General features: G+C 36.0%; 8 protein-coding genes across 19 annotated transcripts in view; 4 read left to right on the top strand and 4 right to left on the bottom strand.

The window, feature by feature from the left end:
- Nucleotides 1–7,992: 7,992 nt before the first annotated feature.
- Nucleotides 7,993–12,113, top strand: LOC121794768 (pyruvate dehydrogenase E1 component subunit alpha, mitochondrial-like). Its single transcript, XM_042193104.1, has 8 exons — nucleotides 7,993–8,774; nucleotides 9,339–9,418; nucleotides 10,090–10,167; nucleotides 10,569–10,664; nucleotides 10,745–10,816; nucleotides 11,021–11,074; nucleotides 11,162–11,227; nucleotides 11,772–12,113. The coding sequence occupies exons 1-8, from the start codon at nucleotides 8,093–8,095 to the stop codon at nucleotides 11,814–11,816; spliced, it is 1,173 nt and encodes a 390-aa protein (XP_042049038.1). The 5' UTR covers nucleotides 7,993–8,092; the 3' UTR covers nucleotides 11,817–12,113.
- An 11,923-nt stretch (nucleotides 12,114–24,036) lies between these two features.
- LOC121797428 (probable galacturonosyltransferase-like 10) lies at nucleotides 24,037–25,594 on the top strand. The gene has a single exon (XM_042196184.1). The coding sequence runs from the start codon at nucleotides 24,239–24,241 to the stop codon at nucleotides 25,355–25,357; it is 1,119 nt and encodes a 372-aa protein (XP_042052118.1). The 5' UTR covers nucleotides 24,037–24,238; the 3' UTR covers nucleotides 25,358–25,594.
- A 1,527-nt stretch (nucleotides 25,595–27,121) lies between these two features.
- Nucleotides 27,122–28,054, bottom strand: LOC121794074 (germin-like protein subfamily 1 member 1). The gene has a single exon (XM_042192075.1). The coding sequence runs from the start codon at nucleotides 28,023–28,025 to the stop codon at nucleotides 27,363–27,365; it is 663 nt and encodes a 220-aa protein (XP_042048009.1). The 5' UTR covers nucleotides 28,026–28,054; the 3' UTR covers nucleotides 27,122–27,362.
- Nucleotides 28,055–29,172: 1,118 nt separating this feature from the next.
- LOC121794767 (protein WVD2-like 7) lies at nucleotides 29,173–32,988 on the top strand. 4 transcript variants are annotated; one of them, XM_042193101.1, is made up of 9 exons: nucleotides 29,211–29,304; nucleotides 29,397–29,453; nucleotides 29,745–30,612; nucleotides 30,699–31,091; nucleotides 31,160–31,224; nucleotides 31,372–31,446; nucleotides 32,173–32,269; nucleotides 32,345–32,416; nucleotides 32,514–32,988. In XM_042193101.1, exons 3-9 carry the CDS (start codon nucleotides 29,875–29,877, stop codon nucleotides 32,559–32,561), a joined length of 1,488 nt encoding a protein of 495 aa, XP_042049035.1. In that variant the 5' UTR covers nucleotides 29,211–29,304; nucleotides 29,397–29,453; nucleotides 29,745–29,874; the 3' UTR covers nucleotides 32,562–32,988. The 4 variants fall into 4 exon arrangements, with proteins under 4 accessions (XP_042049034.1, XP_042049037.1, XP_042049035.1 ...); XM_042193102.1 differs by having other exon boundaries at nucleotides 29,222–29,304; nucleotides 29,875–30,612; XM_042193100.1 differs by lacking the exon at nucleotides 29,397–29,453 and having other exon boundaries at nucleotides 29,173–29,304.
- Nucleotides 32,989–34,970: 1,982 nt separating this feature from the next.
- Nucleotides 34,971–37,742, bottom strand: LOC121797299 (formin-like protein 4). The gene is made up of 2 exons (XM_042196053.1): nucleotides 36,479–37,742; nucleotides 34,971–36,385 (listed from the first exon to the last, which is right to left on the bottom strand). The coding sequence occupies exons 1-2, from the start codon at nucleotides 37,525–37,527 to the stop codon at nucleotides 35,077–35,079; spliced, it is 2,358 nt and encodes a 785-aa protein (XP_042051987.1). The 5' UTR covers nucleotides 37,528–37,742; the 3' UTR covers nucleotides 34,971–35,076.
- Nucleotides 37,743–46,891: 9,149 nt separating this feature from the next.
- LOC121797155 (two-component response regulator ARR6-like) lies at nucleotides 46,892–50,974 on the bottom strand. Its single transcript, XM_042195890.1, has 5 exons — nucleotides 50,622–50,974; nucleotides 50,453–50,532; nucleotides 50,284–50,361; nucleotides 50,112–50,182; nucleotides 46,892–47,522 (listed from the first exon to the last, which is right to left on the bottom strand). The coding sequence occupies exons 1-5, from the start codon at nucleotides 50,884–50,886 to the stop codon at nucleotides 47,222–47,224; spliced, it is 795 nt and encodes a 264-aa protein (XP_042051824.1). The 5' UTR covers nucleotides 50,887–50,974; the 3' UTR covers nucleotides 46,892–47,221.
- An 8,240-nt stretch (nucleotides 50,975–59,214) lies between these two features.
- LOC121793527 (zinc finger MYND domain-containing protein 15) lies at nucleotides 59,215–62,124 on the top strand. 2 transcript variants are annotated; one of them, XM_042191550.1, is made up of 11 exons: nucleotides 59,215–59,375; nucleotides 59,468–59,572; nucleotides 59,648–59,754; nucleotides 59,845–59,891; nucleotides 59,968–60,068; nucleotides 60,271–60,358; nucleotides 60,766–60,874; nucleotides 61,401–61,572; nucleotides 61,658–61,729; nucleotides 61,792–61,905; nucleotides 61,985–62,124. In XM_042191550.1, the coding sequence occupies exons 1-11, from the start codon at nucleotides 59,274–59,276 to the stop codon at nucleotides 62,075–62,077; spliced, it is 1,110 nt and encodes a 369-aa protein (XP_042047484.1). In that variant the 5' UTR covers nucleotides 59,215–59,273; the 3' UTR covers nucleotides 62,078–62,124. The 2 variants fall into 2 exon arrangements, with proteins under 2 accessions (XP_042047484.1, XP_042047485.1); XM_042191551.1 differs by having other exon boundaries at nucleotides 59,234–59,375; nucleotides 59,674–59,754.
- Nucleotides 62,125–66,452: 4,328 nt separating this feature from the next.
- The window catches only part of LOC121794766 (non-functional NADPH-dependent codeinone reductase 2-like), a 3,369-nt gene continuing 1,655 nt past the window's right edge, over nucleotides 66,453–68,166 (bottom strand). For 2 of the 8 annotated variants that reach the window (XM_042193096.1, XM_042193099.1), the window contains one exon: nucleotides 66,453–68,145. In XM_042193096.1, the coding sequence (XP_042049030.1) occupies nucleotide 68,145 (1 nt within the window). In that variant the 3' untranslated portion in view covers nucleotides 66,453–68,144. The other 6 variants (XR_006049352.1, XR_006049351.1, XR_006049354.1 and 3 more) reach the window with 6 other exon arrangements.

The following is a 68,166-nucleotide window of genomic DNA, read 5'->3' as shown; positions in this document are numbered from 1 at the left end:
ATCATTTGACCTGGCACGGGTTTTAAGAAATGTACTCCCTCCGTCCCAAGATACGCGACACACATTTCTTTTTGGGACGTCCCAAGAAAAGTGAGCCATTTCCTTTTTTGGTATTCTCTCTCTTACTTTTTCTCTCTGCTTTATTAACTCTCTTACTTTATTCACTTTCCACTTTACTAACAAAACCTCATTTCCTTAAATCACGTGCCGAAAAGTTTGTGCTAACTTATCTTGGGACGGAGGGAGTAATAGAAAGTGAGTTGAAAAAGTTAGTGGCATGTGGGTCCTACTTTTATATATTAGTTTTAAAATAAAATGTGAGTGGAATGAGTTAGTGGAATGTGGGGTCCACTACCAAAAATAGTAAAAGTGAAAGGTGATAAATTTTTAGGGACGGACGAAAAAAGAAATAGGTGACAAATTTTCGGGGACGGAGAGAGTACAATTCATTCCAGTGGGTTTATTACTTCATTAAAAAACGTTACTACATCATTAGACAAAGTTTTTACTTCATTCCAGTAGAACTTCAAATGCTTTTACGCGTACTTCATTCAAATAGTTTATTACATCATTTCATGTGCTTATTACACCATTCAATTAGGCTATCATTCAATTTTGTTGTCAGTGTCGTGGCGGCAGTGATAGACACTACAGAGAGAAATAATGTTGCACGACGGCGAAACTGATTGTACGTACTGGAATGAAGTAATATATAGTATTATGTAATGAAATTATATAAAAACCCTATTAATAATCTAAATTACTTCAAAATTGTTTTTTTTTTTAATTTTAAAAATTTAGCCATACTGATGTTATTTTATGCGTCCACCTCTAATGACGCCTCTCCCAGCGACCCACTGCCATGGACCCGGACATGAATTTTTCATGGTCGCCCAATCTTTTAGTTTCCGACATCGCCCCTCCCCCTCCGTTAGCTTCGGATAAATTTTATTTCTTCCCTCTGAATTAGGATTTTGGATCCTCCACTGAGTCCACAACAAAAAGAAGGTAAAAATGAAATGAAACAATTAATATAAGAGTGAATCAAATTATAAAACTAAGACACATAATAAAGAATGGGAGAGCAATATTTACGGATCTACGAAATGAAGTCTCAATATACCATAAATAATGTGTGAATTAATATGTATTTCACGTTTTCTATTTTTCTCGTGATAGGTGGATTTCACGTACCACTAAATTAACCTGCTTTAATCTATCCAACCCAAATATCCCATTAGGTTTTTATCCGAGCTTTGACCAAGGAGCATTTGGTGGACCTTATTCGAGTTGCAGCTATTCAAATTATTCATTTTGTGATCTCGTCCTCTCTCTATTCTTCTGATAAGGCTCATTTTATGCATCGGTTTATTGCGCAAAACAAGTGTTAAATGTGCAGGAATGCCGCTTGACCAAGGCAACAAGGCCAAACTGATCAAGTGAGTACAAAAGGCGAAAAAGGCTGGATATCGGAGGAGTTGATCAAAGGGGGAGATCAAGCAGTTAGGAGGGGACCGCTGGCTTCTAGAAGAAGAACACGTGAGGAAATGAGCTGGGTGTGGCGCACCGTTCTGTTATCAAGGACGACGTTCTAGAAGGGAACACGTGCCTACATATGAGACGCAAGGACGAGCTGAGTCATAAATCTGTTACAGAAAAAGCGTCGTCATTCTAGAAGGAAAGCAGGTAGTAATCAATGAGTCGCTCACACTCAGCGTGGGCTAATATTCCCTGCCAAGATCATTATCCAGCTGGAGGTCGTGCTGCGCCTATAAATGGAGGATGTGCCACCACAAGGGGGGGATCCTTTACTTTCCGTCTTAGTTTAGCTTAGTTTAGTTCTCTAGCTTAGTCCAGTTTTCTAGATAGCTTAGCTGCTTAGATAAAGTGTTGCTTAGTTAGAGAGGGCGATTGAAGAAGCACTGCAGAATACTTATTATCTGTCAGCGTATTCTTAAGTTTCCCGCCGAGGATCTTCTCGGTTTATTTGCTTTCTTATTTTCCGAAGTGCTAGCTTAGTTTAAATTTCACGTTGTACTGTTCTAGTTTAATCAAAGTTGTTTTTGTTTTCATCCTCGCATTTACTGCTTTAGTTTCAGTTTCGTTACGATGCACTTGACCCAGTAGTTAAAGTTACCTTTATCAAGTTAGCAAGTTTAATTCTGCCTAGAGTAAAATCAGTAGTTAAAAACTCCCAAGTTAAAGCGTGACAGCAGTCAAACCCTGTTCACTATTCACACACTTGATACACCAACTTCTCTGTGGGATCGACCCCGAACTTGCCGCTTTACTGTTAAAGTAGTGCAAAATTGGGAGTTTACAAATTACGTTGGTAGGAAACGAGTGAGAGCGAGTTTGCATCGATCAAGTGGCAACGACATTTGCTAACTGATCCAATCGGTTCGGTTATCTTCAATATAACTTGGTCCGAATTCGCGCCCCTCTCGAGGCCTTCCATCTTCTCCCCATTTATTCTTTCTGCATGAGTCAACCTTCTTATGAAATTTGATTCCTTTGTCTTCCTCACTTCGATCGTATGTGTGGTGAGCGAAGTTATGATGATAATCATCTTTTGGTTATGAAAATCGTCTATTAATATGGACTTGATTTGTGGCTCTCGTTGTTTAGGGTTCAAAGAAACCGAGCTATGAGTACATGATAAGTTCAATATTTCATATCTCTTTCATATCTTGCATTATTATTTAGTTGCATTATTTAATTAGATAATTTAGGGATTGCATATCTTTTCCATATCTTTTGTCTTACTCATTAAGTTAGTATTAGTATTATAAATAGGGTTATTGTTATTTTCTTCAATCAATCAATGAAATCATAATTATTGTCTTTTATCTTTATTTAGTTTTTCGTTAGAATTTTTATTGTCGACAGAGCACGGTTTCTCTGCGACTTTCTTTATCTTTTTCACTTGATAAGGGTTTTTCTCATTATCAACTGGTGCTTTCATCCTCGAACTCATGGCAGAAATCAATCTTCATTCATGGCCTGAGATATCGCAAGTAGCCGACGGCTTGCAATTGAACCCAAAAGCCGTGGAGTACATTCTTGCTAAGTTCGCTCAATTTGAGACCCGATTGGAGGGGCTTAAGCTCAGCGCAGCAACCATGCACCCTCCGCTCCCGCCTGAACCTGATCCACCCGACACGGCCATGTTGTACACCGTCGCATAACTGCCCTACCAGTCACCATGGTCGTCGGTTCGTACCAACCGGAGACCACGTTTCAGCATCCGCATGCTGCACAACTGCCCCAACAATATCTGCAGCCGCAACAACCATACTAACCGCCAGCTCCTCCACCAGATGTTTTGCAATGGCAGCAACCGCAACAACCGGAGATGCAGGATTTGCGGTGGCAACAGCATCAGCCCCACACACAACCGGTCCAGACGCGACGTCCAACGAGCCGGGACCCTCTCGGCTACCGCCAACAATCTGGGTTCATGCCCTATGACCAATATCCGTTGCCATACCACCACCGGGAGAAAAATCAGCCGCTGTCGAGCCCGCCTTGCTGTTGGGATCCACCTGCGCAACGAGCCCTTCACGGCTTCCCGTCCCACAATCAATCCTACCACGCTCCGCAGCCGCAGCTGGACCCAACCCTAGCCTACGGGGCGCCGAGTTACGAACTCCCTACTTGGGACTATCGCGTGCAGCAAGAATACCAAGGATGTGATCAGCAACACTATAAATAGTGGCTTGATTATTACAATCAAACTCAAACGGAGATACCTGCAGCTTATACCCCTTCATGGAGACCAGAATCTACTTCATTCGATGTAGCTCCTATGCAGTCCGTGGCAGCTACTAAATTTGAAAGCAAAGAAGGGATTTATAGTTATGTGTATGGAAGTAAGCATCGAATGAGGGAGCAAGAAGGTGCAATGTCAGATTCTTTGATTTTAGATGCCCAGGTTGAATATTCATGTGATGATCCCAAAGATTTCGACTGCGTTTCTAATCGTGGTATGGTGGAAGGGGAACATTGTGATATTTCAGAGAGGGGGTGTCCACGGACTCTATATTAGCAACGAAAATGACTAAAATCATAGATCGTGAGGCTGCTTATTCTCATACAGGAAGCGTATCGAACCAAGCTATTGTCGTGACTAGCAATATCAGTGGGGAGGAGGGGAAATTGTTCGACGACGAACCGCCCCAACCGTCCCCAATTTTGCAGTTGTACATCCTCGATGTTAGTGAGGAAGAAGAGGCGTTGTTCGAAGATAAAGTGGAAGAGGATTTTATTGGTGAAGTGAAGGAAATCATCGCGTCAATTCATGTTGCTCGTGTGTCATCTCAAGATGTTGAGAATTGTTGGAACAATAGAGGAGGTGCTTATACCGGTTTGAAGATAATTATCTATGGGGATTTGTTTGTTTGTGATGTTAAGGGTACTGTTCGTCGTTCGACATCACTAGACACCGATGCCCGATTGGTCCCTCTGCGCCACTACACGCCATTCCCCTGGTTCCCTGCATCGTCTTCTTGGTTTCAAGTTTCTAGAGTAGTATGGGATTTTTTGATGACCAAATGTATGGAGCTCAGTCATTTGAAACATAAGTGCGGTCTGTTTTCTTCTAAGAAGAGCAGTGGGAGTTACATGTCTTACCCCAATGTTGATTTCTTTCTAAAGGTTTTTGATTCAGGAGGAGATAACTCAAAGCTTCTGTTATCATTGACTCTCTTGATTCCTTCGTGGATCCCACCTTAAGGACAAGGTGGCTTTCAACCGTGGGGGAGTTGATACGTTCAATATTTCATATCTCTTTCATATCTTGAATTATTATTTAGTTGCATTATTTAGTTAGATAATTTAGGGATTGCATATCTTTTCCATATATTTTGTGTTACTCATTAAGTTAGTATTAGTATTATAAATAGGTTTATTGTTATTTTCTTCGATCAATCAATGAAATCATAATTATTGTCTTTTATCTTTATTTAGTTTTTCGTTAGAATTTCCGATTATCGACAAAGCACAGTTTCTCTGCTACTTTCTTTATCGTTTTTTCACTTGATAAGGGTTTTTCCCCTTATCAGTTCATTGATGTATATTTTTGTGTCCGTTGATCGGAGCTTATGTGTGACGATTACTCGGTGGCCAGGTGATTGGATTAGAGGTTGTGGTGGTTTTGTGAAACACTTTTGTCTTGTCACGCTCTATTATATGAGATATTCGATAAATGACTAGTAGTTATATGTGTCTAAACTTTAATTTGTTAATTTTCTTTTCTATTTTGTAAATATTAAAGATGTAGTTATAGACTGTATAGATCTTGGAGTACTATATAAAAAGAGAAAAGATAAGTGTCCATAAATGGTACGAGTACATAATATATTTTAAATTTAATTGAATTTAATTAAAAATTAATTTTGTTATTTATTGTACAATAAAAAGAAGTGATATAGAAAATTTATGTCAAATCCTAACATGATTTCGAGCTTGATTCGAATTAATTGTACAATATTTAGTAAAAAAATAATTTTTTTCTTAAATTTACAAATATTTAAGTTACAATTTAAATTTTTTTCAAAGTGCTGCAAAATGATTAATATGAAACTTATTCTAAATCAATTACAGTAATATTTATAAATCAATTTTCAATATAAAATGTTAAAAAAAAGTTCGATTATATATGTATAATTATGTACGATATTATCACTGCCAAATAAAAATAGATTATCTTCACGTAGACATGTTATTTATTATGGCGAGAATCACTTCACACCATCGACTTTCCAAAACATTCGGCGTTAATGATGCGGTGATTAATTGTTTCTCCATGTATATCTAGTTTATTCTAGGCGAACATTAATTTCTTTAAATTCATAATAGGAGTAGTATTTAAAGACATAACTTTATCAGTACTAGTTTCAAATTGGGCTTATTATAGTACGTCAAGCGCTTATTTTATAGTACTACTACTAGTAGTTTTGACCATGTACATTTTATTCTTGCCAATATTGGGTGGTTAAGGATCCTTATAATCTTATATAGCCAATTATTTGCCTAGCACTAACAAAGTGGGTTAAAGATACTACTACGACTCATTGACAAAAAGCGGTTGATCTGCTCACCTTAATAATCCATACAAATGACATGTCATCGAGTTAAATTTCTTGTCATATGGTGTAATTTGCATTTTGATTGTCCCAATAACAATTATTGAGTTATTATAATGAACAATAATATTAATTTGTTTTAAATACATATATAAACTAACCCGTCGTTTGTATAAAGTGTGAACTACACAAATGATCCCTAAACTAGGTGTTGTGCACGCAAACGATCCCTAAACTTTAAGAATATCACGAGTAGTTTCTGAACCAAGGTGTAATCATATTTATGGTACTTTTTCACTATTCATAATAATTTTGCACAAAAAATGTCCCAAGGTCACATCTAGGTACTGGAAATTATATTTTCTTTATCTCTCTCTTGAGCATTGAATATGATATTTTCTTATAGTTTGAGTACCTAAAATGATATTTTTCACTTTACTTTTTCATTCACTTTATGTTAGATCATCTTTCTCTCTTTCTTTAAAACTTTTTTTAAAAAAGTACTAGAAAATTCTTAAATATATTAATTATATAAAATAAAATTATAAATTTAATTATTGAGATAATTAGTAGCTAAGTTTAATTTTGATTGTGATTCGATTATTTTCTAATATTAAAAATTAAAAAAATTGGATTAATTAATCATTAAAATTTTTAGATTAATAAAAAAATTAGGGCTAGTTTAAAAAATTTAATTTTAAATAGTAAAAAATTAATCAAATCACAATCAAATTAATTTAGCAATAAATTATTTTGATAATGAAATTTATAGTTTTAATTATTATAATTAGTATATTTAAAAATTTCATACTCCATTCGTTCCATGTTAATAGAGTCATTTTTCTATTTTAGAAAGTTACAAGTTAATTGAGTCATTTCTATTTTTGGCAAAAAGTAATTTTCCCTTTACTTTATTTTATCTTCATCCCTCTTACTTTTTTCGTCATTCATTTAACACATTATTCTTAAACTCCGTGCCGAAAAGAAATGTCTCTATTAATAAGGAACAGAGGGAGTAGTATTTTTAATTTTAATTTTTTACTTTATAAGTTTAAGAGAAAGAGAGAAAAAGAGGATTTGACATAAAATGATTGAAAAAGTGAAGTGAAAAACATCATTTTATGTATTCAAACTAAAATAAAATATCATATCCAATACTAAATAGATATAGAGAAATTAACATATTCAGTATCTACATATGAAAGTCCTAAAATGTTCTTCATGCATTGAGGGTTATTTTTGGTACAAAATTATGATAAATAGTGAAAAAGTATTATGAATGCGTAGTTCATGTACTACTCATGATATTTTTAAAATTCAGGGACCGTTTTAATGCGCAACACAAAGTTCAAGGACAATTTGCTTAAGTTACTCTTATATAAAGAGTCTATTTTTTAAGTTAAAGGAATAATTTTATTGTTGATTAATAGCAAAACTAAACACGATATTCCTTTCATTAGGTGACAATTGACATGGCTATACTATACGAGTGGATAAAGATCTAATACTAATAGGAGTACTATTTACCGAGAACAATTTTTATTTTGAAAGCTAAATTGGTTTTAAAATGGGTAAATAAAATTCTCCCATAGCAAAATTATTAATATTTCAAATTCCAAAACCGTACCACAAGAACTAATTTTTTTTGTTTTAATTATAACCCGAAATCACTCAACTGCCTTTGTAACGAATAATAGGCAATAAAATCATTTCATTTATTACCATCATAAACTGCCAATAGCATGATTAGAATTTTGAAGTGTGTGTAAATTGACTTTAAATTCATTATTGTTATAGGAATACTAATTTAGTAAAGGTAAAATGATTAATAAGCACCCAATCTCTGACTTTTTAATATTCCAAAGATACCCCTACGCATATCCTCCCCAATATTTACAAGTATACTGACTCCTTTTGCCGCTGCTACCAACCAAAACCACCCCTTCTATCTCCCAACAGCCACCGCTTCGCTTTACCAAATCCGCGCCGTTCAATCGACGGTTGATATGGCTCAGCTGATTCGCCGCGCCGCCGCTCTCAACAAATCCCTCCCCGCCGCCTCCTTCGCGGCTCGGGGCCTCGCCACCGCCTCCACATCCCCAATCACGGTGGAGACCTCCCTCCCCTTCACCGGCCACAACATCGATCCGCCCTCCCGCTCCGTCGAGACCTCCCCGCAGGAGCTCCTCACCTTCTTCCGCGACATGGCGCTCATGCGCCGAATGGAAATCGCCGCCGATTCGCTCTACAAGGCCAAGCTGATTCGCGGATTCTGCCACCTGTACGACGGCCAGGAGGCCGTCTGCGTCGGGATGGAGGCCGCTATTAATCGGAAGGATTGCATAATCACCGCCTACCGCGACCACTGCATCTTCCTAGGGCGCGGGGGAACGCTGCTCGAAGCGTTCGCGGAGCTGATGGGGAGGAAGGACGGCTGCTCCAAGGGGAAGGGAGGATCGATGCATTTCTACAAAAAGGAAGGGGGTTTTTACGGCGGACATGGAATCGTTGGGGCGCAGGTTCCGTTGGGATGTGGATTGGCCTTCGCTCAGAAGTACAGCAAGGATGAGAGTGTGACGTTCGCGATGTACGGAGACGGTGCTGCCAACCAGGGGCAGTTGTTTGAGGCGTTGAACATGGCCGCACTGTGGGATCTGCCTGCTATTTTGGTCTGCGAGAATAATCACTGTAAGATGCTTCTTCAACTTTCTGTGATTTGAGACGGTGACATAGTAAAAAGGTGCTTGGTTTATTGAACTTAATTAGAAATGATTGAATTTCATCGGTTCCAATTTATGGCCATCTGCAAGGAAATGTGTGACAGTTGTGGTATTGATTATGATAGGAGAAGGATTGTTATAATATGCTTTAGAAATATCATCTCTCACTTTTGCTCTGTGAGTATGATGCGGACTTTGGAGTTATGATCATTTACTGAAGGAATGCACGTAAAACTCGTCTAATTGGCAGCTTCCTGACTTGCATGGATGTAGTGTAAAAACAGACAACTGGAAGAGCTCCGCGTATAATTTTCTTTCAGTTTCCTTTAAATATAAAGGAGAATTAAGGACTATCTACTTGATGCTTGATAAATTTTCAATTTCACAAAGCCAAACATGAGCAGTTATTGTAGTATGTGCGTGCTGTCATGTATGTATGTTTGTTTGGACTTGCAGTATATATCTTCTCATGTTCATGTTTATGTTTAGTTGACTATTGATTATTAATTTGTTAAATTGAATTGTCGTATAGATGGAATGGGCACAGCAGAATGGAGGGCAGCAAAGAGTCCTGCTTATTACAAGAGAGGAGATTATGTTCCAGGTTTGAAGGTAAGATGGGCTTCTAGTTTCATCACTTGTGCACTTTTGCAATATATTTTTAGCTGCACATTTTAACATGCTATATGTAACAATTCGTATTGGGATGTTTAGTAGCCAAATTGTGTGTAGTGCCGTGTGCTAGTGCAGGCCAAGTATGAATGTAATTACTTACAAGTTTTGGTTGAGTTTACAACAAGTATTATGTTGTGATTTTTTAAACGTCATGTCTCATAAATGTATGCTTCATCACTTCAGAGCTCAAAAGGAATGATTCTGTGAAAATTGTCTTCATATATGATAAAATACATTTAATGTTAAGGCAGTTAATTGTATATCACACAATGAATATGGATTTTCCAGTCAGAAACTTTGGGCCGGTGGAATTTTAAATTTTCAACAATGTCTTGTTTATGGTTACCTATGTTTTGAATCAGACTCATGTGTAGGATTAGGATACATTGATTGGTGTTGAGTCTGTTGAGTGCTGACAGAAAGAGTTTAGGTCCTTAACTATATTTTCATTGTTATGGACTCTGGGAGAACAAGGGCGCTGCCAGTTTAAGCGGAATGATACTGGGAAAATTGATTAAAAGTGAATCTGCTAAGTTTATTTTGTGGGATTGGTTTAATTACTTAATTTGCTACTTATATGGCATCTAATTTATATTTGCATTTTGAAGGTGGATGGTATGGATGCCCTTGCTGTGAAACAAGCATGCAAGTTTGCAAAGGAGCATGCCCTCAAGAATGGACCAATTGTGAGTGCACTTTATTTCCTTCCTATTCTTCACCTTAATTCCCTTCTTCTGTTGTCCTCATGCTGCTGTTAGCTTTCTATCTTATTTCATGTGCATACAAGAGTGTTCATTTCAGTCTTTTCTTGCCAATAAACAAGTGATGCCAGATGTTTGCCCAATTTATTATAGAAAGCCAAAGACACATTGTGGAGGAATATATATCCTCTTAATAGCTCGATTTTGTTTTTATTTAATTTGGACATCCATTATTCTGGGCCTTCTTGCTAGAAGTTCCTGTATACATTATGTTCGATGTTGATCGCTCAAGGGTGGATATTTTCTTGATATCAAGACAAGAACTCTATTTCAGTTCTCAACTGTTGCAATGTGATAACACTCATTCATCTGCTTAATATGTTCAGATTCTTGAAATGGACACCTACAGATACCATGGACATTCCATGTCTGATCCTGGAAGCACATATCGTACACGTGATGAAATTTCTGGTGTTAGACAGGTAAATTTCAATATTTGTCATGATCCTTCATCCTTGAACCTCATGCTAGTCCTGTGCTCGATTAATTCTCCTTTCTGCAGGAGCGTGATCCAATTGAAAGAATCAGAAAGCTTGTCCTGGCTCATGATCTTGCCACTGAGAAGGAACTAAAGGTAAAAACAGTTCTACTCATCTTCTTATGTAGTAATACATCTCGTTTTACACAATCCTGGAGGATTTGATTATCCTGGAATCAGGTCCTTCTCTAGATCCTCCTAGTCTAGATTTTTGTGGGATGATTTCCGTGCACAATCTTCCAATTCTGGAATGAAAATGTGATGAGGTGTTATATATTGTTTCTTTTCTATGATCAACAGGATACTGAGAAAGAAGTAAGAAAAGAGGTGGATGAAGCCATTGCACAAGCTAAGGTTTGAAGTCCCATACTTTCCATAGCATTACAGGAATACTTCATGAACTTATGTTTGTATCCAACTGATCCCTATCTGGTTTTGCAGGAGAGTCCCATGCCTGACCCTTCAGAGCTGTTCAGCAATGTATATGCCAAAGGCCTTGGAACTGAGGTAAAATATTTCATTACCCCCATTTAATTTTGAAGAGAATCTAACAACTATAGAACTCAAGGTTCTCTTAACACACATGTTAAGTTCTTACAATCATACCTACGTTGTCAACTGTTCAATTGGGCATCTTGGTATCGATTTTAAGCACAAGACAGGTAACCTGGAAAAGATCTGGTATATGTTTTCTTACTTGACCTGTTTTGTATTGGACTATTGTACACAAAACTAGCTTATCAAACTACTCAAATCGTGCGTGGGTTGAGAAATTGTTTTGTGCCATTTTATCATTTTCTTTTGTCTAAGTATGCAACTTAGCCTGTGATTCAGTATAACTAGGTACCCTTCAAATCACCTACAACTATCTCCTGCTTGCACTGAAGGATTTGGTTGCTTTCTTTCTCGTTGTCTGTTGATTTACTTACCTATTATCGACTTATTAGAAATTACAGTATTCTTAGATGGACCATTTGTTACCAGGTGTAAGAAAAAACATTATGCTAATTACTGTAAGATGTTATCTGACTGGAGTTTGTGTTGACTGCAGTCATTCGGAGCAGACAGAAAAGAAGTGAGAACTGTACTTCCATGAGTGAGAACATCAATAATGATTCAACATGCCAAGACCCATTCGTGGACTAACTGGCAATAAAGCAATTATAGCCCAGACAAAATAAGAGTTGCTGTTGGAGAATCTCGATATCCTGATGAAAGTGTCACTCATTTTTTTGTTTTCCTTCTTCGCCCTTTCCCAATGTGTGGATATTACAGAAGTTGATTGTGTTTGGTTTCTACTCTTATTGATTACATTTTTTGCAGCAGAACTCAAATGCGAAAACTGAAATTCAAAGAGAATTACTCTCCTTAGTTATATTTTTGGAGAGCGTTACATTGGAGTATCGTTCAAAATATTTTATTTTTCATGGGTTGGTTCAAAATTTAATTTTCTTAAAAGTGAAATCTTTTATACTCTAAAGTAATAATAGATACCGATATGTCATGTACTACAAAACAATACCCGATTTTCTTATTTTAAATTTAATTTTTAATAATTAAAATTATGATTACTTATTCTTAGGTCTACTTTTATATCAACATTACCCAACTGCTGTTTTTAACTTTCTGCACTCGATTTGATAAATTAGAAATTGCCTTCTTTTTTTTTAGGAAAAGTGCTACAAATGTGCACCACGTATGATTTAGACGTGAACACATGCCAATTACAAATATGAATTATAAAGTCATTACAAGTAAATTAAAAACACGAGGCTATGTTGAGTAGTGTATGTCGTAGTTAAATGGAGAAAAAATTCCATAGACGGGGTATACAAAAGTGTCAATCTTACTTGGTATGTCCTATTAATTATTTTTTACATGTGGAATTGTATAAAAATCACCTTCCAACTAGATGGCCACACAAAATATGGTAAATGCAATAATATCACGAGTTATTTGGAAATAATCTCATACTTCTAGGTAATTATAATAATTATGAGAAACAAATTTGGGCATTATATACACTAGTACATAGTACTCCCTCCGTTCTATATTAATAGAGTCATTTTTTCGGGAAATTCCAAGTTAAGTGAGTCATTTCTATTTTTGGCAAAAAATAATTCTCCTTTTACTTTATTCTCTTTTCATCTCTCTTACTTTTTCACCATCCATTTAACATATTATTCTTAAACTCCGTGCCGAAAAGAAATGTCTCTATTAACAAGGAACGGGTGAAGTATTACCTAAATATATGAGATTTTCAAGTTGATACTAAATTAAATTACTATCATATTACATTTTCAATTCATATGATAGAGACTGATTTCCCTTTGTATTGATAGCTATATTTCACATAAATAAATAATTACTACGTATATAATATAATTCTTGTTTTATTTTACTATACACATTAATTATATTATAATTATTAATTATGTTAAAATACAAAGGTACTAGTTAATACTAACAAGGTGATTTGAAAATTAGAAAATGACAATTAAAGTTAATAAAAAATAAAACTAATAGAAATGGAAATTATTTGAAATAAAAATAAAACTACTAAAAATGGAAATTATTTGAAACCAAAAAATAGTAAATGATAAAAAAAAATATAAAAACTACTACTAAAATTCTCTTGAAACAAAATACGGTAGATAAAATTGGAAAATGATAATTAAATTAAAAAACATAAAACTACTATGATTATAATCAAAGAGATCACCAATCAAAAAGTTTAATCCTATAAAAAAAAGTACTCAGTGAATTTTACATAATAGATGGAGCTTCTCATTGCAAATATATACATGTATTGTGTATATATGGTCGAAAATTATTATAAATAGGATGCAAGAAAATTTCCATAAATATCACATTGTGTATGTCCATCTAGGTGGAAAGGAATTTTTCATATAATTCCACACGTCAAAAAAATGAATGAAAGGTCATAGCAAGTAAGATTGACACTTGGTATACCTAGTCGTCCATGGAATTTTTTTCAGTTAAATATAATGACCCATTCCTACCTATCTTCTTTGCAAAATTTTGGGATAACAACGCAGTTTCTTACACATTTCTCGGTCAGCATAAATGGTTGTTGCTAATTAGTAATGCTTTTGTATTAAATGTTATTTTCCTTGTGTAGAGAGCAGAGCGATGGAAATTGGAAGCAAATCTGAATCAAAGCTTTCACATTTTTACGGTTGCCCATTTCTTTGCTTTTCAGTTTTCAGACTGTTAATGGCTTATTTATGGCTGTAGTTTTCTCTAGCGCATGTCACTTTGATTGGTCATAATTCATTACTCTGTATTTTTATAAAATATTACTATCGTTTTATTGTAGTCTTATTGAAAAACATTTATTTTTGTAGTAATCAATTTTAAAGACATTAACTTCTTGAAACACATTATAAGTAACTTTCATTGATAAGAATAATTATTTTATTCATATGAAGAATTATATTTTTTTTTCATAATAACAGTGACTTCAATAGTTCAATGCAACAGTTTTCAATTATAAAACAATTACTTTCAATTAAATACTTCTGAATAAAAAATATTACTTTATAATATATTTTGATCTTCCCAAATTCTAAACATCTCTGTACTTACAAGGAATATTCTCATGCATATCTCATAACCATAAACCTACTAAAAAAACAGGCATTAATATATTAAATCGAAATGTTTGATAAAATAGATCCATCATTTGGCGATATAGTAAATTAAATCCGTCCACATAATATAAACGTCGCTGAAAAATGAGAGAGGATATTAAAAATGTCTGTGTTTATTAACTGCGTATATACGGAGTACTATTTTAATTTTTACGTGCTTTAACATTCATTTTGTTGAGATTAGGTTAGAAACGTGATTCTATTTCACAGACACGAACGAAACAATCGTCTAAAACATTGTTAATGTATAAATATCAAGAAAATATATAAATATAAAGAAAATTAGGTTGAAAACGTTGGAATATGAATCTAATTTTATACTCCACCCGTTCATTTTAAGTGATACACAGTGCATTTTCCTTTTTTTGGGATGTTCTATACTTAAATAACATATTTTTTTAAATAGTAATCTCACTCTTACTCTTAATTTATCTTTCTTCACTTAATTTATAAAATAAAATTATACTATAAAATTTCATGCCGAAAAAATAAATGTTCCACTTAAGATGTAACGGAAGGAGTATTATTAGTTTTATACTTCATCCATTGTACAAGAATATGCACCCTCTATTTTTTTGTCCGTCTCATAAAAATATGCCCTATCTAAATTTGAAAATTCTTTTCTTTATATTGAGGTGAGACCTATTCAGTATTCTCCACTAATAATACTTTAATTATTTTTATTTCTATTTCTCTCTTACTTTATCAATTGCGCATTAAAACATGTATCTAACCAAAAGTGCATATTCTTGTGGGACAAATAAAGTAATAAAATATGAGCGGAATGAGTTAGTCAAATATAGACTTACTTACTATTTATAATAAAAATAAATCATGACACTTAATGAAAAACAAATAAAAATGAAAAAAGTAAATAATTAATGAGAAACTGACGAGTAGAACAGTATTAAAATGTGATGCAGAAATTTAAATAAGTACTTCTTTTGTTCCAACTAAGTTAAGTCGTACTCCCTCCATCCGCGAATAGAAATCATGTTTTTTCATTTTAGTCCGTCTGTGATTAGGAGTTCCAGTTTATTTATGGAGTACAATAAATGGTAACAGAACTCACATTCCACTCACATTTCATTTAAAATTAAATACAAGTGAGACCCATATACCATTAATTTATTTACATCAACTTTTCTTAACATTTCTTAAAACCTGTGGCAGAAAGAAAATGAGACTCCTATTCGCAGACGGATGGTATATTCCTTTTTGGATTTCCCAATTAAGTTGAATCATTTTATTTTTTGACAAAAAACAAAACACCCAATCACTCTCACTTCACATATTTTACTTTCTCTTTATCTTTTCTACTTTATTCTTTTCTCCTATTTTTCAACATAAATTTTTAATATCCGTGCCCAAAAATGTGGATTCAACTTAGTAGGACTGAGAAATTACTACTATTCCCTCCGTCCCAACTAAGATGACACACTTTTCTTTTTAATTTATTCCAACTAAAATAACATATTTTTATTTTTTTATAACTTTCTCTTTCCAATTAATACACCTAATTTTTTTTCTTTCAATTAAATATTTAACTTTTTTTCTATCTCCAATAAATACTTACTTCCAGTATTTATTTATTTATTTATTTATTTATTTGTAGTTAATCACATCAGCAACAATTCCTCTGAAATTATACTAGTATCCATTAAAAATACGTATGATGACCTAAGAGCATCCACAACCGTGCTCTTGCCAGCGGCGCGGTTGTGGGCCCGGACAGTACTATTCATGCCTGCTCTCTGGCAAGAGCACAACACCCACAACTGTGCTCTTCTGCAAGGACGAGCACAATTAATATAAAATTCAATTAAACAATAACATTTCCATAATATTAAAATCCATTTAAAAACCATAATAAATATTACAAATTACAAATAAAATTAAAAAAATACATAATTGAAATCCTAAAAATTAAAAATTACATAATTAAACTCCTTAAAATTAAAAATTACATAATTAAAATCCTAAAAATTAAAAATTACATAATTAAACTCCTAATAAGACTACGCATCCGGCGGGATCAACCACAATTGTTTTTGGAGACCTTTTATCATGGTCTCTTGTGTTTCAAGTTGCGTGGGGGTCATAGATGACCTATCGGCCATATTGAGTTGGCTTAAGAGCATCCACAGCGAGTTGTTCGGGGGTGGAGGTGGCACATAGGGAGCGGGAGCGGCTTCGGGAGTGGCTTCGGGAGTCGAGCCGCGACGACGGTTGGCCGCCGCCTTCTTCCTTCCTTGGGGGCGGCGTTGGGAACCGCTCGGTCCGGAGTCGGGGCTACCCAAGTTAGCTCCGGCGAGTTGGCTAGCCACTTCTTCCGAGCCGGAGTCGGATAGGGCTACCGACCTTGATCGTTTGGAGGAGCCGCTAGAGGAGGATGTTATGCCTCCCTTATACTTCGGGTGCGTCCGCGTCTCCTGCCAAACGTTAAGATATTTGAACGACTTACCGTTCATGGATTGGTAGGTGCTCAGCGCGGCGGTGATGATGTCGACCTCGCTTCGGCCGCTCCCGGCATTCCAGGACTCCTAGATGAAATAGCCGTTGAACTTGCCAATTTCTTCGTTGGCTCGACAGATGCAGTTGCGCACCATACTCTCGTTGCGCTCGATCGTTCCGGGCGGCCGGTTTGCATTGTACCGGCTAGAGACGCGCCACCAAAAGTGATCGCCGGATTGGTTCGTTCCAACCACCGCATCTTCGGAGATTCCCAAGTACGCCTTGAACAATCTTTCCATCTCCGCCGGTGAGTACGGTGTGCGGACACCGGCGCGAGATGGAGGAATCGACATTTGGGAAGGGGCGCGATGCCTAGGCTCCGGTGTCCACCCGTAGCGCCCTTCGGAGGCACCTTGGTCGTCGATTGGGTATGGACGGTAGCCACCCGGAACGGCCAAATCTTGGGTTTGAAGAGGGGCCGAATATTCCGTTTCCGGACTAGGAAACGGTTGTGAACCGAACCATTCGGGGTTCCAACCGTGGGAGCCCGAAGGGTTATCGTCTTGGCCGGACATAGTGATGTTGTAGGGTATGAGAGAATGAAGATGAAAATGGATATGAGAGAATGAAGATGAGAATGGATATTGGAAAATGATGATGAGAGTTGTGTAGTTTGATGTGAATTTTTGGGGTGAAATTGAGGGTATTTATAGATGAAAGTGTGTATTTTTGGGGTAAAAAAATGAAAAAAAAATTTTAAAAAGGTGTAAAAAAGGGTTATAAACGGATATATTTTTTTGGGGAAGTGAATTTTTTTTTTAATTTTTATCGGTTTTTTTAATAAAAAACGATTTTTTTTTAAAAAAATATAAAAATGTTTAAATGCAACGGTCGAGCCGTTGACGAATGGGAGCGCGCCACGTGTTCTTCCGCTGGCACGGACGTGCTCGATACATCGAGCAGCGCCGTACCAGCGGCGCGAGCGCAGCGGCGGCGGATGGCGTCCGTGCCAGCGGCGCGGACGGCAGTGGCGACGGACGCCACCGCTGCGCATGCTCTAATATTTGAAGAGATGGAGGGTGTTGGAAGAAAAGGGAGCACGCGGTGTTTCAAGTGTGCCAGACTGATGGCAGTCGTCACATCATATCAATTATCATTCTTGTGCTTCCCAGCTGCCTTTTCTTTTCTGCTGCCATTCTTCTTTTCTTAGAGCATCCACAACCGTGCTCTTACCAGCGGCACGGTTGTGGGCCCGGGCGGTACTATTCATGCCTGCTCTCTGGCAAGAGCACAACACCCACAACTGTGCTCTTCCGCAAGGACGAGCACAATTAATATAAAATTCAATTACACAAAAACATTTTCATAATACTAAAATTCATTAAAAAAACCACAATAAAAATAACAAATTACAAATAAAATAAAAAGACATAATTAAAATCCTAAAAATTAAAAATTACATAATTAAAATACTAAAAATTAAAAATTACATAATTAAACTCCTAAAAATTAAAAATTACATAATTATTGGCTAATATAACCCGAGGAAGACTACGCATCCGGCGGCACCAACCCCAATTGTTTTTGGAGACCCAATATCATGGACTCGTGCGTTTGAAGTTGCGTGGGGGTCATAGTTGACCTATCGGCCATATTGAGTTGGGCCAAAAGGGCCCACAACGAGTTGTTCGGGGGTGGAGGTGGAACATAGGGTGCGGGTTCGGGAGCAGGGGCAGATGGAGTCGCGGCGCGACGTCGTTCGGCCGCCGCCTTCTTCCTACCTTGCGGTCGGCGTCGGGAACCGCTTGGTTGGGCATCGGGGCTACCCAAGTTAGCTTCGGCGAGTTGGCTAGCCACTTCTTCGCCGGCGTCGGATAGGGATGCCGACCGTGAGCGTTTGGAGGAGCCGCTAGAGGAGGATGTTATGCCTCCCTTATACTTCGGGTGCGTCCGCGTCTCCTGCCAAACGTTAAGATATTTGAACGACTTACCGTTCATGGATTGGTAGGTGCTCAGCGAGGCGGTGATGATGTCGACCTCGCTTCGGCCGCTCCCGGCATTCCGGGACTCCTGGATGAAATAGCCGTTGAACTTGCCAATTTCTTCGTTGGCTCGGCCGATGCAGTTGCGCACCATACTCTCGTTGCGCTCGATCGTTCCCGGCGGCCGGTGTGCATTGTACCGGCTAGAGACGCGCCACCAAAAGTGATCGCCGGATTGGTTCGTTCCAACCACCGCATCTTCGGAGATTTCCAAGTACGCCTTGAACAATCTTTCCATCTCCGCCGGTGAGTACGGTGTGCGGACACCGGCGCGAGATGGAGGATTCGGCATTTGGGAAGGGGCGCGAGGCCTAGGCTCCGGTGTCCACCCGTAGCGCCCATCGGAGGCACCTTGATCGTCGATTGGGTATGGCCGGTAGCCACTCGGAACGCCCGAATCTTGGGTGAGAGGAGGGGCCGAATATTCCGTTTCCGGACTATGAAACGGTTGCGAACCGAACCATTCGGGGTTCCAACCGTGAGAGCCGCTTGGGTTGTCGTCGTTACCGGACATAGTGGTGTTGTAGGGTGTGAGAGGAAGATGAAAATGGATACGAGAGATTGATGATGAGAATTGTGTAGTGAAAGTGTGAATTTTTTGGAGTGAAATTGGGGGTATTTATAGATGAAAGTGTGTATTTTTTGGGTAAAAAAAATAAAAAAAAATTAAAAAGTGGGGAAAAACGGTTATAAACGGATATAATTTTTTGGGGAAGTGAAATTTTTTTTTTTATTTTTTATCGATTTTTTTAATAAAAATCCGATTTTTTTAAAAAATAAAATAAAAAAATGTTTGAAACCAACGGCTATGCCGTTGGCGAATCAGAGACCGCCACGTGTGCGTCCGCTGGCACGGACGTGCTCGATACATCGAGCAGCGCCGTGCCAGCGGCGCGGTTGCAGCGGTGGCGGTCCTTCGCCTTGCCGCTGGCACGGACGGCGGTGGCGCCAACCGCCACCGCTGCGGATGCTCTTACTTCCTTCTAATCAATTTATCCCCAAAAATCCAAAATTAATTCAAACTTCCTCCTTTATCAACTTAGTTGAACTGGCGTATTTTTTTCAACACATAAATTTAAGAAATTAATATCTAATAATAATTAAAAAAATATATGAATAATAGAGAATAAATTGTTTGAAAAAGGAAATACCCCTTACACTTTAACTATCTTAGGCAATTTTTAAAAAATACTACTCCCTCTTTCTCTGTTCCATCATAGTTGAGTCATTTTTCTATTTCGGGAAATTCCCTCGTAGTTGAGTCATTTTCATATATAGTAGTAACTTTTTTCTCTTTTTTCTTATTTTATTTTCTCTACTTTATTCACTTTTTACTTTATTCTCTCTACCTTTTTTCTCTTTCTTACTTTTTTATCTATTTATTTATAACACACACAACATTCATTTCTTAAACTCCATGCTGAAAAATTTCACCTCAACTATGAGGGAACATAGAGAGTACTAGTACTACAAAATTACCTTAGATAAGAGAGAGTATCTTCCGTCTCTAATTTTCTAGCATTCACATCCCGAGCCGAGTATGTGAGGTTCGTTGCATCCAAATGATTTTGATAATTCTATGTTGAAAGTTTTCTAATGAGGACTACAAAGTTCATGAGATTACTAATAACTTCGGAAGAACAGTTCAAGTACTCCATTCGTTCCTTATTAATAGAAACATTTCTTTTCGCCATGAAGTTTAAGAATAATGTGTTAAATAGATGATGAATAAAGTAAGAGAGAATAAAGTAAGAGAGATGAAGAGATAATAAAGTAAAAGAGAGACTGAGAGAATTACTTTTTTGCTAAAAATAGAAATGACTCATTTATCTTGAAACTTCCCAAAATAGAAAAATGACTCTATTAACATGAAACAAAGAGAGTATATAATTTATTTATTAATTATTATTGATAATATATTTAAAAAATTGTAATGAAATTTTAATTTTGAAAAATTTTCTCTCTACATTTCCATGATAAACAAATATCCATTTTATGAATAACAAGATAAAAATCTTTTTATGACTATACATGACTCAATACTAAAATAGTCGTGTAGTACAAAAGAAATATGAATCATACTCCGTACTTAAATACTACCTACTCCCTCCATCCTCGAATAGAAGTCTTGTTTTTCCATTTTAGACCGTACTTAAATATATTTTTCTTAATCTTTTTTAAAACTCGTGCCGACAAGAAATGGGACTTCCAATGACAGATTGAGGGAGTACCACGCATCGAGGATAAGTAAAACAAAATGGTTTGACATTAGTTTTGTTATAAATTTCAAATTATACTCCGTTATTTATTACTAATAATTATCATTATTCGGTACCAACGAATTAAAGTGTGTTAGCCTGTTAGGTGAGATGTATTCAAATCTATTCAGTTACAACTTTTTACTGCTACTAGAATTAGATCCAAAGGTGTGTTATGCTGTGGACCATTTGACATAAAACGCCTCTTTAAAGATTCATAGAGAAGGTTATTTGCCCAAATGCGTTGATGTGGGTAACAAATTAAACTATTTTTCCAATATCCCATTCAAAACGCCTCATACTATTAATGAAGTACGAATAATATTGAGGGTTGAGAGGATAGTCATTTCAATTTTGATGTAAAATGTTTTGGCTCCGATTATGTTGAATATTATATTGAGAGGAGTCAATTATGTTTTGTTTCAGAAAGAAAAGAGTAACTTGTTCAAAATTATGTTGACACACACACTATATATATATTAGTAACAAACAATATAAATGCGAATAGGTATGAAAGTTGGATACATTGCATTTGTGAACAAATCATTCAAGGCACGACACAAACACTAGACAACAAAATTTGGCGACCCCAGCCTTGTTAACGAAGCAAATAATATTCTAGTCCAAAAGTGCAACAAAGATAAACAAATAATTTTCTCATAAATTTTTTACATTTTCAACTAAAACGTGTGAAACTATTTACATGAACCGGAATTTACCAACTACTGAAATAAGTAGTAGTAGTAGTATTATATTTTCTTTTACCTCAAATTCAACTTTTTTATTGATATGATTATACCCCACAAATTAACAACCTCCATTTACTGCCATATTCCACTATTAACGAATAAGACATAAAACAGACATTCGCCAACACAGCATGCACCTTTAATGTGTGCTTTTAACCATCACTTATTATACATAAATTAGGGGGAAAAAAATCAAATTGCTTAAAGAGAAATGCGAATCACTATACTAAAATATAGACATAAATGTCGTGGGATCCTTTTCTTGCATAGTTAGTTTTTAGTCAAATAACCCCAAAGAATCTATTTACATTAGAAACCCCTGCCCACCCAAATAATTTATTTATTTTATTTTTCATTAAAACAATTACACCATCTTTCACTGTATAAGTATTCGGTCGCATTCTCTTGGAAACCGTATTACACAAATGAATAGGAGTATATTCAAAGATGTCTTAATACATCAGAGCATTAACACTACAATTATTAAAATAAATAATCATTTCAATAGCATTATAAGATTAAATTTTGGTTATAAATCATTAAATGTCCGCGATACAATTAAATTTTGGTTATAAATCATTAAATGTCCGCGGTGTTGTATCATGTGCAGTTTATATACATGGACAAACTTTTCAATCAGTATAACGTTTTTTAAAAGAGTGAACTACGTAAATGCTACCTTATCTTTCATTTTCGCACATAAATGGTACCTATTTTTATTTTATAGTATCATTTTTGGTACCCCATGACAAAAATAACCCTAGGTACCAAACATGTGATTTTTTTGTTACGAAGGATATTTTTATAAATTTCAATTAAATAGAACCAAATATGTGATTTTTTTTCTTCCTTTCTTATTTCTTTTTTTCCTCTTTAGTTTATTCTTCTTTCTTTTTCCTTCATTTTCTTCTTTCTTTTTAGTATTTTATCTTCCATTCTTCTTTCTTTTTTCTCCTTAGTTTATGTTTCCTCTTTTTTATTTTCTCTTCTTTTTCTTCTTCCTTTTTAGTGTTTCATACATACATCTAATTGCATTCATAATATAAATCAATAACAAAACACTTAATTAAATTAATTATTTAAAGTAATTAAATCAATTGAATATTTTTAATTAAATTATTTATACTCATTTTAGAATTCATAATATAAATCAATAACAAAACACCTAATTAAAATAATTATTTAAAGTAATTAAATCAATTCAATATTTTTAATTAAATTATTTATACTCATTTTAGAGTTGAAACACCTAACTAAATATATTCAACTCTTTATATTTATGAATACAATTCGCAATTTTAAATTTTGATTGGACTATATTGATTAGTTATTAATTTAATATAAAATAATAATTATTATTTATTAATTACTACTAGTTTTTACTCATATAACAATAATATTGTTATAATAATTAAATATAAATATAACTATAATTATGATTAAGTATATTTAAATGATATTAAAAATTAAATTAATTATTAATTTATAACATCAAAATAATAATATTAATATTGATTAATAATAATAGTATAAAAGAGTGAGGAGAATGAGAGAAGATATCATAATATCACTTTTGGTACTAGTTTTGTTAATGCCCAAAATGTCCCTTATGACATAAATGGAAAATGAATTTGTTTAGAGGGTATTTTAGGATAAAAATTGCATCAAGTACAAAAAAATGTGATTTATAGGTACCAAAAATGATATAAATTAAAGATCAGGTACCATTTATGTAGTTTATGTAGCTTAAGTACCATTTATCTATTTATGTAGTTTATGCACTTCGGTGGCGTTCGGTTGCCATGACTAATATCATGAGACTATCCATCTAGGATTAAATTGTGAGATTATTTTAATTGGAGGGGGAGGCTATGACTAATTATCATGAGACTATCCATCTAGGATTAAGTTGAATGGTTCAATCTTATGAAACAAACATGATATATATTTAATCATGAGATTTAATCTTGTTAAACGAACACCCATTCATGTACCATTTATTGCAAGAGTGAAAGATTATGTACCATTAATTCACTCTTTTTAAAATTGACAATTATTTAGTGATTGTTTTAACTGTTAATCATTAATGAGCAGTAAAAGACGCATACAACCTGTATGTATATATACATATATATGAATGTCAAGATTTAAGAGTTATTGAGACTATTCCCTTCTCTCTGCATCTCTCCAGAAATGCATAGCTGCTGGTAGAAATAGAATAGTACAACATTCCAATTTCTTTTTCTCCATCAATCACCATCCATTTTCAAGAAAAATGAAGTGAAGGAGGAAAAGGCCCATTTCTCCATTTCTCCCCACCGCTTTTTTTCCCCTCCAAGAAATGGGTATTTCAAGAATTTCGTCAGAACTAATCGCCGCCATCGGATTCATCATCCTCCTCATCCACACGTGTCTCGCAATCCGATCCTTCCCCAACAGCGTGGGCTTCGCCGAGGCGCCGGACTACACCAACGGCGTGGAATGCCGGCCGCATTCCGGCGGGGAGAGAGCAGTCTGCGACTCCTCGGTGGTCCACGTGGCGATGACGCTCGACTCCGAGTACCTCCGCGGCTCTGTCGCGGCGGTGCACTCCGTCCTCCGCCACGCCTCCTGCCCGGAGGAGATCTTCTTCCACTTCATCGCCACCGAGTCCGACCCGGGCGCCCTGACCCGGACCGTCAGGTCCGTTTTCCCCTCCCTCAGCTTCAAGCTCTACATTTTCAGCCAAGAAACGGTCACGGGTCTCATATCCTCCTCGATCCGACCCGCTTTGGAGAACCCGCTCAACTACGCTCGGAACTATCTGGGCGATATGATCGACCTGTGCGTGAAACGGGTGGTGTATCTGGATTCGGATCTTGTGCTAGTCGACGACGTAGCCAAGCTCTGGGAAATCAACATAACCGGGTCGAGAGTAATCGGGGCCCCGGAATACTGCCACGCGAACTTCACCAAGTACTTCACCGAGAGTTTCTGGTCCGACCCGGTTCTGAGCCGGGTATTCGGTTCAAAAAGGCCGTGTTATTTTAACACCGGGGTTATGGTGATGGATTTGGAGAAATGGAGGGAGGGGCAATTCCGGAAGAAAATCGAGAATTGGATGGAATTGCAGAGAAAGAACCGGATATACGAGCTGGGGTCGTTGCCTCCGTTTTTACTAGTGTTTGGTGGGAACGTGGAGCCCATCGATCACAGGTGGAACCAGCACGGATTGGGAGGTGACAACGTGGCGGGATCGTGTAGGGCGCTGCACCCTGGTCCAGTGAGCCTGCTGCACTGGAGCGGAAAGGGGAAGCCGTGGGTCCGGCTTGATGAGAGGAAGCCCTGTCCATTGGATTATCTGTGGCAGCCCTACGATTTGTACAATGGGAGAGGGAAGGTACAATATCTGCAGCACCCGGAACTACACTTGGGCCTCACTACCAATTTCTATGGATCATATTCTACCTATTTCTTTTGATACAAAAATTATTGTTCATTCTTTTTGTACAGAAAAGATCATAGGTTCATAATTCTTTTCTACATAAAAAATATTGTTGTCACAAAACGAAAATTGATTGGACCCAGTTTTGGAATTTTACCATTTCTTATTGTACTTATTTATTAGCTAATTAATAATACAGTAACATTGTTTCTAATGGGTTAGTACTTACTTTGAGAAGTGCCCAACTTTTATAATAAAAAAATGTTACTACTATTAAGCATTTCATGATTGAATTTGAATGATAGTGTGGTTGAGAATGATTTAAAGCTAAGATAATAGATAGAGCCAATTAAAAAGGAACCTTTTGGGGTTACGTGTTTGCCTAATTTCAATTGCAGCATATATACATAGTATTACTATTATCCGATACACGGAAATTTCTTGAAATATATTTGCTGGCCACGTTTGAAAGAAAAAGAAAAGCCAATATGATTATATTATTGGAAGGATATTCCAAGTGGATATATTATTCAAGTCGCTATACCTGTTGTAATCAGCAGCTGGCTTACCCTCTGTCGTGGGAATCATATATAGTGATAGTGTATTATTCAATTGTCCCACTATTATTTAATTAAATTAGACTTGTTGTATGTATGTACTAGTACAATTATAAAATCGTGTTACAACTCAAATCGAAACCACTAGAACGAACTTAATTAGATGATGATTCTTATATGTCAATCATGAGAGAATGGAATATAAAGATAATTGATAAATTTGAAAAATAAGAGGATATATGACTAGTAACAAATAAATGCAAATATTAGAACAAATTATCTTTAAATATACATTTAAGAAACAAAATTGTACGAGAAATTGTTTTAAAAATATTTGAATCCAATTATGCCATTTTTTGGACAAAGGAAAACCGTCGCATGCCGCAACCTGATCTGTAGCTTTATTCAATTGTGCAAGTTGTGAAACAATTCATCGAGAGAATTGATTCTTTGCTTTCTTCTCTCTACTGTTTGAACTCCTTTTATCAAGCGTTTAATCACATGGCTTGACTAATAAATTGAAGCTTAAAAGTAAGCAAATAGAATAAGTAATATCCTATATAGTACTCATTCGATAAAAGTAAGATGATAAATGCAGTTGTTAGTATGGGGAATCATGAAATCTTGGAGTGTTGGATTAGTCAAGGTTGAGGGTGGGGGTTAAGCAACGCATGAAGTTATGTTGAAGAAAAGGAAATAGTGAAATAGCACTACCAATACCATACATATATATCATACGGAAAATCAAAGCGTTAGCTTATCAGATCGGCTTATTTATATTTGAGCATTTATAGTTTGGTTGATATATGTATCGAAATCATTAAATATTTAGGCATCATACTTCTTGTTGGAGGGGGAGGGGGGTCTACTTTGAACTTTGAAGCATTGAAAACAAATAGGTTTTAGATATACAAATCACTCGATCGACATGGATTAATCAATAGCTAGTCTTGAATTATCCATCCATTTTTTTTATATTTTGTAAAATGTGATCGTTCTCATTAATAATCCAGTCTCATAGTACCCAAATAAATGTTAAAAGTATCCCTTATACCTAGAATTGGCGATGGAGTGTTTTAATTTGCACCGTAAATTTGTTTTCGCGCGCTTTTAAGAAAGTAGTGATAAATTATCTACAAATGCAGTTCAAGCATATAATAACATATAGAGAATTTTATTCGATACACAACTATACAAATGATGAATGTATACATAATAATCTTTAAATAAACGAAATACAAACTTATAATTTAATTCAAAGTGCTTATATATAAATGCTCCATTTACAGCGTGGTGCTGGCAAGAAATTCAAACAAAATATGGCCGTTGATATGTCTCGTGCACAATTACATCTCACACATTTGACTATAACCTAACTTTAATTTCAAACCACAATAAAATTTAATCACTTGTCACTCGTAACTATTCATTAATCAATAGTATTATGCAAAGTCATAAAATACACATACAAAAAAAATCAACGTTCACCCTCCAAGATTCCTTCTAATTCTAGCAACATCTTGTCCATTCATCTTGAATCCCTTCCGCAACACATCATCCGGCATTCCCGGGTGTGAGGCGAACGAGGCAACCGACGAGACTTGCGCGCCCGGGTTCTGACTGCTCAGCCCCGAAACAGCCAAGGCCGGACTCGATATCCCCGTGTTGTACAAGAAATGAATCAAACCTTTAGGAAACACGAAAGAGTCACCGGGTCGCAAGCGTTGCGTGTAGAGCTTATTTGAAGTGTCGACGAATCCGACCAAGAGAGAGCCCTCGAGCAAAATGGTGACTTCCGAAGCCCTAGGGTGAGAATGAGGTGGCACGAGACCATTGGCAGCGATGTCCACACGCGCCATGGTTAGGCCTAGGGTGTTGAGTCCGGGTAAATTGTTGACGTTGCTTAGTGTAACGTTGAAGTCAAATTGGTTCATGCTACCGGGTTCGGACAATGCTGACGTGGAGAAATGAGAGGCTAGAGTGTGATTGGGGTTAATGCATGGTACACTATTTAGGAAAATATTGTGTTGATTTTTGGTTTCGGCTACACAATAGTCGTTTAGTGGTTCGGGGTCCGATTTGATTAGGCTCGTGAAATGTAGCAAGGCCAAGAGGAAATGTAGCAAGAAAATATATTGGATTTTCATGATGATTTTGTGGGAGTAAGGTAGATGGATTTGATTCTGGTTTTATGACAAAACATTTTGAGGCAATGTTAAACCTTATATACTAGCAAAGAAATAAAGGCATGACTGAAATGATAGCTATTGATTAGTGTTGATAAGAAGAAGATTGAGTAGCTTTTGAGCATTGGAGGAGGAGAGAAGAAGGCAACTCATTGTTTTGAAAATAACTTTAAATAACTAGTGATAATGAGATTCATTCAAGTCTTAGGTACTACTATAACATAACTTTGCGTGTTGTGCCATTATGTGTGTTGTTTTTAGCAATGTAGTAACTCTTATTTATATTAATGGTGTTGGTTTGTATATGCCATTAAAATTGATGAAATCAAATATCGAGCATATTCGAATAGATTCAATGAAAGGTGCGAAACATGGCTGCTTAATTATTCGGTCGGTTCAATTATAATTGAAACGAACTAACTAGTTAACCGAATCACAACTAACTGGAATTGAACCAATTACTTAATTGGTTAACCAATAATCGACCGGATACCCGTTTGTACGTAAGTATATATGGTGTATTTGTTCATTTTGACTGAAAAAATTTGTGGTTGGGCTATAGCCCAATATTTTTCCAAAAGCTTAGCGTGACATTAAATTTGGGCCTGCTTCGATAGAGATGTAAGCGTTATGAATCTAATGAAGAAGCCCAAATTGCAATATATTGGAGTACTAATTGCTCATTAGTCATCATACATGATTTCGAAGGATTTATATTTTTATTCGAAATTTCGATTAAAGAGAAGAAGTTATCAAAGTAGTCGTAGGAAATTATGATAATTTATATAATGAATTATTGATGAAACCTTACATGTCTTAATATGAATTTTGAAATTGCTAGTTAAGGTTGGTTGGCTAGCAAGAACTTGTATTTTTTGTATTTAAATTTATTAGTTTGAGGATATATTTTTGTAATGCAATATAATAGTAGAATCAATCTAATAATTTGTCATTTTTGAGACTTTTTATAATTATATCCGATATAAATTAATTATTCACTATTAGCTTAATCTTTTGAAATCCAAAGGTCCACACGTGCCCCACCTTCTCCTCCATTATTGAGAGGATCTCGCACGTGCCATCCCCGTTTCTTCAATTTCTTGTCTACTGTTACTTCACTTCACTCTTTTTCTCTCTGGTGGGCCTGCGGAAACCATCTCTATCTTACTATCTACACACCACCGTCATCATTATCTTCAATTTGACTCTCTTTCAAGCCTTTCTTTGCACAAATCTTTAGGTAAACACTCATGAAACCAACCTTTCTTTCTGATTTGGCACGCTTTCTACTTTCTTTTGGGTGAAATGCGGCATTTTTTCTTGTTTCTTTAGGCGTTAACTGAGGCCCATCTCATCTTCTGTTCATTTTTGCTCAGATTAGTGTCAAAGGTTACACCTTTTCAACTTTATCTTACTCCTAAATAGATTTATAGGCAAAAAGCACATCTTTTGTACTTGCTGATCTGATTATTATGTTCAACTTTTTTCCATGTTTTTGTTTCTGTGCTGCTGATTAAGGTTATTAGGTTATCTTTTGGACTTTCTAGAAGATCCGGAAATGGAGAATTAGTTAAACTTTAGAAACGCTGTGGATGATTATAGAGACCATGTCTTTCTTGTTCTTAGTTGGTAGCTGTCGATGATTTGACCTATTTATTGGTGCCCTTTTAATTTGTGTAGATTCCAGGTTGTTTTGTTGGATTCGTAGCTGTGGGTGCTTGAAATATCCTGTGACTGCAAGAATTGTGGGCTTGCCTTACTTGTGTGGTTTGAGGATTTATAAAATTTAAGATCTTGTGTTGCGAAACAGATGGATGATTCTGCGAAATCTGGTGCTAGATTGGAAGTTTCGGTTTCATTCGGTAGGTTTGAGAACGATGCACTCTCGTGGGAGAAATGGTCTTCTTTCTCCCCCAACAAGTATTTGGAGGAAGTTGGGAGCTTATCAACACCGGGATCGGTGGCACAGAAAAAGGCCTATTTCGAAGCTCACTACAAAAAGATCGCAGCTAGGAAAGCTGAGGAGATGGAGCAGGAGAACTCGATGAGCCCTATTATCCCCAGTCCTTGTTTATCCAGCAAGGAAGATCATAGTGAGAATTCGTCTGAGAATGGGGCTGAATTCGGTTTGTTCAGTCACGAGAGATTAGTTGAAAGAATTGCAGAGGAAGAAGCATGTGCAGCTGCTTTGACAAATGTTGTGACTGCAGATGAGGAGAAAAATTGTGATGCTAGATCATCCAAAGGGGATGAGCAAGGAGCTTGTATGAATGGTTTGATCGAAAATGTTGCTTCAGAGGAGGAGATGGGTGCTTCGGTGGAGTCAGGAAGCTCTGCAATTCAAGAAGCTAAGGATGAAACAAATATTGATGTAGATAACTCTGAGTTGAATGTTAGTAAAGATGCATTGTCGGTTGTGTTAGAGACGCCTCAGAAAGTTTCTCAGTGTATCTTGGAAAGACCTCGAGAAAGTAAAAACGTGTTGAAACAATCAAGTGTGGTGAAAAAGGAAAATTCGAAGTTGAATACGCGGCATGTACCTCAAAAGGTAAAGAGTAGAACTTGTAACCTCCTTTCGGTTATAGTAATTTTGGATACAAATAGTCCATTTGAATATATCATTCTGGTTTGTAGGTAACTCCAATGAACAAGGAGAGAAACTCGTCCATGACAAGAAAGAAAGTCGTTACACCTCCAACCAAACCGTTGCCAGCAACCACTCCTAGACACATGAGGCCTACTTTGGTCTCATCACCTATATCCGCCCCTCAAGCTTTAAAAAAGAAGGTGAATCATTCGGCACCACCAAAAACTCTGGTTGGACAAAGCAAGAAAGTAGCTCCCACCTCGCTGCACATGTCTCTTAGCTTGGGTCCTGCAGAGTCTCTTGGCGCTATCCCAATGACCAGGAAGTCATTGATAATGGAGAGCATGGGGGATAAGGATATTGTCAGACGAGCTTTCAAGACTTTCCAGAATCGGACAAATGGGTTTGCAACCGATGAAAAACCAACCACAGTAAAACATGTATGTCATTTAATGTCAAACACTTTATATTGGGGCAAGTTTTCATAGTCTAAGAGCGTAAATTGCAGGCATCATCTACTGCTCGTGAACCAAAGACATCCAGTTATCGCACTCCTACAAAGGGGAATGAAGGGTAATGATAACTCTCATTTTCTGTATTACTCCTACTTCTATAATCTAATCTTTTGACTGGATCTTGTTATTTACAGTACTTGTTTGGTTTTTCCTTATCTGGTTCAAAGCCTATGAATTTGTAACTGGCTAATTGCTTTGTGTATAGGCCGAGAAAGGAAGCTGAAAAGAGAACTAGTCAAAGGATCCAGTCAGGAACGAGATCAAATCCTCTGTCTACTGGGTTAGATCTCACAATATCCTCTTAACCACTCTCAGTGCAAAACTTGGTTTCTAAATCCTATTGCCGTATTAGACGTGCCTCTTGCTAACTCAAGTCTCATTCATTGCTAATGTTGCTGTCAATTATGATATTGCTTCGACTGTTTGCATCAAGTGTAGCTTATTCTGATAGAAAACCTACTAGTCTTCATCAACTACAATATCATCGACAATCAAAAATTGACATGTGTGAATTGAGATATGTTCATCAATAGATACATCTATTTCCACTGACAATGTTTGAGTTGACGATGGACGTATCTTTAAAGCTGTGGAACTGCCAAATATGCGCCACTGAGTGGAATAGAAACTAGAAAGAACTTAATATTTCTGATTATACAACATAAGGGACGAGTATCAAGTGGTTTACTGATGCTCCATATAGTTAGCATAAGAATGTAGTTGATGCAATTAAACAGTAGCACATTAGTTAATGCTAGCAGACATAAGCTTGCATATATGCATTGATCGATTTCAGTTACATGCAGCAGCACTAGCTTTCCCTTGTTACTTCATGCTTTGCCATGATTATTAGTATTATAGTTCTATTGTTCTCCACATTTCCAGCCTTAATTTGAAAGAAAAATGAACAGATGATCATTTTGAGGTTTTTTGCTCTTAATAGAGTATATATCGTTCACGAAATCTCTTACAAATATTTTTATTTCTTTTCTGCAATTAATTACAGATTGCATAAAAGCACCGCACTGGATAAGAAAAGTCCCGCAACTCCCTCACCGGCTGCAGGGTTGAGAAGCGATGATAAAGCTGCGAAGCGTAAAGAGGTATGTCCAACAATCGCACCATTTCTCAACATGCTAGTCTGGTGTCTCACGACTGTTTTCTTTGTATTTTAACAGTTCCTAAAGAAGCTCGGGGAAAAATCAATTGCTAGAGAGTCGGAAAAAGCTCAGCTTGCTGCAAAATCAAAGGTACGAGTTGTTTGCTTGCAACATACATAAACATTGAAAAACAGCAGACCCTCTATCTTTCAATAGATCTAATCTCCTCTCTCGAACGAATTTTCAGGTGGGTGTTGAAAATGGGATGCGTCAGAAACCTATAACAACCCGTTGAAGATTGTTGTTTCAATATTTCCAAGTCGAGTGTGACTGCATCTCGACTGGATAACAACTATTGATGGCAAAAGCTGTTAAGAGTAAGAGCTCATGACACGAACCGGTTTCGTGACCTCCTCCACGGCCTTGCTAGCCAGTAGCATACTTTTTCGCGGTAGGTAAACAAAGGGAAGAAGGCACACTAGCACAACACTGCACTTGCTATTGAGATCGAACATCTTGCTTAGGAGGAGATTTAAGAGAGCTTATGATTTTGCTTTTTACCCACTTAGAGAGAAAATCATGTGTGTATAGAAGGCTACTTTCGTTTCAAGCAGTTTTATTACAAGATAGCAAAACTAGTAGCATTAAAAGTTGAAACTAAAATTATGAGCTTATTTGTTGAACTCTGTTTAGTTTCAAATATAATCTGGCAGTTTTTAGGAGGAATGTCTGTCATTTCAAAAACTATTTGCAACATTATCAGATAGTTTGATGAAGATTGATGGTCGTTATCATAGTTATGACGCAAAAATTCATTTCCATGGCATTTACACACGTGTCATGTATCCATTTCACCATATATTTGGTGGGAAATAAATGATTTCATTCTTGTTTACATCAGAGTCAAATGAAGTTTGACATTCCCAATATTTATTTATTTTTACTTCAGGATAACTCCGCGTGAATGCAGATCTAACTTTAAGATGAAAGATTCATTTATCAGTGTCACCTACCTTTTTTTTTATCGTCATTTTATAATGAGTGATGCTAAATGGCCATAACGTGGTCGGTCATAAAAAGTTAATTTAGTACATTTACATGTATAAAAAAATTAGAATTATCGATATAAACTTATATGTGTGTGAATGGACTTGTGAGTTGATACTTATCTTTGAATTCCATTACGTAAAACACATTAATATCACGAATTACTGTATACGTTGAGCAATAATCAAGAAATGACAGTAGTAATAAGTTGAGCAAAAACTACGAAAGAACAACACTAACATGTTGAGCAACATATAATGAAGATGATATAAAAGTAAAATCAAATAGTATTAAACCAAAAATTTGAAAAAAAATCAATTTTTTTTGTTATTTACTTAATTTATGACTGGCCATAATGTGGCCGCATAGCATTATTCTTTTATAATTCACACTGGCTTTAATTCACCATCAATGCAAAGTTGAAAATTGGGTGTATAATTAATTTCACACGCATTCAATTCATTACAGCTGTGTTTATAAATGTAAGGTATGTAATACTGCTACAGCTAACCAACTCCCTTGCCAAAATTTAATGTACAAATATAACATCAAAACTGTAATTTATGATAATTTTGTCTGATTTGGAAAAATTATTTTAGGAAAAATTATTTGATTCAACTTTGAATTTAGGTTTGAAATCAATAAATTCCATCCTTCGCAATATAGTATCCCTTCTATCTATGAAATAATGTCTATGATTCTATTTAGGTCGGTCTAAGATTTAATGTTTCATATGTTTGTTTCCATTTTTAGTAAATATACCTCACTCTATGATAAATTTTTTCACTCATGTTCATTCACATTTCCTAAAGTTTGCATCGATTCAAAGTGGAACTTTAAATACTAAAGGCAAAGGTAGTTCTAGTATTCATTCGTTTTAGATTTGACCCTCAATTTAAGTTTAAAATCAAGAAATTTAATCCATCTTTACATATTCCTAATCCTCATCACGTCTCAAATGTGGTACTTGTATTTGCATTTCTAACATAACAAATGCTACATGGAGTATATAAAATTAGGGCTGGGGAAAAATACCGAAATGCCAAAAATACTGGCCTTATAGTACCGAAAAAATACCGAAAATACCGAATTTTCGGTATACCATGATTTTCGGTACGGTATGATACCTTACCAGTAAGGTAAAGGTATGATATTTTATATACCGCGGCATACCTAAATTCGGTATATACCGTAATTTAAGGTATATACCGTAAAATATGAATATAATAATATATAAAGTATTTTATATATTTTTAAATTATAAAATTTATTGTGAAATATAATATAATATAATATAATATGAATAAAATATACTAGTATTTAATACCCCTTATATTATTTAAATTACTATAAAATATAAATAGTATTCTAAAAACTCAAATATTCAATTTTCATTTTCATTGATATTGAAAGTAAGGTATACCGCAAAAGTATGGTATACCGAACTTTGGTACGGCATACAAAAAATGAGGTACGATATCGGTATGAAAATTCTCCATACCGAAAATAAGGTATACCGAAGTTCGGTATACCGAAAATTTTGGTAAGATAAATGTATGATTTTTTCGCATACCGAATTTACGGTAAGGTATACGGTATGGTGGTTTCGGTAAGGTATACCGTACCTACCCACCCCTATATAAAATTATTCAAATTCAAAAAGAAATGAATGATAGGAACAAAAAACGAATGTTACATTTGCAAAAATTTAAATTAAATAAACTGTAACAATTTTGCATTTGAATTGTCTGTACACAACTTGACTAGTCGGTGTCGGAATCACTGGAGCCGCCGCTCTTGGAGTTGTCCGACATGAAATTAGCCGGAAGTTTAGGGAATCTGAACACCCTCGCCGGCGACGACGACCCCTCAACTGACGGCGGCGCCGATCTCCTCTTCTGCACATTCCTCGCAATCTCTATACACACCTGATCAACCATCCCCAAGAAATCTTTAACGATCACAAACAGCTGAAACGGATTCGCCCCTTTATCTTTAGACGATCCTGCTTGATAGTAATCCGTCGTCTTCTTCACCAGCTCCATCGCCCTCGCCTCCTCCTCCCTCACCACCCTCATCTCCAGCTCCGCCGTATCCAGAAACCCACTCATCTCCCGCGCAAATCCTCCTTCACCGCTGCTGCATTGCTGCAGCGCGTTACGAGTTTCACTCAATTGATCCGCTAATGCGTCGACGGATTTGGCAAGCGCGTCGTGGTCCAGCGCCGCGGCCTTCTTCACGTTTGAAAACTCGGCGCTGAGGCCCCCGATCACGGGCAATCCAAGCATCATGTAGTCTCTCTCGCGGTCTTCTTTGGAGATAGCGTTGTTGTTATCGTTATTGTTATTGTTATTGTTATTGTTATTGAGACTGCGGTTTCTGTTGAGAACGCAGCGCTTTCCCTCCGCCCGGACGACTTCTTGCACCACGAACTGGAGCAGCGTGGTTTTCCCGTCGGAGCTCTTGACGTCGGAGAGTTTTCTGAGGGCTGTGAGGTTGAACGCCTGCGCGTTGCCTCGCGACGTCCCTGCGTTTAACCGGTTTCCGGCTTTGAGAACAGCTTCTAGAAGCTTCAGGAAGAGTCCTCTAGTTCGCAGTTCCTTGCAAGATGATTCTAGCGCGTAGAGGGAAGCCTTGATGCTTAAAACCTCGGAATCATAGTTTGATCGGAAGAGCATGGCGTGGAACCTGCTGAAGGCGGTGGGGACGGATTTGAGGAGGTGGTAGAGGAAGGATTCTGCGTCGGCGAGCCTCGTCGGATCGCCGTCGAAGGCGGTGATCTGTGAGGCTTCGTCGCTTGTAGGGGCGATTGCGGCGAGCTTCTCGATTGTGTCGCTGCTTAGGCCGCGGCCTTCGTTTAGAGCGTTGATGATTTCTTTTCTGGAGAGGGCGAGGGATTTGAGGACGATGGCCGTGTTTTGTGATCGCCTCGTGTCGAGGAGGAATATCTGCGACGGAGGGCCGAATTTGTTGCTTAATGGACTAGGTGGTTGATTGGTTTCGCCGCCGCGTGGGGATCTTCTGTTCACTGCTACTGATCCGAAGAGGGCTTCCATTAGGTCTCCGTCAAATCTGCATTATTATTATTATTATTATTATTATTATTAATTACCACTGAGAATTGAATCGGAGGAAAAGAAATTGAGCAAAATTAATGATGATTACTTGAATGAGCCCTTGTCGATTTTGTCCCACACCATGGAATGCTCCACATTTGGATTCACCTTATCCCAGTGCAAGGGTTTCAGTTTTACTTTCTCGCTAGAGCTTTCTCCGGCTGAAGACGACCGCTTATTAGGCGGCTTCGTCGATGACGGCGGCGGTGGTGGTGGAGAGGGACCTATGTTGGCCGGAATAGGCGGCGGGGGTGGTGGTGGTGCGGGGCTTTTTTTCGCAATTGCTCCAACCTTTACTATTGGTGGTGGAGCGGAGAGGCGCGACGGTGCTCCCGGCGGAGGAGGAAGCGGCGGCGGCGGAGGCCCATTCTGCAAGAGTTGCTTTTCAACCTTAACTGCAGCAACACCGTTTGCAAACGAAGGTGCTTTCTCGATGATCTGATCATTCTTCTCCTCCGCCCAGATTAAGCTCTGAGAAGTGGAGGATTTCCCTCGAAGCAGAGGAAGTTCTTGCACCGGCGGCTTGCTCCTCCTCTCTCTCTCCCTCTCACTAACAACTCTCTTCTCCTCTTCTTGCTGCTCCTCCTTCAAGCTCTTGAAATTCTGTTTCCTGTAACCAGCTTGATTCTGATTCTCCCCCTCCTGCATATTTCTCCAATACAGCACATCCAACCCATTCTCATCCACAATCAGCCCCTTCACATTCCCGCCGTATCGCCTGAAGCTCCCACGCGCCGCTGAGCCATTTGCGGTGGCTGCGGCAGAAGCGGGAGGATTCTCCTCCCGCTTCCGCCGCGAATTATACCTCACAAAGAGAAACAAAAGAAGCGCGGATAAAACGACTGTGCTTGCAGCCGTGACGCCTATCGCTCTTCCCACCGCGGCCTTCGTGGAAGTCCTGCGCGGCGGCGGGACTTCAGGCCCGGGCGGCGGAGGGAAGGAGATGGGCGGGTCTGGAGGGGGAGGCGGCGGGGGGATGGAAGGAATAGGCGGCGGAGAGAATGGATAGAACGTCTCGATGTTTTGCTGAGAAGAAGATTCTGGAATGTGAGAGATGATGAGGAAGATGAAGAAGGAAAGAAACGTAGTTGCGGCCATGATCAAAGGTTGTGAGAAATTTGAGAGATGTGTGATTTTTTGTTTTGATCATTGCTTGTGTTTTTCTCTCTTTTTTTTTAGTTTGTTTGGTTTAGTTGCTGAAAGTGTCAGTCAACCTGAGCAGTTGGTTGTTGATTTGGTATACTTTGCTCTTTACAAGGCTTCCTTGCCTGCCATGACAAAAATACCCCTCATTTTAATTTTTTTAATCCTTGGTTACCGACCGATTAAACTCATTGTTAATTTTGTGGAAAGCTTCGTGATGAAATCTCCTAATAAGTAAGTTTCGGCTTTGAATTGGTAGGATTAGTGCAATATTACCACAAATGGTGTGATTATTTAACTGAATAAACGTGGGATAATAATATTAATAGTGGGGATTAGGAAAGCGAAAGCTATGTCTTTTGCACGTAACAAGAGAGAAAGTCAGAGGGGAGACTTCATCAAAACAGACAAATCTTTTTTTTTGTTCATCAGATCTTAGGTCATGGGCCATTGGAAAAAGTCAGTTTTGGTCTTTATATTATGAAACAGTCTAATTTTATTTGTTTAAATCGTTGTTTATGTCTTGAAATGCGTGATTTTTGGAAATGATTTTCTTCACAATTAGTGTACAATCAAGTTGGTTTTAGATGGGATTAACTACAAAGAAATTTGGGTATTTTTGTCATGCAATCCTAATTAATAAATATGAAGTTCAAAGTGTAAGAAATGTTCTCATGCAGATTGGGGTGGTTCACCTAAATACTTTTCTGGCCCTTTAGCATTATAAAATTGAAAGCAATTTTTTATAAGATGGATTTTCTTTATAATTTTTTAGTTATTGTATTTTGAATCTTTTCTATATTGTTTCTTTTAACCTAGTAAACACTCCATCTTCTCGAATAAGTAAAATTTGACATTTGATCCCTTTCCCCTTTTTCGCAGTCAATCTATTTATTTTTTTATTTTTTTTCTGGTAAGATGAGAAATTTGCAGCCAGTGTGTTTTCGCCACACCTTTGCAGTGTTCAATGTTAGAAAGTTTTATGATTAAGTTCAAAACTGCTAGAGTTATTTCATTAAAGTAGTGTGTTAAAAAATTTAGCTATCTAAACTGTAACTTCGTTTAAAAAAATAACTAGACAAACTACAATTTGAAAGAGCCTAAATATAGAACATTCTAGCAACGACAAAAATAACATTGTTTGCGTTCTTTTATTGTTAAATTTTACCGTAACTACAAAAGATAACCGATTCGGAGGAAAATTAGTTTATTTAATACTAATGCACTTTCATTTGCTTTCCATCACAGTCTCATTTAATCCACCCAATTATGTCACTATTGGAGCCATTATTTCGCCTACTAGAAATATATTTTGAAGTAGAATGTAAACATATTCTAGAACATTTTTAGAGGCAAAGTTTATGTGCTATTGTGTTCCAAATAAAGATTTTTAGATTAATAATTGAAAAGAAAAACGTAATGAAGTGGTTGCACGAAAATGAAAGGTTAAGCTAGCCACTTAGCCTTCTCACAAATTTGTATTTTAAAGTGGTTGAACATGAGAAAATTCGATAAATCTAGTGTTTTGAAAATTTGGTATTTTTTGTAAGTCAACAAACTAATACTACTACTCATGAATTGAAATATCTCATTCCTTTAGTGCATTTCCTGATTGGTTTGACTTTTGAGAGCTAGCTTTAATCTTGTTATGATGCCTTTTTAAATGTTTTATGACATCATTTATTAATTATTATACTTAATTCAAACTTTTGTAGACTATTTATTTTTCACAGTTTTGTTAGGTGACATTGAATGATACAGTTTCGCTCGGTGCTAAAGTTAGGTGTGCACAAACCGAACCGGATCGGCGGTTAACCGCCGGTTCGGGCCCGCCGGTTCATGAACCGGAACCGGCGGTTTGAACCGGCCGGCGGTTTCACGGTTCATAAAGGCCGGTTCAGGTTCGGCAATATATTGAACCGTGAACCGGCGGTTCGAACCGCCGGTTCAAAGGGTCAAATAGTGTTTCGTAGGTTAGGGGTTCGTACTTCGTAGAGTTCAAGTAGGGGTTTAGGATAACCGGCGGTTTACAGTTGGAACCGGCGGTTTTCAGTGGAAACCGGCGGTTTTCGGGTTGAACCGCCGGTTTGAGAGCTGGTTTCCGCCGGTTCCGGCAACTTTTCAGAGGCTAGGTCGTAGATTCAGTGTTTAGGCCTGCAAAAACCGGTCAGAAACCGCCTGTTTTCGGTCAGAAATTGCCGGTTTTCTAACGCAAACCGTGGACGAACCACCGGTTTCGGCGGTTTTCGGCAGAATTCAAATTTTCAAATTTTTTTTTTATTTTTTTTTTATTTCATCCAATTTTACTCCTATAAATACCCCACTTCTCCTTCATTATTCTTTGCCCCATTCTTGAGTTTTCAGAATTTCATTCTCAATCTCCATTTCTCTATTCTCTCATCATTCTCTCTAATTGCGCAAGTTTAATTCTACACTTTCTACTCACTACTATATTTGTTGTGCTCATAATTTACCACTTCTTTTATACTTCATGCATATTTCATTCCAAGTCCATATTACTTTCATTTATCAATATATTCAATATGTCTTCTTCTCGTGGTGGATCGGGACGTGGTGATCGGGGCAAGGGAATAGCCCAAGATCAAAGTACTACGCGTCCCTCAAAATCTCGACGACCTAGTCGTCGAGATGTTATGGAAGAGGTTTCCCGAGTGGCAGCCGAACGCATGCAAGTAAGTAATGAAAAATTTGTTTTCCAATTCATATTTCAAAATTTCATTATTTTTTTTGCGTTCATACTTTTAACTTCTACGTACATAATATTTGTAGATGGAAGAAGATCATAGGACCGCCATGCTACTTGCTGAAATGCAACAAGGTGGGGGTAGGGGAGGTCGTTCCCAACAAGATGAGGAGTTCGACGTTACTATATCGTCGGACTCGGACAACAACGAGGATAGATCGCATTCTCGTATTCCTTCTAGCACCGGCGGAAATGAGGAGATGCCTCCCCCTCCACCCGCTAACCAGGCAAAAGCTTTGAAATCGGACATTTTTGTCAAACACTACAAGAAGGTCCCGGTGGTGATTCCAAGTCCTCACGATCCGAACTCTCAAGAAGAGACTTCGGAGTTTCATGTTTACTGCAACTATTGCGATAAAGTGTACAAATGGTCCGCCGGTGGTGGATATGGCACCCTCCGTCACCATTTGGTGACAAAGCATCCGGTAGAATGCGGCACTACCTCTACCCAAAGCCAACTAAACTTCCAACCCGCCGGCTCGGGTTCGTCAGGTACGCCTCTATTTAAATATGAGAAAAAGAATTTTGATGATACAATGACTAGATGGGCGGCTATGAAGCATTTGCCCTTTAATGTTTTTTATGACAAAAGTTTTGAGGTTACTATGCAAAGTGGTTTGAATGTAGCAATCAAAAGAATAGGTAGAATGACCGTGCAACGATCTACCGTTCGGCAATGCTTGGAGAAAAAGGTAGAATTATCACGTTATTTAGTTAACTTGGGCCACAGGGTGAACATTTGCTCAGATGTTTGGACGGATTGTTTTAACCGTCATTCATACATGGGTATTACGGTTCACTTTGTGGACAATAGTTGGACTTTGAACAGGCGTTTAATTGGTTTTAGAGAATTTGAAACTCCACACACTGCACCCGAAATTGCTTCTTTGATTATACAAGTGTTGAATGAGTTTCAGTTATACAACAAGATATTTTCTATTGGTTTTGATAATGCAACTACCAACACCGCAAGTATCGCCGATTTGATTGCGGCTTGTACACCGGTAATTGGAGGTAAGTATTTTCATCAAAGATGCATTTGCCATATTTTAAATTTATGTGTACATGATGCGCTTGAATTATGGCAAAAGCATGTTTCTCTTATTAGAAATGCAGTTAGATTAATCCATCAAAAGCCACCTATTGGCAAAGCATGGAAGAAATATTGCCATCAAAAGAATGTCAGGTACACGAATTTTACTATGGATGTGTCTCATAGATGGAATTCGACATATGATTGTCTGAATTCTACTTTGACACATAAAGATGCTTTATGTGATTTTTATAGAACTAATCTCTACCGTGATTTATATCTTTCGCATAGTTGTTGGGATAACAGTTTGGCTTTATTTAAATTGTTCAAATATTTTTAAAATGCTACTGTTGAATTGTCGGGTGTTTATTATTGCACTGCTGTTCGTGTTTTGGAGCATTGCATGTACATATCCCTTGGTTTTAAAACTGAAATGAAAAATGCTTCCTCTTCTCCCGAGTTAATGTGCGTTTTGTATTATATGATTGAAAAATGGCTAAAGTATTTCAGTGGGATTCCTAACATGTTTTTGATTGCAAAGGTATTGGATCCAAAATGGAAATTAGCAGGTACCTCTAGAATTTTAGATTTTTATTATAACAATTTGAGTTCAATTGATCTTGGTCCCCTTCAAGCAATCCAATCCGATACCAGTGACGAATTTGGAGTCGACCTCTCAGAAACCTTTCAAATAAACCTCCCGGACCGGTCAGTTGTGCAACAAAACCTCGAGTTTAACTTGCGCTCTCTCTACACCGAATATGAAACCAAGTATAACACCACTCATCAAGTCAGAAGACCCCCTCCTCCACAACATAACTATGGCTTTGCATTTCAAGCCGATTATGATGACCCCGACGCGCAATCCCAACTAGCCGACCTATACAACTACAGCACCGGCGGAAGGTCCTCAGGTATGGTCAGTGAATTAGATTTATATTTTGATTCACTCTTTTCCTTTGGTGATGAAGGTCCTACTCCTCCCGCCCAAATCGACGTCCTCGATTGGTGGAGAACCCACGAGAAAGATTTTCCCATCCTTGCTTCAATGGCCAAGGAGATTTTTTCTGTTCCGGCTTCCACCGTAGCCGTCAAGTCCGCTTTTAGTGTTGGCTCGCGCGTGTTGGATGAATCAAGAAGTAAGCTCTCGTCGAAAAATATGGAAGCCGTGATGTTACTTGATGATTGGGCCAAAGCTGACGTCCGAGAACAAGGAAATGATTAGGATGATCGTCAAGAGGGATCACAAGATGAATTCACCGGGGATGAAGCTTAGGCCAACCGTCAACCGCCGCCGGCCAAGCCAAATAGGTAAGTAAGGTAAGAGAAATACGTGGACTTTGATTCCCTAATGCAAATGAGCAATTGGGATACGTAGGCACCTCAACTTAAATTTTAAATTTAAGTTGAGCTCAAGTCCTTTTTCTTTTATTTCTTTTTTTCCCATTAATTCCTACTTTAAAAATATGCAAATACAATTACATAATTGTATTTGTATATACTCTAGTCGATGAAGTATATTTCTCTATACGGCTAAATGAGGGAAACTTTTGACAATTCTACTATAATTGTTGATTGTTAGACGAAACTCAACATTTAAAGTTGAATTGCTAAAGGTGTCCTTAATTTAGTTATGTAGAAAGATCTTCTTCGCCGGTTAAGAGTATATATATAATACACTTATACGTTTAAGAACTTCAACGTCGTTCTTGTCATTTGTAATTAGTTGTTGACTAGTAGTCTCATTTATATTTAAATTTTGTTTAAGACTTCAAGACCGGCATATGTTTTCGATTTGTAATTGTTGTAACTTGTAAACATGCAATTTCAATAAAATTGCAACTTTAGTCGTATTTTTTTCAATTTTATTTACTCACATTTCATACATAAACAACTTTGAAAGTGTAATGTAATTTGATTAAAAATTGAATAGTTGAAAAATGCCAAAAAAAAAAAGTCGACGAACCATCGAACCTGCCCGTAACCGGAGGTTTTGAACCGCAGCGTAAACCGCCGGTTTTTTTGAACCTGAACCGGAACCACCGAGAGCTATGCGGGCCGGTTCAGGTTCAAGCATTTCCTGAACCTTGAACCGCCGGTTCATGAACCGGAACCGGCGGTTCGTGACCCTTGTGCATGCCTAGTGCTAAAGTTATTCTTATATGTGACGATATTAGTTTCCCAATCTTTTTTAAAGGTCAAATGGTTGTCATTTATTGCTATATATTCAATGCGAAAAGGTGAATTATTTACCTATTTGAAGTAAGCTTTCTACTTTTGTGCAAGCTTTAAGCTATTTATTATGATAAAGGTACATAAATTATTTTATAATTGATCGTTTTAAATATTTTACATTAAAAATAATATAAATATCAATTAATTAAAAAATTATAGTAGTGCTAATCATTCTGCAAAAATTTAAGAAAATATTAGAATTTTAAATTAAATATCTACAAATTAAAAAAAATCTTTTTATTGAATATTAGGAGTAATTATTTTGAATCAAGCTCAAAATCATGTGAAAATTTATCATCAATTTTCCATATCATTTTTTAATACTATAGAATAATATAGATAATAACAAAACTAATTTTTAATTTATTTTCATCGAAATTAAAATTTTAAGGCATTATACAAGTTATGCACATTTATCTCGATTCTTTATTTATTTAGGATAAGTATGTTCATACACAATATATTGCTACAATAGAACAGATGAGAATTTTGAATAAGTTTCATTAGAGTAATGATAACATAAATGTATTATGTATTTATAAAATTGCGACAAATGTGTCGTTGTTCATTTTCAAAAAGGAAAATGCTTAATCTTTTTCTAGATTTTTTTATTTTAGAAATTTAAATAAATACCAGCAAAAATTAATGATAGAATTCTAAAACAATATACTCCGTATGTGTTAATAAGAAAAATATATAAAAATAGTAATAATATAATTTTCCCCTAAAATTGTAGGAAGGACAAATTAGTGATAGAATTCTTTAATTTTCAAATAAATCGATCTTATCCAATTAAAAGTTGAAGGGCATCTTGCATATTATGCAAATTAACTTTTTCTTTTGAATATTTAGCGTAATTAGTCAAATAACCGTATTTGTAGGGGTAATTAATCAATATTGGGGGTATTCATTAATGTGCGTGGACCCGTAGTCACTAATTTTATAAAGTTACTTAGTACTCCTTCCGTCCCATAATAACAGTCACATTTTATCATTTTGGTTCGTCTGATAATAAGAGTCACATTTCACTTTTACCGTAATTGATATGTATGTCATATGTTTCATTAACACACTTCACTTACGTATAAAATCAATATAAAAAAGTAGACCTCATATTCTACTAACTTTTTAAACCTACTATTCTTTACATTTATTAAAATTCGTGCCCACACCAAATATGTGACTCATATTGTGGGACAGATGGAGTATACTGTATACTATCATGGGGCTGTTTGGTTTGTAAGATTATATATCCATATTAAATATGTATTTGAGATTAAATCTCACAACTTTATCCTAGATGGATAATCATGTGGTAGTTAATCATAAACATCCCCTCTAACTAAAATAATTCACAGCTCAATCCTAAATAGATAATAACATTAGATGCTCAATGATTGTTTTCTAAGAAAGAAAAAAATATTGATGGACGACAAGGGCGTCCATATCGCTCTTAATATCTGAACTTTGAAATTTGTAATAGTTAGGCAGATAATATTTTTGATGTAACAATTTTAAAACGTGTAACGACAACAATACAAATTAGGGAATGATGAAAAAAAGGAAAGGAATGATTATTAGGAAATAATTACGCAGCTAAGTCATAGGGAGTATTTGAATTGGGTTGGCCGGCCTTTGAAAGGTCTTTATAGATTGGACCACCAAATATTTGAAACTATTTTGTGGCCCAACTAAGCTTTTGTAACTATCAATACAATACAAAATAGATTTAATAATTTTTAGTTGAAAGGTTAATAATGAATACGTATCATGATATTTTTAAATATGGTAAATTCAAACGATGTTTGGGCCGACCCACAGTAAAATTTATGCTCAAGATTGTATATTAAGGAGTACTTACTATACAATTTTATATGTGAGCCTATATAAAGATACAATTGTAGTTATAAAGTATGTTGATCATCAATCAACTTATTATAATATGTAATATGTCTATTTAATTTTACTCATCTCAATGAGCTACATGAATCGTCGTCAGAGCATAAATGCATGATCATATGCAACAAGTATTAGCAGTACATTCTACATATATCATCACAGTGTGGAAATATATATCTTGACAGTGTAAAACATAGTATATCATTATAAAGCTCAACATTTGTAAAATAATCATTTCAATTAAGAGTGATGTAAAATTTAAAGTTTTGAGATATTTTTATAAATGTTTAAATTTAGTTTGGTACATTATTAACCGCTCAAGTGTTTGTAATAGTATTTGTGATTCGATGGCTTATAATAAATTTAAGGACTAATATCATTCTCAACAATCTCTAACAAAATACTATTATTTCTCTCTCATTCCCACACACAACACAATCTCAGTTTAATATAGTAAAACCTATTTACATTAATGACCTCAACCCAATCTTATAAATATTTTTTCTATTTCATGTATATTCTTAATAAATTAAATGTAAGAATTGTGTATTATAAAATGGAATATGTAATTTGGATCTATGATCAATACAAAATTTATTAGAGCATACACAATGATGGCCAGGCTAGTGTCGGCCCTAGTGGGCGGACTAGTGATCACCACATCAACATTTTTTAGTTCGGCCTTTCCGGTTCAGATTAGTGTCCGCCCTAACAAATAAATTTAATTATTTTTATTTTCAATTACTAAAATACCAAAATATATTATATTAAACACAACAAATTTAAACACCTAATTACTTAATTTAAAAAGAGCTACATTACGTAATTTTAAAAAAACTATTATCAAATTAAAAAAATACATTACTAAATTTTAAAAATAAAAAGGGAAAATGCTTGCATCGTCCTCGTTCGCCCTCGTTCGTCGGCCTGCAGTGGGCGGACGAGGCGACGGACAAGAGTCGGGACGCCTTCGTCCGTGACTGAACTTTTGGGGTCGTCCGCCGACCTGCAATGGCCGGACGGCCGCGGACGAGGGCACGTGCGAGGGATCGTCCGGACGAAAAATGCACCACTGTGGATGCACTAATAAAGGAGAAAAGGGAATTTGTTGGATGCCAAATTGCCAACTATGCAATACCCACACAATGGATGGCCTGCCCAACTCTTAATAAATTTGTTTATTATAGTACTTATATATTTGGATACACACATTAAATTGGTGAAATAGTAAAGGAGTTGTACATGATGTAGGGGCGTAGGCACCAAAAGATGCGTTTGTCTAAGGCGTGACAGCATTGCAATTCTTGTTATTGCAATCAACAAACAAACCAATAATGCAAAACAAAAGTACCTCCAATAATTTAAAAAGTGAGAAAAATCCCAAAAGGTAACACTTGAACATGTCTAGCTCAAATCCGAATCAAATATTCCTTTTAAGCAGACAAGAAATCACATTATAATAAACCCAATTCATATATATTCAATTCAATGCCAACCACAATGCATCTGTCACCCAACAATTTTCTTAATCCCAAACCACATTTCACCATCAACACAAAAGTCAATCTCTCTTGCTTGCTCTTTCATCATCTCTCAACTCTCTGCTAGTAACATTCCCCTGACTTTGTGATGTTGATCATAACAAAACTGGAAAAAAAAACACCTTACATCAACGAGGGCGGTCTTGCTCGTCCTATACTATTCGTTATCGCACATTCTCAGCTCTCGCTGCTGGCCTCGAACCTCCTTGTTGGAGAGTCGAGGGGTGTGGACGAAGTTGGGCTTGAAGGCAGGGACGAGAATGATCTCGGTGAGCAAGGTGATGGAGGTGACCGGCTTGATGAGATGTTGTCTTCGTCTACAGACTGCGTTGTGCTTGGCATTGCAACATCACAATGCTCTTCTAGTTTCCTCTTGTTAAGCCCCAACCCTTCTCCAAACATGCACTTTTTTAGCCTTTTGACATCAGACAGTTTCACTGGCTTTACTATGAAATCTTCAGCACCTTCTTCCAAACATCTGAGATATAAAAGATAAATCAAAATAAATAACTACTTCTAAATTGAGAAAGAATTTCAAGAATTGGGTATCTATTCATATTCTAGTCTAGTTAGGCTCTAGGTTCAGTTATGGAATTATACTGTCAAAAATGGAAATGGGGACCAAATTTTTGAAACAATATTATACTACTACGACTACTACTATAAAGCACAAGGGAATAGAAAAGTTGTACCCACAAATTTATGGTCTATGGTTGCAACTACTTTTTACTTGCTTTTGCTGAAGGATCCAATGCTATTTTGTACTCATCAGACCATCCACTACACTGTCTCTATACCGTCCCTTAAACCGTCCCTTAACTACTATTTGACCACTATTTGAGGGTCCCACTGTCCTTTTTTCCTCCATCCCTTAACTAAGGGACGGAACCTGCAACGCTCCGTCCCTTATTCCGTCCCTTAATTACTATTCATTCAATTTCATTTTTTATTTTTTTTTACAACCCAATTAAATTTAAACAAACACAATTCATTAAAACTAAAACAACTTAAACTTAAAAAAAAAAGAAAAAAAGACATAATTAAAATTCTAAAAAATAAAAGATGACATAATTTAATCTTCTCCGCCAAAGTTTTCCCAAATGTGCTCAATTAGATCCTCTTGAAGTTGGGTGTGGGCGCTAGAGTCGCGTGTCCTTGCCCGAATAGCCAACCGTTCTTGTATAGACGGATGCGCTCCACTTCGCGGCGGACTACTTGCGGTTGAGCTTCCGGGAGATTCGGGGTCGAACCAATTTCCCGCATCGGGTCCTTCGTCTCGGACAATCATGTTGTGCAAGATTATGCACGTATACATGATGTCGACCATGCTCTCCATGAACCAGGAACGAGCCGGGACTTTGATGATGTTGAAGCGCGCTTGGAGAACCCCGAACGCCCTCTTCATATCCTTGCGCGCAGCCTCCTGCTTCTGCGCAAAAAGAGCCTGCTTTGGTTTCGCAGGCCTGCCGCACGTCTTCACGAAGGTCGGCCACTTCTGGTAGATGTCGTCGGCGAGATAGTACCCCATTTTATACAGCCGGTTGTTGGCGACGAAGTTGATGGCCGGCGCTTTACCATCCAAAACTTCGGTAAAGAGATCGGACTGGTGGAGCACGTTTACGTCGTTGTTCGAGCCAGGGACCCCGAAGTACGCGTGCCAGATCCAAAGCCGGTAGTCGGCAACGGCCTCGAGTACAACGGTTAGGTGGGTGCCTTTGTGGCCGCTCGTGTAGGACCCCCTCCAAGCCACCGAGCAATTTTTCCATTGCCAGTGCATGCAATCGACTGTGCCAAGCATCCCGGGGAATCCGTGCACTTGTTCGTGCAGGTTGAGGAGGAACTGGCAATCGTCCGTGCTTGGCCTCCGGAGAAATTCGTCACTGAAGGCTGCCCGGACGCCTCTGCAGAAGTTGAGCAAGCACATGCGCCCAGTGGTGTCTCAGATGTGGAGGTATTCGTCGAATATGTCGGCCGTTTGTCCAGTCGCAAGCCGACGGATGGCTGCAGTACATTTCTGCAGCGTCGTGTGGCTGGGACGGCCGACCGCGTCGAACCCTTCTCGGAAGAACTCTTCCCGGGCCGCCAAAGTATTCGCTATGTGGAGAAATAGCGGTTTACTCATGCGAAAACAGCGACGGAAGTAGGTATCTCCCCAAATTGGGTTATCGCAGAAGTAGTCGCGTACTAACCGTGCGGCGGCTTCCTCCCGGTTCCGATTGATGTACTTCCGGGAGCGTCGTGGGGGTGGCGCGGCTTCCTCCGCCTCTCGTCGTCGATCTTCTTCAAGTGATTGTTCCATTAATTGACGCATTTGCTCAAAAGGATCCATTTGTTTGAGTTGATTTAAGATGTAAATTGGAGTGATAGAGAGGATTTGAGAGGAATAGATGTGTGTTTGTGTGTGAAATGAGTATGAAATATGATTATTTATAGAGTAAATAAATAAATAAAATTTAAAAAAAAGAAAATAAAAAATTAACGATAACATTACCGTTTGAAATTTTTTTTTATTAAAATACGATTTTTTTAAAAAAAATTGAATTATTGCGTCATCCGTGACGACGCCCACTCGCGGGCCAGCGAGTGGGCGTCACGCATGCATCGGGGGCGCGCCACGTCGCCCGGGCGCGTGACGGGCCGGCGCGTCCCTTGTCTCGCGGATGCGGGCTACGGGACGGACTGGGGACGGGACGAGGGTTGCAACGCGTCCCGCGGCGGAACCGTCCCTCCGGGACGGAAAGCGAGCCGCGCGGGACGCGCAGTGGATGCTCTCAAAACATTACAGTTTGTCTCCCCAATTTTAAAAATCTTTAGGGTCCGGGTATGATTTAATATTGCAGGACTCAATTTATGCTAAGATGTTAATGGTGGTTGTCGAGTCATTGATTGTAATCAAGAATAAGTGTGGACATTCCTACTAGAATAGATTATCAATGTTGAGCAACAGAAACAGCACTTATAAAAGGTAAAGTTCTTGATTTGGGGTCAATTATACTAATCAATAATAGTGTTTAGGCGATTATCAATACAATTATCCAAATAGAATCAAGATTAACTAGAAATTTACCTGTCAATCCTAGTCAAAACGTTTTCAGAAGACATGATTACAACTGGGATTTCTCGAAAAGTTGATGAACCCTGTTCAGACAAAACAGATTTAGCTCATGTCATCTTTGGAAACTGTGTTTGAAGTCATATATTTATACATCTGCAAAGAGCAGAGCATAAAGAGAACAAACCTTAATCTTTTTCAGCAACTCATAGCCTGTCATTCCAGGCATACAATAATCTGTGATTATCAGATCCACCTTTAATCCCTGAATAAAGAAAAAACAAATCAACCCTACATCAATTCAACATACAATGAAATATAAAACCCAAAATTTAATCCTATATATTTTCACTTACATCTAAAGCAACAGAGTTTTTTTCAGTCTCATCTAATCCCAAAAACTGCAAAGCTCTCCTCCCACTATCCACTGCTGTTACTGCAGCAAATACACACAAACAAGATCATGTCAAAATTCAAATCCCCAAAAAAACAGAAGAGACCCCCACCAAAATTCAAGATTCTGACCTTTGCAAGAAGTGATTTTGAGCAACCTCTCAATGACTTTCCTATCAACAAGGCTGTCATCCACAGCCAACACATGAACCTCATGAGACAAGTCATCCACTCTCCTCAATCTCGAAAAGAAACCATTTTTAGCCATCTTCAACAAAATTCTCAGCAGCCCAGATGAAGAAAAGCCAAATCTTGCAGCCCAGAAGCTCACATTACCATAAAAATGACAGAGAAGAGAAATGAAAAAGGAGAAATTGGTGTAAGAAAAAATGCACATATAATGGTCAATCTGTCCGTATCAAAGTATATATATGATAGCAAACGTCCTTTTCTCTCCCACTTATATTTGTGTGAGTTATATATGAAAAAAATTGTGAGTCTTCGAAATCATATCTGGTGAAATCTACTTTTTAATATATATAAAAAGCATAGGGCTGAGATTCTGAAATCCACTTTGGTGGTGATCTGATTTCCAATATCCATGTGAGATTTTGAGGTGAAATTAATTTGACTGCGCGGTGACTGTGAGTAGATTAACTGCCGTTGACGAATCATCAAGGCGAAGGCGGTCGTCGTTATATTTAATTAACTGTGGAATTTTGCACTCAAAATTTTGGACATCGTAATTGTCAAATCATGGATATGGATTTGGTTGTGTCTCCAAAGATCTTGTCTTGTGTCGTAATTTCTTTTGTTAATGAGTTGGATATAGAAACAAATAAGTATTCATTTTATTACAACACTCCATTAAATTTGTGTGTGCTTACTCCATTGATTGCCTATTGCTCTGAGATGATATTATTATGTCTGGATTTGAATTTGAAACTATTTTTAAGATGTCATTTGTCGGGTATTGATCATTTCTTAACATTTGCAAATTTAGTTTTTTCTCTCATGAAATATAATATAATTGGACTATATTTTTAACTTTCTAGTTTTATTCAGAAGCTTCAGTGTTACTTTGACTGCAAATGACCGCATGAATGCAAATATTTACTTGAATCCTTAATCGTTAGGCATGCATAACCAAGCAGGAGTAGTATTTATTTATTATTAGTCCTTGTTTTTTTATGTTTAGGAAATGTAATGCAGTAATGCTACATGTAATTTAATTAAATTTTGTCGAATTAGTAGAGCTTTTGTAAAAAAATAAGGTTCATATCTAAATTAATAGAAATCAATATTCCCATAGTTGCGAAAAAAGAGTATTCATAGAAAAAACTTCAGAGACGCAATCTTTTGTGGTGGGGGGAAACACTGATTTAGCATGGAGAAGGTTCATGTTCCCTGCAGCAGTCTATGAGTTTGAGAATTTATTTTTAGTAATAAAATATAGTAAGTATTTTAAGTGTATGATGATCATATCATATCATCTCATAAAATCAATTATCCAAATAAATAACAAACCAATTTGAATTCTTTTTTCAATCATCCTATCATATAGAGTAAATGTCCCCTTAGTTAGTAGTATTTCAAGGAGTATTATTTACTCTAAAACTAATGAAACTATACATAAAAACATTTATAATGAACCGGCCAAGGCACCAAAGGTCCATAACCACAAATTCCAAAGGTAAATTAACACTTTTCTTTTAAATTACCTTATCAACAAAAAGGAAAATAAACCCAGACTTAAAATAGATTAGGGATAATAAATAAGTTAAATAACAATGAGAAAAAAGTTGATTGAAAAAACAGGTATAGAAAAGATCTTCATTCCAAACGAAATCTTTTGGTGGACCCCTACCTTTATTTTTATTAGGTTGGACTTTGCACTTAATTCACCATCGCTATCGCGTGATAAATTTGATTCATCAATATATCATGTATCGTCGCCTTCCTTAGCCTTATTTTCCTAACCAACAACTCTTACTTTTAAAATTTTTTATTTCTCTCCCACAATTTTGCTCACCAATTGTTTTTGTCAATATGTATTAATCGCATTTGAAGGCATGAACTTGATGCTAAACCATAGTTACAACACTATTAGAGCTAAAATGAAATCATAATGTTTGAGTAATCAAATTCATCTATCAAGACTTCGGCTTTGACTACTTTGAAAATGCAAAGTTTATACTCCAGTATTACTTGACATTTATTACTTTTGTTGTGATTAATTTCACAATAATTATGAATATTGGTTGTCCTACATGTCAAGTGCCAAAATATTTATTTGTTCTGAGTCCATTAAATCCTAAATTATAGTACTATCTCAAACTAAAATTTTCAGTCGACATAATTTGTTTAAAATCGAAATACGTTGCACAAATTTAAAAGTGATGTTGCAAACTTGCAATTGCATTTTGATCCAAGATTCATGCATTCAAATGCAATTCACTCATTGATAAATAAGTAGTAGTAGCTCCTATAGTATGATATCGTATTATTTTTTTTATAACTATGATTTTTCGTATATTCATAATATATGTTGTATTAAAACTATTTGGCAAATTAGTACTCCTTATTTATGAATTTTTATAACACTTCAAATTTAAAAAGAAGCGCCACACATGTTATTGCATTCTACTACTCCATGTACCATTACACAAAAATATAAAAGGTTAGCTGCGAACATTAACTTTAATTTAATCACGTGATATTTATCATTTAGTGGATACATGGGCATGTTCACCCATAAAATATCTACAAAAGTTTGGCCTTAAACAATATTCGTATATTTATTTGAGTTACAATATCTTAACAATTAGACTTACATAAGAATATGTAGTTCATCCGTCCAAGTATAAATTAATGTAAATAATGTCACGCCCGCATTTTCTAAGGATAGAAAACACGGTTGATCGCGACTAGGGGAGGATTAAAGAAGCGAGGAAGAAAGGGGAAAACAACACAATTCGACCATAGCTTGAAACAAATGGGAATAGCTCAAATAAAATCAGAGTATCTCAACAATCAACAACTCAAAAATAAATATTATCTCAACGATACAAGAACTCAAAAGAAGGACAACTACTTAGCGGAAGCATTTGAGAGAAGGAATATGCCACGTGTGAAGACATGACACATTCTAAACACTTAAATTTCTTCAACGGTCTTGCTCAACACCCACCGCACCCGTCACGCTCAACCTGCACATTTTTTTAAAAGAAATGCAAGGCTGAGTACTTGATGCACTCAGTAGACTCATGCCGAAAATATTTTATAAAAACGTATTTATCATGCCACCATTGAGTGACCTCGGGTTTTAACTTTGAAAATGCCCGAGACACTAAAATCATTTCCATTGTAAAATTCGACTGATCAGTCATTTTCTCATAGATGTCTACCATATCTGATCCATTGATGACAAATGTGGCCACATTCCAAGTCACTAGACCGGCCGACCCAAAAGACGGCTCACGATCTCCATAGGTGTACACTAGCCTGAATAGAGACTCACTCACTAGACAGACCCTAATTCGATTATCCATTGATGGCAAAAGCCACATCAGATAGGTTCCATAGAATAAAACAAAACACGGCATGACAGATATTCATATCATTTTCACATAAAAATATACTTAGGGCATTGCCCTTATTTAAAAAGAAAGCCCACCTCAAGTTCTTAATCCGAAATTATTTCCTTTCCCTTGATATATCACGTCTCGCTTGCAAGGAATCACCTTTAGCATTTAAATAACGCATAAATCAACACAATGAATTAAGTAAATAAATAAGATGCATGCACCCTAATTAAAATCGCTTATCTCGTTTCTCGGTTTTTGATTATTCGACGGCCGCGTTCCTCCGTTGGCTTGTCGTATTTTCCATCATGATATCGAAATAAATTCCCAAAAATTAGAAAAGTGCATAATTAAATTATCACGACCATTTCCCTTCGAAAATACATTTATTTTGGACTTAGGATAAAGATTATTCATCCCTCGAAATATTCTGGGATTAATTAAATAATTCATCACGATTAATTATCGGCCCAAAACTTAATTATTTCCCCACCTTATATCTCCAATTTAATTATAAAGCCCCAAACAAAATAAAAGAGCCCAAACAAAACATCCAATTTTAATTAATGAGGCCCAATTCTTTTAAAAACCAAAGGCCCAATATACACCCACATTCCTCTTCCTCTCTTCTTTCTCTCTTTCTCTCAAACCAACGTCTAGAATTTCTCCTAACCCGTCGCTCCTCCAAACTCCTCACGACGCCGGTCGTGGCTCGCCGGGAAGACCTCTCTCTCGTAAGTCGAGTCGATCGGTGCATCAGTCAGAGCGACTGCAAGCCGTCCTTATCCACGACGACAACCTCGCCGGGGAAGAGTTGCTGCCGTCGCGTCCACGCTGAGCCGACGTACCCAACGCCACTGCTGCAGTCGCCGTCGTCTACACGCCGTCCAGCCGAGCCGCCTTCGCCGTCAGACGCCGGGAGACGCTGCTGTCGCCGCCGTCGGCAGCGTCCGTCGGTCAGTCTCCGATTAACTCCGATTCCGCCCCGAACAGCTTCGCCACCAACCCCAAAGATGCGTTCTTTACCCCAATTTTATGTTAATTCATATTTTCCGATTAATTGCCGTAGGATGTCGGTTGTATTGTTCGGTTCTTGAGGAATGTTGATTAAGTTAGATGCGAGGTTGATGTATGAATATACTATGCTTACGAACTGTAATTGATCGATTGAAAAGGAGTATACCTTGAATGGATTTTGAGAAAACAACTGATAACTCCTCTCGATTTCTGCTGGAAGGGGATTAGATGAGTTGGTTTGAATCAAAAAAATAGAGAGAAATTTATGAGATTACCTAATAAAAAAAAGAATGAAGTTTGTTTTTCTTGATTGCAAGGAACGATCGGAGAGAAAAATAAACTGATTTGAAGATTTAATATAGAGGGAGGGGTGGTTGATAGATAGAGTTCTTTCTTTTTTTGGTAAAACATGTTAATTGAATTCCATTTTAATGAAGAAGATTAGATTTATTCCGAATGGGGGAGTGACGCACAAGGGTTATGCGTCGTTATTAATGAAACACACAACCCTTATGCGTCTTTGGTTAATGACGCACAAGGGTTATGCGTCGTTTAACGACGCATAAGGGTTATGCGTCTTACCCTAATGACGCATAACCCTTGTGCGTCACACTGGTTAGTATTCCTGCCTATCACGCGGGTGACCCGGGTTCAATCCCCGGCAATGGCGCATTTTTTTAAGTGATTAGTATTTGATAAAAATGAGTTATTCTAAACATTTGTTTTTGGCAAATACATATTACTCTTATTGTCTATGTTTATCACCCTCGATTACTTTAAAATCAACACAAACTTTAAAAAATTAAATTCAATAAAAAATGAAATGCATCAATCCATATTATAAATATAATTAAAAATTATCTTTAGCCATATCAAATTAATGCCCACAATATAAAAGTAGGAGAGTTACTATAATTTTTTTTTAAAAATTCCACTCTTTTTATTTGAATTGAACCTTTCATATATGTATAATTGCATGCATAGTTCAATGATAATTGATAATCAATTTGACAAATATTTATATGAACGCATATTGTTTGCACAACGACGAGTATATCTATCATTTTTCTTTGTTGAAAAGGTTTGGTTTTTGTAAATCATTTGGCAGACCAATCGTATTTCTTGTCACAATTTATAAAATGTAAAAGTAAAATAAAAATATTAAATATATGAACTTTCAAATTGCCAATCATGAAGTGTGCATCGCATGCTTGTCGTAATTTATCGGATGTTTATTTGAATATGAAAGCCACCTATATATAAACACCCTTTTAATAGGAACAGTATAATTCCATAATTTTTATTAACACATATTTATAAATAAAATATTTAGATTCATATTTGGCGACTTTCCGTTTTGAATCTTTTCATAGAAAAAGAGTAAGTAAAATATAGTAAAGCAATTCATGATTGGTATGCACTTTGATTAGCACGATGCTCGAGTTATGGAATACGACGTGTTGTAGAAAAATATAAATTAATAATCACGTAATTAATTTATAATTACAAGTATACTACATACCACCAATAGAAGTTTCTAACTTAGTGACAAATTTCTTTACTTTGTCGATGATATTCTATAGTCTCATCCCTCAATAATTCACCTCTCTCTCTTTGCCTCTCTCACGTAATTTCACGATTGTGTGTGTAGACTTAGACTCAAGTTATAATCCAAAAAATACGTACAAAATTTACTAAGTCAAAATCTTAGCCTAGCAAGACAAGTTAGTATATTGATTTGAGCAACAAAAGTTATAGTATATATATATATATATATATATATATATATATATATATATAGGGTCTTGTTAGGTTGAGATTTTTTAGCTTAATTGAGAATTGAGATGCTTTTTCAGCCACTCATTTTGAAATGTCAACTACAAGTAGATTATATCAACTAAGGGTATTATCGTCATTTCATTTCAATAGCCAGAATATCAAATGTCAACAACTCGTATTAAAATGTCAACAACTAAAAAAAAAATTATTTTTTTATTTTTAAATTTTTTTTTTATTTTTTTAAAATTTTTTTAAAAAAATTTTTAAATTTTTTTTAATTTTTTTAATTTTCACGCGATGTCAACTACGATGTGTAGCCTGCACATCAAATGTCAATAGCCCTGCACATCAAATGTCAATAGCCTGCACATCAAATGTCAAAAGGTTATAGTTGACATTATATGTGTATAGGTGATATGAATCGTATATGTAGTTGACATTATATATGTGCAGTTGACATGAATTGTATATGTAGTTGACATTATATGTGTGTAGTTGACATGAATTGTATATGTAGTTGACAAAAAAATAAAAATAATAAAAAAAATAAAAAATCGAAAAAAAAATTTAATTTTTTTTAAAAAAATAAAAAAATATTTATTAAATAAAATGTATGATGAAATTACCATTCTGCCCTTTCACAATTAATTAATGTAAAAATATTTTCCATGTGGTAAATTCTGGACCACTCATTTAATATAAATGAGTGGCTAATAATGCATCTCAATTCTCAATTAGGCTAAAAAATCTCAATTGATCACAACCCTATATATATATATATATATATATATATATTGATTTGATGATTGGAAAAAGTAATATGTATTTGCCAAAAAAAAATGTTTAGAATAACTCATTTTTATCAAATACTAATCACTTAAAAAAATGCGCTGTTGCCGGGGATCGAACCCAGGTCACCCGCGTGATAGGCGGGAATACTAACCAGTGTGACGCACAAGGGTTATGCGTCATTAGGGTAAGACGCATAACCCTTGTGCGTCACTCCCCCATTCGGAAAAAATCTAATCTTCTTCATTAAAATGGAATTCAATTAACATGCTTTAACAAAAAAAATAAAGAACTCTTGATAGATATGGGAGAGATTTAGGGAGTGGGGAGAGGCGGTTTCAACGTTGGAGTGGGAGTGGGATTCGAATTCCTCTTCTTCTTTTTTTTTTATTTTACTTGATTTTGGTTTAATTTGGATTTGTTTGGTATTTTATTTGCATATTACGGATGAGGAAAATCTCTACAGAATCTTTATTTAAAATTTGAAGGAAATTGATTTTTTTTTCTCTCTTTTAGAATTCCTTTTATTCTTTTTTTTAATTTTACTTGATTTTGGTTTAATTTGGATTTGTTTGGTATTTTATTTGCATATTACGGAGGAGAAAAATCCCTACATAATCTTTATTTAAAATTTGAATTAAGGAAATTGATTTTTTTTTCTCTTTCTTTTTTACGGGGTGTTACACATAATTTGTTATTTTGGGATGTCTTAAAAAATAATCAACATTTCTTATATTTTTTAACACGTCAGCATTCCTATTTACGAAAAGATTAAACATGATTCACCATTATTAAATAAAAATGATTAAGGATAAATTTAACTATCAAAATCGTTTATGGTGGTAAATAAATGGCAAGACCGTGGCCGGTGGTCCATAATATATTAAAGTGTAAGGTAGTATCTCAAAGTGTATAGTAGTATTACATAAAAATTACTATTAATTTAAGTTATCTTATAGGAGTAGTGTATAGTAGATACCGTTTGGCGGAAAAAGACTGCTAGGTTTGATTTAAGTGATGCTAAACAAATTAATGACTGCATCAACAGCCGCAAATTGTAAATAGGTTGTTGGTCTATAGATTGTAACGTCGTGCTTAATGCCCGAGCATGACGATTAGCACGCAGATGTTACTCGCTTGCTAATGACAATGCGATACATTATATTTTAACTGAAAGTTAGTATAATTAAAATACTAAGAAATAGATGAGTTGTGTATGTATGGTTCAATAGTTGTGACTTAGTTTTCTAAAACATATGAATAATGTAGCTTTAATGGTTGTTGATGCTTTAAGAAATAACTATTTAATTCAATTACTATCTAATTGAATCGTTGAATGCGTGTGGCCATTTTATACAAGAAGATTGTAAGAAATAATAATAAAAAAATAGATGAACCCAGTGCTCAATGTTTATTAAGCTTTAAGGAAGAACTATTTAATTCAATTACTTATAAGTTTTAATTGGAAATTATAAATAAAGTAATAATTTAAAGAAATATATTTTTATACTTCTACTATCTTTTTTTACGTATTTATTTGTTCAATTATTTCGTGAAATAGAGAGAAATCGTGCAGCGATTCTATTAGCAATTTTGTAAGAGACGCATAGAAAAAATGGAGTGCGCCGCAAAGGGCGGTGGAACGCCGTGCTCCGGCCCTCCCATCCGCCGTTGCCAACGTTGCCAAGTCGTTGCGTACTGCTCCCTCGCTCATCAGGTGCTTCCCTTTTATTTACTTTCCGCTCGTTTTGTAGAAAATTTTGTAGTAGTTTTCATCCTTGTACTAATTTATTGATTTACAATACATAGGTTTCGCACAGAAGTGCGCATAAAAGAGAGTGTGAGAGGTTCGAGCAGCAAATGAAGCGCGCTAACACCTTGAATGATTTCCCTTTCACATTCACCCAAATCCAGGTTTTCTAGGGTTTTATACATTAACTAATTGTAGGCGCTTGTTTGGTTTTGAAAAGAGAATAGCATTGATTGTAGGATACAAGGTGTTCATTTTTAAATAGGCTTGGCGTCCACCTTTTAGGAATGTGGATTTGTGAATGCAGCTGTGGTGGAGTCTCAGCCTCTAGTTATGACCATTCAAGGTGCTAAATCTTTCCCAAGTTTTAGGTGTATTTTTTGTTGTTCATTTCAGATTGAAATATTGAATTGATTTCTGCTAGTATGTTATGTAGGTTGATGAGTAGTTGGAATCTTCCAAGTGAGTTATGTCCTTGCAGAGGTACTTATTGTTGCTTATAAATTAGTAATATGTGATGCTTAACGCTTTCTACTTACAAACACTTGCCAATAGCCAGGACCATCCTCTCCAATACCTGACTGCCTAACTTCTTGGAAGGACTACTACGAGTGGAGGCACATCCCTTTTTGTAGCCCTGCTTCTTTACTTCTTCATTGGGTATGTTGTCTGTCTATTTGAGAGGTGTGTGTGTGTGTGTGTGTGTGTGTGTAATAGAGAACAAATAAACATCACTATTCATCCATAAGTTTAAAACACACACACACACACAGCCTTTATCATGTATGACCTTCAGTTTTGATGTTTACTGATGCTGAATACAAGTGGTATATGTGCTAATACGATGAATATACTTGTCCAGCCCTTAACAATATTCCGGGCCATTCAGCTTGCAACTCTTGAAAGCTTGCTTCCTGAATTCGCCAACGAACTGCGAATACATTATCTAGGTATCTCACCATAGTAGTTACTTTTACAGTAACTCTTTGCTGCTATTACTACAATTTTTCTTTGTTGAACCTGCTATTATTTCATGCTTCACCAGAATGCTTATTACAATTGTGCTATTGTTTGTGCAATGATGTTGAGACTCGAAAATAACCGACAACATGATTTGGTCTAGGTTTATTGAATTTGACATTAAATCTTTAATATGAAAATGATATATCATCTGAGTTTTGCTAATTGTGATACTTGTTTGCCTTTGATTGCGGTCGGTGTAGACAGTTACACATACGATGTCTCATGATTGCCTTTTCTCATTGTTGTTTACTCTAGCGTATGATCCAAATTATCCAATTATGTTGCCCTTGACCATTATTTAAACTTAATTCTTAATTAAACTTAATTCTTAAAGGACCAGAAAGGGAACTTCTTCAGCTGGTAATCTTTGGGGAGCTGCAAGCACTCTTCCCGGGAGTAAAGCTGTACATCGATCTTGTTGGACCTGCAATTCCAAATGTCAGGTCTGGCGAAATGTTATAAACTTCCGACTTTCATGTTGTGCTTTGACTTTGACTATGACATGCATTTTACATCTCTATGCACCTTTTTAGTCGCACCAAAGTCATTTTCCAATCTGCATTTCCTGAAGGTATGCCTGTATAGACACTTATGCTTTGCACCAATGAAATGGAAGGTGTTGTGTCAATTGCAACAATTAATTGAGTCCGTAACATAAAATTTTCTAACGACTGACATCATTATGTAGGCTGATTTCTGATGCCTCTTAAAATTTTTGCTCCCTCGGACCTGCAGACAGTATAAGATCTTCTTTGTCAAAGTTGACTTCAACCACAATTTTTCAATAACTTTGCAATTCTCCCAAAATCCATTTGTAGCACTCTTGAAAGTTTCAATGTCACAGTTTCCTATCAGCAACTTTTGTCCACAAAAAAGCTTCATTATGCTTAGTGCCTTAGGTTTCAAGATGTTAACTCTTTGAAGGATCTATTCATCATCCTATTGATATGCATGTTACTTGTATTACAGGGACGGTGAAAAGATTGATCTGTGTACTTATGCTCAGTGTAATGACATGGGCTGTGAGTGCCAGAGTTCTGCTGATAGTTACCGCGAAAGGGTAGACACTCGTCTCTCTTCTGCAATCACATTACGACTCCATGCAGGCTGTTATCATGACTGTTACAGAGAATTACTGCAGGTTGCAACAAGAAACCAGTGGCAAGATAACTTCCCATTATGTATCAATGGCTTTATTCACTTTCTCACTAGATTTGTTTGTGTAGGATTCTTTTCCTCATATTATCATAGCCCCAAACGCAGGTGTTGCCGCCTACAAGAGCTGGATACCTACTCTTGTAAGTAATTTTTTTAGCAAAATAGAGTATACATAGATGCTTAGTTCTTACATTTCACACAGGAAGTAATAAAGGATCTCAAGGTTCCAGCAGTATTCTCCGATTACTGTGAAGAAGCTTGTCATCTTGCAGCTTCATGTATCAGATCTGTAACAGGCTATGCTCCTAGAATACCAGTACGTCTCTTTCTTTCTCTATTACACTGAATTTTTGCAGCTTCCTAGTTCTTACTAAGGTGATTTTACGACTCTGCAGATTCAGATAAACCCATTCAGGCAGCCTCTTTGTGTTGAAGAAAGTGCTCTCTATCTTCCATGTTATTCTAATTGCTTCATGTTTGGCTTGTGAACTATACTAGTTGTTTGTGCAATGAATTAAAGCGATGCTGCTCTTAAGCTGGCCGGTGATCTTGCTCTTAAACTGGGATGTTGATTCTGGAAATATTGGGAAATAGCTTACCCGACTACAATCAAATCGATGATATATAGGAGTAGAAGTGTGCAAATCATATAAAATATACATATAATAATAAAAAAAGAAGATTAAATTTTTTTTTGTGCTGGGTTGGGTACCCGCCGTGTCGGGTGCTGGATACCCGACTCACTACGGGGCGGGTATTGGGACTGCCGTTTTGCCCGAAATTGGGTGTGGGCACCCGTGGATACTTGTTTCGATGCTCCTATATAAATATTAAACGAATAAACATGCCACTAACTTTATACTCCTTAGACCATCCACAACGCGTCTCGCGCCGGGCTCGCGTCTCGTCTCGGAGAGACGAGACCCCCGCGAGACGCATTGCAGCGCCCATCTCGTCGCGTAGCTCGTCTCGGCGAGACACAAGACGAGATGTCTCGCCACGCGCCAGGGACACGTGGCACGTCCCCATGCGTGCGTGACGCCCACTCGCTGGCCCGCGAGTGGGCGTCGTCACTGATGACGCAATAATTCATTTTTTTTTAAAAATCGATTTTTAATAAAAATTTTTTTTTTTCAAACGGTAATATTACCGTTAAATATTTATTTTCATTTTTTAAATTTTTATTTTTTTACTCTATAAATAATTCTATTCCATACTCATTTCAAACACAAACACACATCTATTCCTCTCAAATCCTCTCTATCACTCCAATTTCCATCTTCAATCAACTCAAACAAATGGATCCTTTTGAGCAAATGCGCCAATTAATGGAACAATCACTCGAAGAAGATCGACGACGAGAGGCGGAGGAAGCCGCACCACCCCCACGACGCTCCCCGGAAGCTCAACCGCAAGTAGTCCGCCGCGAAGTGGAGCGCATCCATCTATACAAGAACGGTTGGCTATTCGGGCAAGGACACGCGACTCTAGCGCCCACACCCAACTCCAAGAGGATCTAATTGAGCACATTTGGGAAAACTTTGGCGGAGAAGATTAAATTATGTCATTTTTATTTTTTTAGAATTTTAATTATGTCTTCGTTTTTTTAATGTTAAGTTGTAATATTGTTTTAATTTTAATAAAGTGTGTTTGTTTAAATTGAATTGGGTTTTAAAAAAAATTATAAATTAAATTGAATGAATAGTAATTAAGAGACGGTATAGAGACGGTTAAGAGACGGAGCGTTGCAGGTTCCGTCTCTTAGTTAAGAGATGGAGGAAAAAAGGACAGTGGGGCCCTCAAATAGTGCTCAAATAGTAGTTAAGAGACGGTTTAAGAGACGGTATAGAGACAGCGTTGTGGATGGCCTTATGGTTTACCTTTGTTGTTCTCAATAACTTACAATTTTTTTTGTGTCAGTTTCGCATTTGAAAATAAATTAACGGATATGATTGGAAGTTACAAATCATAGTCCTCTTATAATCATAAAGATTCATAACCTCCATTTTAATCTTATTTACTTTTTTAAGAATGTTATATAATTAATTAGGCTTAAAATTTATAAATATCCAAATTTATCCCATAGCTTATAAATATTTAAAAATAAGGTCAAAACTCGCCTTTTATATAGTTTTAGATTTAGATAAGTATCATCAAACATATTATAATTCAATCTATGCATATATAAATTTCTCATAAAAAAGGAGTTTTGGAAAAAATAACAACAATGTCATTATAACTTTTTTAATAAAATTAGAGAAAGTGAAAAAGATTTTATTTATTTTTAAGCAAGATTAACTCTCTTAATGTTTGTCGGTTAGAAATATTATATTGGCCCTTTAATGTGTTACGAGAAGTTTAATTTTTATGTGCAGTAAAACGAGACGATTTAGGTCGAAATATATTGTGAATCTTCATTTAAAAGATTAAATGTAATTGTACAAAGCACTGGATTATATTTTATACTAACATTTTTAGTTTAAATTATTTTTTTGGATTGTACTCCGAATATGTATATCAACAAATCTATAGATATATAAAACGAGATTTTTGGAAAACTTAAACAAAAATGTTATTATAAATATTATAATATAATAAAATCTCCATAAGAAATTCGCTCAATCATTAAAGTTTGTGATTGATTTATCTGACCAATTTTAATGATTGCAGGAAATACCAAATTTTGACATAATTCATGGTTTTTCCGACCAATTAGCCTTATTTAAATTAAATATGTTGCCATGATCTCAGGCATTGATTTTATTAGTATAAATATAGATAATTAATATGTTCACTTATTCGTGACGAATGGGTGACTAAGAATAATGTAAATTCCCCATTCTACTTGTAGCTTTGATAAATTTGTTGGAACACAAGAAGTATTTGTTGTATAATTGATGGAGGATGAATTTCAAATTGTAAAATTGTGCGTGTCAATGGCCGTAATTAAGTGAGAACTTTTGGAGAAAAAATTCAGTGGCCAATCAACACCAAGGTGTCAATCTTATTTGGTATGTCCTATCAATAGATTTTTGACAAATGAAAATATATATAGTCATGCTTCCAACTAGATATATAAACAATGGAAACATTAAATTATATGGAAAGTTTCTTCATATTCCATGTATAATAAATACACTATATATGAAAGAGATATTCATTATTCTATTTATTTAAATGTTGAATCATCATCACAATTATTGTCAGTCATTTTATACGTAAATATAAAAAAAATGATAGTTTTATACTTTATGTTAGAACTATTATTTGTTTTATTTTATTATGAAACTATGGAGATATTTCATGTATTAACTACTATCAATTAACTTTGATAAGATTAATTTTTTAATTGGGGATCACTATCACTTTTGTTATAGTAGTTTTAGTTTTCTATAACTTTAAATTTAAATGTTATTCATAGATTTTTTTTTCTGGAACTTTTTGATGGTATATTGAAAAGGATAAAATGTACCAGTATTAGTTTTTAGATCATCTTATTATTATTTAACTATTTTTATAATTTAACATAGCACTCGTATATAATATTCATACATTCAATGTGCGATGAAAATATTAAACAAAAGCTACACTATATAATTAGTCATATAATTAATTTAATTTATACACTTCAGAATTATTTATATTGTTAATTTAATTTATAAGTATTTAACACTAATAAACTTGCAAGTTATAATTACATGTTTTATTTATCTAGATTTTTTGTATATATAAATATTGAGAAAAAAAAGTAATCACCTAAAATCTAAAATGGGTAATGTGATCGTTTTCTGTATTTATGTTTAAGATGACCTTGACAATAATCATGAAAATTGATTAAATATTAAAATACATAATAGTGTATGCATTATACATGGAATGGGTAGAAGCTTTCCATATAATTTAGAGTGTTCCATTTGTTTATATATCTAGTTGGAATTATGAATATATTGTATTTCCATTTGTCAAAAATTTATTAGTAGGACATACCAAATAAGATTGACACCTTGGTGTGGATTGACCATTGAATTTTTTCTCGAACTTTTGGAGATATAGCTTTTGCCTTTTTGCATACAATTAATTCTATTCCTACAATTAATTTTATTTCTTTGAGAGAGCTTGTGGAGATATATAACTTTTTGTATACAATTGATTCAGTTTCTTTTCCTCAAGTTTACAAACAATCTACTGAATACATATATGATATACACTCCTTAGGTCGGTTGTGTATAGATTATATAGTAAATACGTAATTTGTTTTAATAAATTTTAATTTGACCCAAGAAATAAAAATTTTACACACAATTTCCTGCATTAATATCATTTTGTCGGTCCTTTATGTTAGATTCTTAGGTTAATAATGAGAAAATTAGAGTTATAGCAATGTGGCATTTTAATTATACTCAATACCCTTCTTTCTCAAAATTAGGATTCTGATGGTATAATTAGAATTATTTTCCGATATCTCTATGCCTACATTATATAATATTCATAACTATTTTTAAAGTTTTAATTACTATAGGCTGGAATAATAAAATAAACTTAGATGATAAAATAAACTTGATTTGGAGATAGTTTGTAGTTGAACGCTAAGAGTGAATACTACAAAACAATACACAATAAACCTTGAAGAGCTTAATAAAAATGGAGAGAGTGCAATGGAAGCGACTCGAAAATGACACAGTAAATTTGTTGTTGATATTTATATACTCCTAATTATTGTTTATGTTAAAAATCAATTCATATTTTGAGGATAATCGAATAGCATGATTCCAAATGAAATATTAAATTTTATATTGTTATTGTTATTGTTAAACCTAAGACACTATTGCAGCCAGCATACTTTCATCTAGATGGAAGTACATGTGACACCCAATCAAAATCTAGATATGGATTGGTTAGACACATCATATAAGTGGAAAATTTATGACACGCACACATTACAATATTTAAGTTAGATGGGTTACTCATTCGCTCTATCCACTACTCCCGAAATCATCTACTAATAATCTTGTGAAATTTCAAATTCATATGGTCATTCTATTTATCCTCACATCCTAAAGTATGAATCAATGATTTGGCTTAGTTACACAATAAGTAGAAAGGTTGAAACTCTTGATTTGATCTTGATCCCATTATCAAAAGAGCGTTAGTCCTTCCCATACAAAGAAGGGAATTTACCCAATAATCTGAAGCTGCTTAAGAAAGAAACTCAGTGAATTATGTGGATGTGAGGGGTGAGGCTGTGGTGTTTATATTGGGAACTTGCCTGTCTCCTTGAACAACTATCATTGTCTGAAACGGACGTGCTTTTGTCTCCTGAGGTTGTTGGGACCTCTCCGTTGTTCGTGACTATCAAGTACATCTCTGTAGATGATGTTGGTTGTCGTTCCGTACTCGTCCATATTCTTCTCCTTACTCACCTCTGGATTAGGGCGGAGTCGCGTTCGGATTCTTTTCGTGTCATCATAGGAAATTTAGACATGTTTGAATCAATGCTTCCACAACTACACACGCTCAAGATAAACACCGAGTATTATTCAAGATAAAAAATACAAAGTCGTAACAATATTTAATATGATAAAAAGATACTCTTGTTAAGTTCCAAAACCAAACAATATTTGATACAACACTCACACAACCAATGCATGTGCAATTGTTTTATTACATCTTTTGGCACTTATACACACATCATTGTTATCATAGCACAATATTTAGAAATTAAAATAAGTAAAAGTAAAGTAAATAAAGTCCAAAAGGTAGAGAATGTATTAGTCAATAAAAATGAAGATAAATTTCTTTAGTCTCTGCAACTTACACTGACAAGCTTTTTTCCCTTGAGGCTTCTTGGATAGGAAATCAAGATTTAAGAGGTAGAGTAGGAGTTGGAGTTGAGTTGAGGACCCTCTTTTAATCTAGCATTCAAAAAGAGGTTGATTGCTCTATACAGTTTCATAAGAAAACTTTCAAAACACCAAAAGGAAGTAAGAAGCAGAAAATAAAACTCGTACCAAAAGAAAATACCAATAATCAATGGAGATCAAGGGTTCCTTTCAAATATAGTGATAGTTATGGCAGAAACTAGCTACTCCATAAGCCATGCTTCCATGTACTCCATTTGGCCTCTATTTTAGTACAACTTGTCTCTAGTAACATAATTATGCTACTTATAATGACTCAAATTTCTTTTGCTAAAAAATATAGTGTCTTAAAGAGTGTTAGCTTGGGATGTTTAATATGCACATAAATAAATTTGAAAACTTCCTCCTGATTAATAAATCTTAGCTTTAGAGATATTATTTCATTATCACAATTGTTCAACAATTTTCAACATTCATAGATGTCATGGTTCCACCTTGGCAAAATGCTTGACATCTATAAACAAGTGGAGCACCTAACTTACAACTATATTGAAAAAAGTAGCAAGAAGACCAACTAAAGCAAATCAATTTACTAAACATTAATATGTTTCAGAGAAGGGAACTTAGAACTCACTGAGATAAACCCCACAGCGCAATGTTTTCTCAGTCTCCAATCCAAGACATCTGCAACTCCGTACCTAATTCAATTTGTGGAGATT

Source organism: Salvia splendens, chromosome 3 (assembly GCF_004379255.2).
Source record: "Salvia splendens isolate huo1 chromosome 3, SspV2, whole genome shotgun sequence".
Lineage (NCBI taxonomy): Eukaryota > Viridiplantae > Streptophyta > Magnoliopsida > Lamiales > Lamiaceae > Salvia > Salvia splendens.
This window is presented reverse-complemented; position numbering and strand designations above follow the sequence as displayed.

Coding starts and splice junctions, on each gene's coding strand:
- LOC121794768 (XM_042193104.1), top strand. CDS start 8,093: ATGGCTCAGCTGATTCGCCGCGCCGCCGCTCTCAACAAATCCCTCCCC. Junction 9,419..10,089: donor ATTATGTTCCAGGTTTGAAG/GTAAGATGGGCT, acceptor TGCATTTTGAAG/GTGGATGGTATGGATGCCCT. Junction 10,168..10,568: donor CCCTCAAGAATGGACCAATT/GTGAGTGCACTT, acceptor TAATATGTTCAG/ATTCTTGAAATGGACACCTA.
- LOC121797428 (XM_042196184.1), top strand. CDS start 24,239: ATGGGTATTTCAAGAATTTCGTCAGAACTAATCGCCGCCATCGGATTC.
- LOC121794074 (XM_042192075.1), bottom strand. CDS start 28,025: ATGAAAATCCAATATATTTTCTTGCTACATTTCCTCTTGGCCTTGCTA.
- LOC121794767 (XM_042193100.1), top strand. CDS start 29,875: ATGGATGATTCTGCGAAATCTGGTGCTAGATTGGAAGTTTCGGTTTCA. Junction 31,225..31,371: donor CCTACAAAGGGGAATGAAGG/GTAATGATAACT, acceptor CTTTGTGTATAG/GCCGAGAAAGGAAGCTGAAA. Junction 31,447..32,172: donor TCAAATCCTCTGTCTACTGG/GTTAGATCTCAC, acceptor AATTAATTACAG/ATTGCATAAAAGCACCGCAC.
- LOC121797299 (XM_042196053.1), bottom strand. CDS start 37,527: ATGGCCGCAACTACGTTTCTTTCCTTCTTCATCTTCCTCATCATCTCT. Junction 36,386..36,478: donor ATCGACAAGGGCTCATTCAA/GTAATCATCATT, acceptor ATAATAATGCAG/ATTTGACGGAGACCTAATGG.
- LOC121797155 (XM_042195890.1), bottom strand. CDS start 50,886: ATGTGCATTTTTTCTTACACCAATTTCTCCTTTTTCATTTCTCTTCTC. Junction 50,533..50,621: donor CAAAATCACTTCTTGCAAAG/GTCAGAATCTTG, acceptor TATTTGCTGCAG/TAACAGCAGTGGATAGTGGG. Junction 50,183..50,283: donor AGTTGCTGAAAAAGATTAAG/GTTTGTTCTCTT, acceptor TTGTCTGAACAG/GGTTCATCAACTTTTCGAGA.
- LOC121793527 (XM_042191550.1), top strand. CDS start 59,274: ATGGAGTGCGCCGCAAAGGGCGGTGGAACGCCGTGCTCCGGCCCTCCC. Junction 61,730..61,791: donor AGAGCTGGATACCTACTCTT/GTAAGTAATTTT, acceptor CATTTCACACAG/GAAGTAATAAAGGATCTCAA. Junction 61,906..61,984: donor GCTATGCTCCTAGAATACCA/GTACGTCTCTTT, acceptor ACGACTCTGCAG/ATTCAGATAAACCCATTCAG.